General features: G+C 41.0%; 2 protein-coding genes across 2 annotated transcripts in view; one reads left to right on the top strand and one right to left on the bottom strand.

Annotated features, from left to right (window-relative positions):
* mmut (methylmalonyl CoA mutase) overlaps window positions 1-8,704 on the top strand; it is a 51,350-nt gene extending 42,646 nt beyond the window's left edge. Inside the window, exon 13 of the mRNA XM_084082700.1 lies at window positions 7,007-8,704. Coding sequence (XP_083938826.1) covers window positions 7,007-7,135 — 129 coding nt within the window. The 3' untranslated portion in view covers window positions 7,136-8,704. The remainder of the gene's footprint in view (window positions 1-7,006) is intronic.
* A 5,273-nt stretch (window positions 8,705-13,977) lies between these two features.
* Window positions 13,978-34,250, bottom strand: opn8b (opsin 8, group member b; the record flags this gene model as incomplete). Its single annotated transcript, XM_084082068.1, has 4 exons — window positions 13,978-14,337; window positions 14,856-15,181; window positions 18,234-18,527; window positions 34,181-34,250. 4 exons carry the CDS (start codon window positions 34,248-34,250, stop codon window positions 13,978-13,980), a joined length of 1,050 nt encoding a protein of 349 aa, XP_083938194.1.
* Window positions 34,251-72,089: the final 37,839 nt, after the last annotated feature.

Below are 72,089 nucleotides of genomic sequence, written 5' to 3' on the forward strand. Positions count from 1 at the left end.
GCTGTGTTTTCTTTTTCTGTTTTTTTTCGTTCTTCAAATCATACAATCTCTTAAATCAGCGTGAGTTTCCTTTTTGTTAATAGCGCGGTAGTTCCTGGCCAAACAGGAAACCGGTGCAGTAGTTCCTGGCCAAACAGGAAACCGGTGCATTTCCGCTTCCATTTTCCGGCCAGATGACGTCATTTTGGCGGGAAAGTCAACCCCGACAACGTTCAATAGAAAATATATAAATAAAAGGCTTTCGGGGGTGAAATTCATGGAGTGGGTGTTGTGAAACATTTGCCACTCACAAAAGATATACAATTTAACTTTAGTTTTATTGAAAAAGTTACCTAGCATTACTTTAACATTTCCCTCCAACGAAATTTCCCTCACACTCTCAGAGTCAGGGCCAGAGATCTGGCTTGAGGCTGGGGGCGGTGTGCGCGAAGCGATTTTGTTTGTTTCTTTTCGGTTTTTGGTTACTTTAGTTAGGGTTAGGTTAGGGTTATGTTATTTAATTATTATTTTTGCCTGATTTTACTGATTTATTATCAAAAAATATATAATTATTTTAACTTTTTTTTTTATTATTCTAAATTACTTGGCGGGGGGGGGGGGGGGGGTCCAATCTGAGCCTAGTCGTGAAGTCCTTATACCAGTTCTGACAGTGTGATAAACCACTTCCGGAAACGGTTTCAAATGTGATGTGAATGTGGTTGATTCCGGCCACTTAGTATGTCAAAAGAACAAAGAATTAGCATTGACTCTTATCAGAATATAACTCCAATTCTTGTAGTCATATGTTAGTCTTATGTTAGTTTGCACCTCACATACTATCCAAGGAATGGCGGAGATTGTCCTGTCGTTTTAATGAATTTATTGGCAAACATCCAAGTCTTGATATTCATCCCAAAAAATATACAATTCACCCTGAGCTTCTCTCATATCAGAATCCTCTTACTGATGAGGCTTTGCAAAATCAACACAGACACTTATGGACAAAAACCTTTTTGTTCTACTCTTGCTGATGAATACAATTAATTAACGTCCTCTCTCCGTTCTGTCTAACCTTAAGCCTGATGTCCCTGGTGAACTGACAAATTAGCGATGCCAAGTTGAAAGTGGTTAAATGATTGAGTGTCTCCACTGTCAAATTTGTGTATGTGTAGTCATTAGTCCCCGTTCTTGGCGACCATTTTGACAGGTATTTATTTTATTTATTTATTTATTTCCCAGGGACAGTGCACATTAATCAACATGTCAGTTTTCACATCCATGTAAATGATCCAGAGTTAGCCAAAAGCTAATTTTCCTCTGTAGCCCCTGAGCAGGCTGTTAAAAAGTGGTGATATAACCATCCATACAAAAACAGACATATCAGTACATTACAAGACAAGTAAACATAGTACAGGAGACAGAACAATTACAGTAAAATATGAGAAATGACAGCAGTGACAAATAGAGCTGATAATCACCCATGTAAGTACAGTATTGTACTGTAGCCTTACACACACGCATCAAACGATCAAAAGTAATCCATTCTAATCAATTCTTGGTTTTGTTTGGCGACGGCCGCGGGTTCACGAAACGTGGTAAATGAAGTAAGACCTCGGCGACAGACCCTCAGGATAGATCAATAAAGAATCCATAGTCCAGGAAACCATCTGACTGGAGCTAATACACAACGGCAGCGAAAATAAAAACTGGTCTAATGACTCATTGATAGATATTCCTGTGTGCAATCTCCAGTGATTGTGACATGCAGTTATTTATATTCCACAAATAGGCCTAGGCCTAGCAAAAGAGATAAGCAGTAAAATATGGTCGGACATAGTCCGACTTCACAAATAATTAGTAAAAAAATGATAATGGTCACAATATTTTAGAACGTTTTTTATTTAATTCTTCAAAATGTTTTTTTTTTACAGTGAAAATAGCCAATCTACAAGCTCACAAACTGTCATTATGAGGATGTGCAGCCTGCGGTATATATTTTCGTTATTTGATGTATAATGAAGTATATAGGGTTTAAGTAGTCCTTTAATGGCAATGTGTACCTATATGATGTTTTAATGCAGGCTAATAAAGATAAGGTAACATAAACACATAAGAATCAAATAAGTGTGGTTTGTGATCAGATTGACTGGTTAATGAACAGTAAAGGCAATAGGAGTTGAACCTGGTTGTTAGCCCGTCTGGAACAGGCTAACTTCACACGTTCACAGAATACATTTCTATGGTAACTAATGTGGCATTGCTTTCATGAAACCGAGTCATAGATAAACATATCCAGGTTAACTGGCTAAATTAATCTGGTGAGATAACTCAGCTTTAATGAAACCGATTCATGGCTAATATAGTTAGGGAGATTTTTTTGACCAATCTGGAAAATAAATGCTTACCAATAGCTTTCTTCACAAATGTGTTCATAAAGGTGTCTACTATCACCTCTGAATTTGTTCCAACCCAAATCCCTTGGGAAACTTTGTGGGAGCCAATCAAAGTTGGTGTACCGGAGGGCCTGGGCAAACAACAAACATTAGTTTTAGTGAGAAATTACTCCTGGCCATAAAATCGGCCACGCCTACTTTTCAGCGGGCCATCAATCCATCCACCATTACAGTGGCTTTACAGTACTTTGTGGAGTAGTATATTTTGATTGTTGGGGTTCTTAGAAAGTCAAATAAAGATATCTCCATTTTCTTCTGTTGCGTTTAGTTTGCATAATTTGCATAATTAGCTAAATATTGGCCAACAACTGGAAATCGCTATCATTTAACTTCTAATTAACTTAGAAATGTAATTCAACAGTCTAAGTCCATGTGTGTGTTGTCCAGAAATAAATCTATTACTATGGTGCAGTCATGCAACCTTTAGTTTCCTCATTAGCATAATATGCAATTTAGAGAGATGATCTCATACTCTCATAGAATAGGGTTAGGGTTAGAGTTTATTGTTTCCATATCCAGAAATTATTATCTTGACATAATTAAATCATGCATCCATTTGTAATTGTAATTAGCATAAACTATGTAACAATTTGTCTGAAACCAGGAAATAGATATATAGGATGTTCATAAATGAATCTCTTCCAATAACTAAGTTATGTAACTTTTCCTCATTAGTATCATTTGCATAATTGTCATCTAAAATAAAGAATGTAGAAAATGATCACAGACTTCCCAGATTAAGTATGTCGCAGGGACTTGACTCCAATCCCTAACAATAAACCAAGATAATTTCATCCAGGATAGTTGATAAATCCCGAGTTAATCTTCTATCTAGGTTTCGTGAAACAGGCCCCTGGTTGTGAAGCAGTATCTTATGTGTGAGAAGATCATAGCATGCATGAAGAGTTTAGCTGCGTCTGTTGTTAGATATGGTCCTATGTGCCTAAAATTAGACAGATTGAATTTGATTGTGTTGGCTACATTTTTAACATGTAAACACTGCTGAATGTAATAACGTTAATTGTGAGTTTCAGAAAACATAACGATAAAAACAGTCTACACTGACAAACACAGAGTTTTTGAGGATTTATTGTCAGCAGTGAAAGACTAATGTGTTTCAGGCTGGAGCCTTTCTCTGAGTGTCAGAGGCTCTGAGATACTGACAAAGACTTAAGGCTTTAGGCTGAAACGTGTTCGACTTTTACTACTGTTTGTGAGTCAATACTAGGCACTGCCCATGTGTGAGTGAGTTTACTCCCTTCCTCCCACTAAACAAATTCCCCAAGGCAAGAATATGCTCTTGCCTAGATGACTAATGTCCATGCTCAAACATTTACCACCCAACACGCAAGCTCTAATTGTTTGATGTTTTCCCCTAAAATGACAATAGATATATATTGCACAATGCATCTGTATTGTGTGATACTTTTAATCAATGCCTGCAAATGATATGTTCTTTATGAAGGTTTCCCTGAGGCTCGGCCACTCCCTAGGCTAGATTTGTCAAAACACATTGGCATATAAAGTGCTGAAAATCTCAGCTTTTTTTTTCACTCTTGTTAAAGAAATGAATCGTTATCTCTGGTCATTCGTCAAGGCTTAATCCTCAAAGTGAAATTGCATTGTTGCAATCAGTAGCAAAAGAAACATCAAACAACGACACACAAAAAAAGAGTGTTCATTTAAATGATGAATAGCCTGCCAAAGAGTTCAAGCAGATATACTGGAGAGAGTTATGTGCATCCTCAATGGATTATGTCACTTGCAGATTACCAGTCTGGCATTTATTTAAGCTCTTTCCATTGTTCTACTTCTTGCTTCCACTGCTGTTTTCATTGGTAGAAAGTAACTACAGTAAGTAAATTTACTAAGTACTGCACTTACTGTACTGTAGCTACAATTTTGAGGAAGTTTTACTTTGCGTGAGTATTTACATTTTTTGATACTTCATACTTCTACACTACATCTCAGAGGAGAAAATTATTTGACATCTTTAGTTACTCGTTACTTTTCAGAGTTACATTATTATTACTAAACATACATTAACCACTCAAGCACTATTTTATACGTAGGCTATTCGAAAATAGCTGATCAAAATCTCACAGCTTGTGAACTTGTAGATCAGCTGTTTTCGAAACATTTTGACAATTTGAGAACTTTTACTTTGGTTCTTTAAGTAAATGTTGAAGCCAATTGCAACACTTGTACTTTTACTCAAGTAAAGTTTTGAGTATTTTTATATTTTGGTATTGCTACTTTAACTACTAAAATCTTGACTACTTCTTCCATCACTTACTGCTGTTGGAATGTGTTTCTCTGCTCCACCATCCCCCCTGCCCCATCTGTAGAGTTCTTTGCGATTTATCTCCCTCACTCTGAAACGGTGGTCTTGTAATTTTGCTGAGAAATCAGATATAAATTCTCACCTGTGTTTACATTCGAAATAATTTTCTAATCTATATGCAAGCTATCCCGTGTAGAAACGGACTGTCCACAGCACATTAGTTTGTTGATCATATTTTAAACGTAATATGCTCACAGTCAGCATGTTTGATATACGGTATTCTCAGAAGACCCTGTTAGATGCGTCCTTTTATTGCTGGACGAGTGAGAAAGACAGGAAACTGCAAAGAATGAATTAGACACAATAGTGTATCATCGCTGTCGGGTTGAAACCTTGTATGTCCAAAACAGTTACTTTTCACAAGCTCTTGTTAATAAATAATATATAAAACCCACAGACAGGCTTAACCATGTCAACCTGGCGACCCTATTTTGAGCACAAATTGTAAAAATAAAAAAACGTACATACTGTACAAGCTTAGTAGAATGGCTATTTTTACTACTTGTGTGTGACACAGCGAAGTATAAAATCTAGCATTCATTCATGAAAAAAACAAAAAACATAATATGGAGATGCAAGGTTTCTGCCCAACAGCGACGATATGTACTGAATCTGGTGTGTTCCCATCATGCAGCAGAATATCCCCACACAGATCATGTTGGCGTTGGTACGTGGCGTTGTTGTCGAGCAAGCTTATTAAAAGCAAGCTCATTAAAATGTGACATCTCTGCTGATGATGAGCTCGCTTTCGTCGGTCATTAATTTGATGGAATTGATGGAATTCCTGGTAAAGCAAACCTTTTCAGATGTGAGTAATTCCGAGGGAGCAGCCAGCCTCTCGAAGCTTTGAAAAAGGCTCATTTGTAAGCGGAAATTAAGAATATGATCTATGATGTCTTTCACGTCCCAGGTGGCTCATGACATGAGACTGACAGCTCATCGGCTGGTCTCTTGAGTACTTGCCTGACAGATCTGTGGATCTCTTGTAGGCCAGTGATCCTTTTGTTACCCTGGATGTGGAAGTGAGTGATTTACTGTGCCATGTGATGTATTCCTAATCGTATCCAGTGCATATGAAAACCTTTAATTAGGACAGGGGTTTCAAACTTCTACCTTTTCATACTTGTCCATGCCAAGGACATTTCGACAATAATGAGCAATAATGGTGTTGAGTGAGCGAGTTGTGTATCATTTATGAAGAGCTTGTCGTTTACAGTTGCACCCAGTGATGTAGACAGGAGAGACGTCAGATATGGTGCAAAAGCCCATAGCACAGTACCAAATTGACACCAAATCTAAAGCCTTACTTCTAAATATTTGTCTGGATCTCCCACACACTTTAGCATGTAAAGCTTCTGGTATATAACTGAAAAACAAGAGTATGGGCTATTATTGCCACAGTCCGCTCCTCTGCTTTTGAACTTTTGACTGTTGGTCAGCTTTTGGACACTTATTCTATTCTGTTCCTGTTCTGTGTGGTTTAGGTGTTTAATCATGCTTCCCTGATTGTTTACTTTAGTCTCCGTAGTTCAGTATGTTCTGTATTGGACTTGTAGTTCTGGTGTTTCTTATGTATCTTATTTGGTTGGGTTCTTGGGATTCCTGTCTGCCTCTGCTACTGTTAACTTTCTCCCTAATGTGATTACTGTTAAGCCAAGTCACCTGTGTCATGTTTGCCCCAACTTATGCTGTTTTGATTGTACATTTAGTTCACCTGTGTCTAGTTAGTTCCCTCCATGTTTGAGTCTGACATCATTGTGCGTATGTTAAGCTTAGAGCCATCTGATACATTCTTGCTGTGTTTTGATGACCTGATTAGGGAGCCCTTTTGTTTGGTTTAATAAAGAATGAGTTTAACTGCTCTCTACTTCAATCGTCCTGCTTTTGGGTCCTCCTCGTCACTCATTCCTGACTATTTTATTTACGTCGCAGACACAATCCGCAGCTAAGGGCCATGTTCATTTTCTCCACTCTTATGCACCGTACAAGTGTGCTGTTTTAACATGGCAATGGATAAACACAGGATGACCACAGGAATGTGTTGATTCCTGCATACAACTTTGTTCCACTTCCATTTGAATGCAAAACCCATCCCTAGTTCTGTCTTTTCTGGACACGGCACGCCGTGTTTGTTCAGCAACACAAACCTCACACAACTTTAACTCCCTGTGTATAACGTTTCACTACCGATTTGGTCTGATTTTTCCCTGTTCCCTGCTCTCCATTATAGGACTATGAGTTCCTGTACCAGGTTGGTGTGTCTTCCATCTTCGGGCCAGGCACCAGGATCCCTCAAGCTGCCGTTCAGGTCATCGACAACATTGAGGGAAGCCTGGAGAAGATCCGCCAGGCTATGTAAATATTTTCCCAAAATCGCAACAATAACGGTCTGATCCTGCTCAGTGTCAACCAACCACGGGTTCGATTTGATGGGAGGGGGGGGGGGGGGCGGGGTGGTGTTGCTGCTGCTTTTGATATGCCTCTTCTGGTCATTCATTTTTATCACTGCATTAGGACGCACCGTGAGCTTGTAGATAAGCTATTTTGGCTATTTGTCATATAACAAAGTACAGGGTTCCTTTACGATTTTAACCTCATTGTCTGAGACTGATTATGTTTCTTTTTTTTCTTTTTTTTTCAAATCGAACCCTGGGCCCCTGAGCATAAGAGACTGTGATTGTGCCTGTCTTTCTCTCTGAACTCACAGAATGTGTTGTATAGTCAATGATGTGATTAACTGATGCGTGGCACAGATGAAGAGCTCTAATGACGTCTCTTCAGGTTGAGATGGAATACTGTATTCTCTGTATATCGGGACTGGAGATGAACACGCTTTATTCAAAGCCTCCTTGTAACCGTATGCAGAAAAGGGCAACAGGTTTATTCATTAACTGTGAATTTGATTTAAATATCAAAAGAGACTGCAGCCCCATGTTAAACAGGATGTCACCACGTCCTTGACCTTAACATTAGCTGTTAATTACATTTAGCAGCGTAATTTCATTATTTCCTTGTCACTTCAGTATCGTTAACATTTCCCAAATGGTACTGATATTGCAAATGTAATTAACAACTCCGTTGTAGAGAAGGAACTCCCATAAGTTCCAGACATATCCTTCTCTTTTTTTGGGGGCCAGAGTTGTGTAGAAGAGTCACAAGGATTTTTTTGTAACTTCATAAGCATAACTACACTTAACACAGACGGCAGATTGTCTGTTCAGTCATGGCTTCATCTGCTTAAACATCTAAAGAGGGAACATACCGTAGCGTGTGACTTGAAGTTGGCTAATTTTGCATATGGTGGACGTCAATTATGCTTTGTTGAGATTCTTTGGTTATTGTTTTCTTTAAGATTTTAACCCCATGGTCTGAGACTGAATCCACTCGTTCTCGATCCCAACCATTCGGTTGTGGTGTCTGTTTGAAAATGACGAAACACTATCGATTGATTGATAATTTAAACAAACTGGCTCCCGAGATTTTGAAGTGGGCCCTGATCCAAAAAATGTTGGGAACCATTGCTATAGTCCATCCATATTCACACGGCGGCCATTTTGGAATTTAACATTGCGTTGCTGTGGCAACTGGGGTGGCAACTGGGGTGGCATTTCATTGACTTAATGGCAATATGGCCGCCGTGTGAATATGGTCTATAGCCTGTAGTCCTTCCAGTAGCTGACCCTGGTTTGAATCCGAACCGAGGCGCTAGACTGCATGTCATTCCCTCTCTATTCCACCTTTCCTATCTCTCTGTTCATTGTGTGCATAAAGCATAAAATGCCCCCCAAAATATAGATGCCTCACATACATGTTTTCCTTCAGTCATTCTAAATGGGTAAGCTTTTGAAAATAGTATTTTTTCTATGTGTGATTTTGAATGATGTTATGAGCTCTTTGGATTGAACAATAAAGTTGAGTTTAAACTTGTGTCACTTTATGTGCACCAGCGTTCCCTGCTGGGTGACCAGGGTGCATGTTCAGCAGGGAGGGGATTTGGGGAAGGGACGGCGGTATTCTACTCCAGTGGTTGCTGTTCATTTCAAGGATCCCCAGATTGCTCTGCATTCGGCCACGGACCCGAATAACTTGGTTTCAGTTACAGACCTGTAAGGGTCCATGTGGTTACTAGCTATCAATAATTTAGCACACTTGGGACAACTGATAAGGGGAGAAAATAGGGGAAGGAGAAAACAGGAGTGGTAACTTTTAAGCTAGTGAACATTTATCATTTCAAGGACTCCCAGTTTTATATTAGACCACTGACCCCTATTTGAAATGATATCTATATTCTCTGTAAAATACTAAGATTTGACTCAGAGAGTGTACTAATGGAAGCAAATGATTCTGTAAAGGGTCAATTTGCTTCCATTTGTACACTCTGAAGAGTTACAGACCCATAAGGGTCCATTTGGTTCCATTTGTACACTCTGAAGAGTTACAGACCCATAAGGCTCCATTTGGTTCCTAATTCAACCATTTAGCTGGGGACCTCCTGAAGGGCGCCTGGGGGTCCTCGTACCGCATGTTGAGAATCAGTGCTTTATAGCTTTTTCCATCAAGTATTTGGATCCAACCCTAAGTTGGAATCGAAGGTTTTAAGTTGTTTAAAATCAATAAAGAACCAGCTAGAGCATGGCTCTTGAGAAGCTTTCACTGCAGAGAAGTCAATATTTCCGACACCGAGGGATGATGCCGAGTTACACACTGCCCATTGATCCATCTCCACTTCGTTTAATCGTTTCTGTCGAGTGGAAACCTCATATGTCCAAGACTCTTGCTTTTCAGGATTCAAATTCAAAAATAGCAGATCTGTTATTTTTTTATACCTTTGTGTGACACTATAGTATGACGAAGTAGGGCATTAATCTACGGGAAAACAATTTACAAAATATGGAGATAAGAGGTTTCTGCCCGACAGCGACGGCATGCTAAATCTGTTGCTTCCAGATGACTGAAAAAGCCATAAGACTTGTGATGGGCAGCAACAAGGGGTTGAGGTGGAACTTGATTTCATAGTATTTAGTATTGCTCAGAAGCTGGGCAGCGCCGACAATCAGAAGATAACTAGCACCTGCCTGCAATCAGTGATTCGAGGCGAGTGCAAATGGTATCCGGAGTGGCAATAGGGACACCATTGTACTACTAGCTGTAGTAGGAACGCTGAGGATAATTGACCATTATGCTGCGTTCACACGGGCAGATACAAAGATACAGTCTACCATTCATTTTCAATGGAAGCCAGCGACATGAAGATACAAAGCAAAATCCGACGTTTGTAGCTGCTACAAAAGATACAAAGAGATACAAAGCTACAAATTTAAGTTGAGCTTCCAGATACAAAGATACAAAACCACAACTGTAGCTCCGATGACACAGCGAAGTGATGGCGTCAACGACCACGTTGAGCAACACAGATACAAAGCGACAGAGCGACAAATATGCTGTGTATCTTTGTATCTGTCCGTGTGAACGCAGCATTAGGCGCTGAAGCTGTCTAAATATTAAGCAATAGGTCTACCCTATAACTAAAGGTAGGCTATAATATAAAGAACATATTTATATATATATAATATCTTTACATTATAGCCTATTTTTGGTTATAGGCTTCCTCTGCTAGCTCAGCTGATTGCATACCATGTCAAAGCTAACTCCTTGCCACCGCTGGCTGGCTCTGGTTTTTGCGAAATATCTACATATATTTTGAGAGCCCAAATGAACCTATCAAATATTTGTGGAAAATATATATTAGATTTCAAAACAAAACATGCTATGTTGTGAAATGTTTTTTCATCGTTGTATCTGTACTGTGTATGTGAGCATACACGCCATACTCCATCAGTCTGACTCAAATGTGGTGTTTATTTCCACCAAGGCTCTCTAGAACCATTATAGATTTTACACCACGTTCACACTACTAAGTGTTTGCTGAAGACTTGGGGCTTTTAGGGGGATGAATTTATATGGCAGGGAAACAGACTTCCTTCTGTGAATTCTAACCCCATCTAATCCCCCCTGGCATTTCTTGGGTTTGTCGCGTTATTATGGCATAATTTTACAGTATTGACTGACCTTAGTGGTGTTAGGAGAATAGATGTTTTTAAGGCGAGGTTGTAAATTTATGCAAATTCTATGTTTGATAGTAAATATTTTGGCCTTAAAAGTCCTGACACTATAAAAGCTATTTATTATTTTTATTACATTCTTTATTTTCATTTTTAGTTTTTTAAATAACATACTCCAACTTACACTGTCAATAATCGATCATTTGGGTCAAACAAAATGTCACACACCCAGACAACTTAAACACCCTAAAATACAAAAACAAAACTTCATGTGGCTTTGCATTGAATCCAAACAATCCTCGAACACAACAACATGTTGCTCACTCATTAAAACAGCATCTGGGAAAGTAATTGGCACCAAGCACAGATGAATCAAACTATATTACAGAATACTGACAACATTGTTAATATTCTGCACACATTAATAAACAATTACTCCTAGAATTATGTTCATGAAGAAATCAGGCCCTCTCACTACGTCAACAACTAATGACTGGGTAACCCCTAGAAGAACAAAACAATTTCACATAATACTATTTCACATTGAACTTTTTTACACACAAAAAAACCCATCATAGACCTTTGTCAGGCATACTGTACATCGTGAGGAAACTTCAACATTTTAGAAATATTTTTCTCGAAAATATGTTTTTTTTTATATTACATATTCTTTTTGTCATATGACAGCAATAAAGAAGGACTTACAGTACATGCACAGTAGGCGTGACAAGTGAAAACTACCCTGAAAACTCCCTGAAAACTACTGATAACGTTTCGGTCACACAGACACGCACCTTCCTCAGGCATGCCTCATAAATGATCCTATGTGTACCTTGCAAAGTGGCAGTGGGCTGGATATCTTTTATTGTTGATGTTGAAGAGTTTTTCCTTTGAACCTGTGCACTTCCAGATGTCCTGACTCTCCGAACTATAGTTTGGGAAGCCTTTCTGAACCGGGAGATTTTCCGACGTCGGAAGGAATTCCTGGTGTGCCATCTGTTTCAAATTACTGTATTGACATTGTCAACCAGCTGGTGTCCTACCCGACACCAGAGTTGAAAATACTCAATGAAAGAATACGGAGACCATCTCCAACCACTGCAGATGAACTAGTTGGCCCCGCCAGGCAGGAACGGCTAAAGGGATGGCCGATGGAATATGTTTCATTATGAGAATGTCCGTCCGTCCGACTGTCTGTCCGTCCATCCGTCTGTCCGTGAACAGACGGATGATTTTCTGCATCCGTCTGTGTGTGAACAGCTAATCACGGACACCGCTGGACTGATCAGCGTGAAACTTTGCACACACAGAGATTTTTCCAAATTGACCAGTTATAGCACCACCATGAGGACACATTTTTTGCTACCACTCCCAACAGATGTAGTCCAAACCTCACACAAATCAGTATACATCATGTCTGTAGACACGTGATCATCTGTCAGATTTACCCTATTCCATTCCGAATGGCTCTGATTGGCTTCCAAAGATTGCGGGAATGACCGTTTTGCCCAAAATGAACAAATCATGAACGCAGCATCCAATTGCTGTGAAACTTTGCACTCACAGAACTGCCCCCAATTTTTTTTTATCTGCCATATGGTGGCGCTATAACTGGCCTATTCACGTTTCGGCGTAATCCATAGGTCGTACAATTAAAATTGTTTTTTTTTCCTGGATCATGACACAACTCCTGATATAGGCCACGCCCATTTCTGCCTGGCAATATTTTTCATCATTTTGCCAATTGGTACACCAAATTGCCAATAATGAACGCAGTGTCCAATTGGAGTGAAAATGTGCACACACACTCCCAGCAGGCCAAGGAAGAATTGCCACCCCAAATGTTTCAAATCGGCCTCATCGTGGCTCCATAACAGGTTGCAACGCGTGATCCCAAAGCCTATACCACTTGTGCAAGGACGCGTTGTGATTGGCCAGTAGCCACTTTGAGTGGCAGTTGGGGCAAACGCTCGCCCCAAAACATGATTTACTATTCTGTCCCTATCGCTACGTAACTCGGCGCTGAGTAGGCTCAAGCGAACTTCGCAAGGTTTGGCACGGCAACTCGCTCGCTTTAGCTCGGTCAGTGGTGCCTCTCGTGGCTCAAGTTCGCTTGAGACTGCACGCCTCCGTCGCGGTCCAAAACTATACTTTATCGGGAAAAAAAATGTGTCTGTGGTTGTCGTAAAAAGAGTGTTGGCAGCGGGATTCGATCATGGGAGGGTAGGGTCGGCAGCTCAATGCTCAGCGAGGCACACCACCAGTCCAGTCAAAACAATAGGGTTTTGAGCTGTATTAGAATGTGACAATGCCACCACTGTTGGTAGACGAGAGGCAGTTCCACGTTCGTCACAGAAGCGCGGCGCGGCTATAGCACAAGCGGTATAGGCTTTGGAATGACGCGGTTGCAACATAGTCCTGGGTAGGCAACCTGGCCAGGTGGGGGTTGCAACATAGTCCTGGGTAGGCAACCTGGCCAGGTGGGGATCTGCGCTCCAAGGAGCGCACTTTTCTAGTTTACAATTATCATACTCTGCCGGATTGTAACTTTAATTTCATTCTGTGGTGGAAATGGGCTTCCACGTTTCCCTCATACTGATTGGTTATAATTAAAATATTGTCACTTCACATAATGTACTACTGTGTGGTTTATAAATGATGTGTGTGTGTGTTTGTGTGTGTGTGTGTGTGTGTTTGTGTGTGTGTGTGTGTGTGTGTGTGTGTGTGTGTGGAATTCAATTGAATTGAAATTGTGTGTGTGTGTGTGTGTGTGTGTAGGTGGTTAGGTGGGTGTGGTGGCTGTAATTATACAGTATATTGTATAACATTTGCATATTTTTTTGTTTTTAGTTTCGTTTTTTTAAAGTGAGGTTTTAATGTTGTGTCTCCTCACTCTCCTGGTATCAAATGTGCTATACAAATAACATTTACTTAACTTATGTTTTCAGGCATTTGCTTCCAGAACCACACCGTATGGCCGTATGTAATCCCACCAAAGTCTGCTTTCTGTTTCTCTCTCTGTCTTAGATTTCCTGCATGAATGGAAATTACTGCAGCACCCTACCCTTGTTCAATGTTTTCATTCAGAAAGAGGTGTTGATTCATTTTTAGATGGGTACGCGCTGCAATCCTTAAGCCTTTACTGACCCACAGTCTCTTTGCTCACTTCAAAGGTTGAAAGAACTTCATTAGGCCTGGCTACCTTGGCCTTCTTCTCATTGGTCACCATGTAAATACCCTCATCTGTGATGTTGTTAGATACATGGCATGCGTTTGATCCTCCACATATCCAGCCTAGCTTCTTCACCTCGCCTTTGAATGTCTTGCTGAAGGCGTAGTAGATGAACGGATTGTACATAGTGGATGTCTTGGCAAACATGCAGGGCAGTAGGCTGACCTCAGGGGGGATGGAGGCACTGTCTCTGAAGATGGACCACAGACTCACAATACCATAAGGCGCCCAGCAGCCGATGAAGCCCACACTGATCAGAAAGGCGATCTGCAACAAACCAAACAAATTTGGTCAGTGAAAACATATTGAATCTCAAGATTATGAAAACCGTTGCCTGGGCCCGGCTTGCTTTAAACACAGCAGAATCATGTTGCGAGCTCCTGCTATGTTACTGATAGCCTGTGAAGAAGAGTGTTTAACTATCAATGCAACCTTCAGTAACAGAGCTATTTATTATTTTTCTGACTGGTGTGATTTTAAATGTGATTCAAGACGAGGTAATCTGCATGTTACATTCACTGTCAAATGTGTATAACACATTTTTGTTGCTACAGTGTTTCTTTTATGAATAAGAAAAGATATACGAATGTGTGCGGATTTATAGTGACTGATCAGACATTAGAACCGGGCAATAACTGAAAAAAAATAAAGCATTAACAATAAAGTTGTTTTTCGTGAATCTTTTAAGGCCCTGAAACCATGTCCAAACAATCGCGACGTTGTCAAAAAAGAAGCAAATACCCTAAACTGGAGAGTGGAAGAGATAGTAAAGCCACTTCACTTACTATCAGCAACCGGCGATGCATCCTGACAACATTAGGTATCTGGTTACTGTTGAGTGTTTTCTTGTATACGTAGAAGAGCTTCAGGACAATGCCAAGGTAGCAGAAGATGATGATTGTCGAGGGCACGACCAGGTTGAAGGAGAACATGGAGATGACAAAGGAGAAGCCTTCGTTCTTCATTTGTCCCCAGGCCAGCGAGCAGGACAGGCCAAAGGGCTCAGGCCCGTATCGGCCCCAGCCCAGTATAGGGCACAGGGCCCAGAGAAGAGCGTATAGCCACGTCCACGCGCACAGGAGCTTCACCTTTCTGCGGCTGATCTTCTCATCTACCACAGAGGTGAGAGAGAGGTTCAGATTCATGTCATGTCACATTTAAACCTGGTAATAGATCATTCAACATGCAAATCCCCGGGCAATCCAATTTTTTTCCCCCTGTTCTTTATTTGTATAATCCCTTTGCGTTGCTACCTGTTTTCTCATTATAATTAGTATTATTCTTATTTTATTCTTAGTTGTCTCTTTTTCTGTATCTGTCCTGTGTTTCGTACTTTCATACTGACAACTGAATTTCCCTTGTGGGATCAATAACGGTCTAAATGTTGAAATAATACTGATGTCATTGAAAGTATTGTATTCCATTTCAACATGTAGTACAGATGGTTGTTAACTTGTGGATGTTTAGCTAATGCTCTTATCCAGAGCACCTTATAGTACAGTCATGACAACAACATAACAACCTTAAAGGACGACTTCACCGATTTTCAACCTATCTTCATATAATTGGTCCTCACTAATACTCATGATAAAATGGTACCATTTTTTTCTACTTGGTCTGTGTCTCAGAGGAGGGCTGTGGACAGTTCAGAGTCCCGTCTACCAGTGACATCATCAACGGGGAATCCAAGCTAATAGAAACTGCAGGCTTTCTATTCCTGGAAAGTTGCAATGCAATAAAAGAAGCCATTGTTCTCGTGTTAATAAAAATCTAAATAAAAAATGTGAAATCTTGTTGTGAAAAAAAATCATGCCTAACGATGATGTCACTGGTAGACGGGACTCTGAACTGTCCACAGCCCTCCTCTGAGACACAGACCGATTAGGAAAAAAATGGTACCATTTTATCATGAGTATTAGTGAGGACCAATTATATGAAGATAGGTTGAAAATCGGTGAAGTCGTCCTTTAACTCCAAAATTAAGGAGGGAATTATCAGAAAACAACATACAGGTATAAGATATTTATGCATGTGCTTATTTCTTTTTCATTAAACAACTACTTGCCAATCTTGATTAATCTAAACTTGCAATTCAAAATCATACCAACTAATAGCCATAGGCTATTTCCTTGATTGTGTGTTTATAGAGTGCACAGCTTTAATCCTAGCCAATATAGTATTTTTCAAAGCAATACAGCAAGTATCCTTGAGGCACAGAGATGCTTGATATATTCTTAGTCGTCCACCAGTGTGGTATCTAATATGGCTGAGCTACAAGCTTTACATTACATTACATTTACATTACACCGTGAGACGTTGTCAGCTTGTTGATAGGCTATGTTAGCTGTGTGACATGATGCACGACCAAGTTTATATCAGAGAGACACAGCAGGCAGGGGTAGAACGGAGGTAGAATGATAGAATGAATGAAATCATTTTTCTACACATTTTCCAGTGTTTAGAAGTATAGTTTATCCATTTACTGAGGTGAACGAGCCATGAAATTCTGACCCTGATATGAACCTGAACAGCATTTGAAAGATAGATGAATGAATAAATAAACTAGAAAAAGTGCTCCTCGGAGCACAGGTCTCCGCCAGGTCAGGTAGGCTATTGTGGCCTCCTGGTGGCGCTATAATAGGCCAACGTGAAAAGGGTGCCATTTCTTCTTAGGCCTTGCACGACAATCGGACACTGACTGCATTCATGATTTGAGAAATTTTGTTAAAAACATGTGTTTCGCTAAATTAGACCTGTTGGTGGCGCTATAACAGGCCAATGTTAAAAGGTTGGCATTTGTTCCTCAACATAGTGTGAATTTGCGTGCAAAGTTTGAGCGCAGTTGGGCGGTGCGTTCAGGATTTGCAGAATTTTGTTCAAAACAAGCCAATAATGCAAACTTTAGATGTCAATCTTAGCCAATCAGTATGGAATATGAAAAATCAAACACATCCGTCGTGATCACATGACTATAGAGATCATGTGTACCGATTTGCGTGAAATTTGGATAAAATTGGAAGGAGTAGTATAAAAAAATGTGTTTTACACAAGTCGGCCTCCTGGTGGCGCTATAAAAGGCAGATGTGAAAAATGCAGGTCAAAGGTTTTTCCTTGACCTATAGGGAGTGTGCATACAAAGTTTTACACAGATCGGTGCAATTATAGGTAAAAACACAAATCGGCCTGTTATAGCGCCACCATGAGGCTGATTTGAAAATTTTCAAATGTTAGTTCTTCCTCGGCCTAATGGGAATGTGCGTGCACAATTTCAAGGAAATTGCATGCTGTGTTCATGATTTGAGGCATTTTGTTCAAAACGGTGCACTCCTGCAAACTTTGGAAGGCATTTTTAGCCATTCAGGATGGAATATGAGAAATCTGAAAGACCCGTTTCGGTTAATGACTATAGAGATACTGTGTACCGATTTGTGGGATTTTTGGACAAAATCTGTAGGAGTACTGTCAAAAAATGTGTTTTGCACAAATCGGCCTCCTGGTGGCGCTATAACAGGCCCCTGTGAGAAATTTGGGGCAGAGGTTCTGCTCTGGTATCCAGGGACTGTGTGTGCACAGTTTGGCTGCGAGCAAGCCAACAGTGCCGGAGATTAGCTGTACACAGACAGATCGAATGACGGACACACGGACGGACGGACGGACGGACGGACGGACAGGGGGTAAAACATACTCTCTCGCCATGCCTTTCGGCCTGGCGGAGACAATAAATATGTTTCTTCAATAAATCTACCTGTCCTACGAATCAGCGCTCCAGATGAAGTCTCTGAAGAGTCTGAACATAAAATACACATCAATATGTAACAAGAGTCTAAAAGCTCCGCTAGTGGCCCCTAGAGGCCATGCACCCAACTGGACCAAAGTGGTTTGAACCCACTGAGATTGCAATCCCAAGATCGGTAGAGCCCTAACTATGGGGATAAAAATGAAAGCAAAATGTGGAAATGTTTATGGAAATAATGTATTTTCAATATCTTGTTTGGGATCAAAGTGTTGGAAAGACAAACCAAGCAACCAGCCAGCCGACCAACATTTCCATCCTTAGAGCACCACTAGCAGCCAACCTCCACCTCGCATTTTCACAAAGTCAAGCATCCGACTTATATGAGCGTGAGAGAAACCCAAGCCTCTTCCCACAGAAAAAGACTTACTGGGAGACTGCAGGCTGAGGGACACGATGAAGCGCACTATGGCTATGATTGTAAGGTTCATTATGCTGGCCACGCCGAAGAAAAATCCCACAAGGCCGTAGTAGAGGCAGGTGGCGTCTCCCCCGAGCCAGCGGTGGCTCCAAGCAGATGCTACAGCCATAGGGTACATAAAGACAGCTGCTCCCAGGTCCGTCAATGCCAGATTGACGCTCAGCAGCTCCGGGGGCTTCATGCTCGATGACCTCTTGAAAGCCATGATGAGGACTAGCACGTTCCCCACAATGGAGAACACCGCTGAGGTAAAGGGCAGAGAGGAGAGAGGAGTTATGACACATCATTGCTCTAGTAGAAACAGCTCCATTGTCTGTCAAATATAAATGAATGAAACCAGTAAAGAGATGACACTTCTTATTGAAAAAGAATATGAAAGGGTTTATTCCGAGAAAAAGAGCGTCGGAAATAAGATATTTTCTCGGCTTAAACCCTTTCATAATTCTTTTAATAAGAAGTTTCATCTCTTTAGGTTTAATTACTTTATATTTGACAGACAGACAATGGAGCTGTTTCTACTAGAGAATTTAAAGCTATCAATTATTATCACCACTGTACAGAAACAATGCATTTTCTTTGTTGTATAAGGCGGGCGACAATAATAGTGCTATACTGTACATTTACTCAAGTGCTGTACTTAAGTACAATTTTGAGGTACATTTACTTTACTTGAGCATTTACAATACTCAATAATTTATGCTTCCACTAAACTACATCTCAGAGGCAAATATTCTTACTCCACTGGAATTATTTGACAAGCTTTAGTTACTAGTTACTTGACTGATTTAGATTACTTGAAAATAGCCGATCTACAAGCTCCCAGCGCTTCACATCCTTTTTTGAAAAGGTTTGACAAATGACAATTTTTTTACTACTTTTACTTGGGTACTTTAAGTATATTTTGATGCCAATACTTTTGCACTTTTACTCAAGTAAAACATTTGAATACAGGACTTTTACTTAATCATTTCTACATTGTGGTATTGCTACATTTGCTTAAGTAAAGTAGTATCAGAGTACTTCTTTCATCACCGGTGCTTATGTCTCTCTTTTTCTCATTTCACTCCCCACGGCCACATCAAGGATGCACGTCGTCTCGTAACCACTGGCAACCAGAACACCGTACATTCTTTTTCCCATCCCGTGCACGTAAGAGCACGTGTGTGGATGCTGTCAGGTGTGACAAAGACAGGGCCATGGGTTCCTTTGTTTGCTCATCACACAAACAGCTCCAGCAACCCCCCCGACCCTCCCTCTTGTCAACACAGTACGGATTTACTGCACATACAACAGATTAGGGGAACAATAAACCCGGCAAATTGCGATGGGACTTCCCTCCTCACAGAGGTGAAATGATGCCACGAGATAATTCCCCCCACATGTCCCCCCAACAGTTTGACCAACAAGGCTTTTGATTATAAGTTAAATAAAAAATGTGTATCTGAGAAACGGAGCAGAAGTTCATATGGCTTGAAATGTTTAACGTTGAACTCAGAACATACAGTAGGCCTATGTGCGAACTCAAAATGCGTGTGCTTTGTTCTATACTGAGCAGAGTGGTACACAGTAAAAACCTCAGTGTTCATTTATCCATTTGTAAATGTGAAATTGTGCAAACGGGTCCATTTGGTTACATTAAGTACACTGATGTTAAGCCTGTATAATGTGACAAATAATTAAAATACAAAATATATATATATCTGCGTATAAGCACAACATAATACAATGTGATGCATTTTGTTCACTTGTAGGTCTAACGTTTTCACTATTCTATGGAAAAAAGAAAACAAAATTGCCAGGTTGAAGGTGGTTAAATGGATACTGAGGATTTTACCGTGTATGACAGGGGTCTTCAGTGTTTTACAGGCAAAGGACCCCTTAGCTGAGAGAGAGATTAAGAAAATTGTAAGGGTGCAACAGAACGAATCGATTTAATCGATTATGAAAATATTGTACTGTTGAAGACCCATGGTGTATGAGAAGATGTTGGACACGGCAGCTAGCATCGTCCTTGACGTGTTCGTTCAACAGGAAGCAGCTGACAAAAGGCTTGTGTGAAGCCTACAGTAGATTCCGGAGAGCTGAGGAGTCATACAGGGGTCGAGGTGACAGAGATGAATAGATGGGCAGAAAGAACCTCTTTCAATTCAATTCGACACTCGGGTGGTCAGTGCTAAAGTAGCTGCCCACCATCACGGGAGTACCTGGAGTACATCCGGCTTTGTCGAGTGTCTACGAACACAATTGGCCCATGTACGGGGGAGGGAAGCCAGGCGGGGGGGGAGTGCGTGCGCGTGTATACGGTATATATACAGTATATATAACCTTTAAATAACCTGACAAAGTCTCTTTTGCAAGTATGCACTGGCCAAGAGGCAGGAAGGACAAAACTCCATAAAACAAACATGCTGACTACCAAACACCACTGTAGGAGTGGGAGTCCCTAAAGCTTAAAATCCTAATAAGAAACATGACGGTGTACGACCAAATAAATACGATATAACCAAATAAAAAAAACACAACAACAAATAAAATTACCGCTATAAACTTAACATCAGAGCAGGTACTGCTATTCGCAAGCATCTCCATTACCAACCTTGTAAAGACCCTGAGTGAAATCAAAGAAGGACTTTTTTAGTTTGGAATGGAGGTCATTCCAAGCCCAGGGTCCAAAAGAAAATAGGCTTCTCTTGCCAGCCTCGGTACGCAGAGGGGTCACAAAGTAACGCAGCCATGCATTTGATCTGAGGTTAAATTAATTATAAATCAAAACAAACTTGATGCCTGTGTAGGTCTATTTATACGTACTGTATATACAGTATACACACACAACGTGTGTGTGTGTGTGTGTGTGTGTGTGTGTGTGTGTGTGTGTGTGTGTGTGTGTGTGTGTGTGTGTGTGTGTGTGTGTGTGTGTGTGTGTGTGTGTGTGTGTGTGTGTGTGTGTGTGTGTGTGTGTGTGTGTGTGTGTGTGTGTGTGTGGGGGGGGATTAGATTGTCTGCATTTACAGGCTGCCTACTCATAACTGAGCTATGGCCATTTGAAGTGTTAAACATTAATGTAACACTGCTGTAGTGCCCAACTGCACCATACAATATGTGTGCAATTTTTTTGGTATGACTGTTCTCATGCCAGACCCCTGAACATTGTTTGTGCCAAGTTTGGTGCGGATTGGAGCAACGATGCGCCTCGCAAGTCCTGGAAGTCCACCCTCTAGGCAATTTTAAACGGTCCAATGTTTTGCGAGTTATAATATGTAAGTCCCTTCTGTATTAAGTGGGAGGTCAGTTTATTAGACTTTAATGCGTGCATGCAGCATTCCTAAGTAGTATGCATGCCTCAGATCGTTAAATTATTATGATCAAGGGGTTTGATATAATGAGCATGAGACGGAGCACTCATTTCATCTCATCACGTTACATCAACTCAAGTCAGTCACACAATTATAACAAAGACTGTATGTAATGAATGACTCCAGGTATTCTACAGTACATGAACCATGAAACAGGCTCTTGAGCTCATTAGATGAAACAAACTGTGCCATCATAATATTTCTCCATGCACTAATCCGGTTAATTTGGATGACATGTGTGATACAGAGAATCTGTAAGTCTTTTTTGATCTTTATTAACAGCAACCTCTAGGGTACTATTAGCTGGGTACCTAAGTACATCCATCGGCACCAAACTGGACCCGAGTAATTGGATATCCTGATAGCTCCTATAGGCTACACATTGACTGAACTCATGCCAAGCAAAATGTACTGTGTTAAAGTTATTATTTATGACATATAGCTAAGCCATTCCACACATAGCTTCTCCTCTCAGCATGACATATTTAAACATGATCAAGTATTAAATGTAGTGCAGTGATCCTGGGTTAGGTGCCTTCGGAGGCAATCAAAGACTAATGGATATCACCCAGGGCTGGGTCCCGAGTGTATGGCCCCCCGGGCTTGAGACCACCTCAGGGCCCCAACACACATTATTTGTATGATTGAGGTCTTAAAGGATTTACAAAACACAAAAAATGTTCAATGGGATTAGCCTCATACTAAAAATACCACTTGGCAAAGACTGCAAGGTCGACAAGTTGTTCATTTCTTACATGCTGCTGTATAAAGACTTGGAGCCTTTTGAAGTGAGTTGCGAGCCACCTTGTTTTGCGGTTTGCACTTTGGCTCAGCACCAAATACAGAGCAAATACGGAGGCGTTATTTTTGTCTTTGAATTAGCCTAATACAATGCATACATACATACATACTGTACATACAGTACATACTGCACATGCATGCATATACATACTGTATATATACAGTATATATCGTTGCTGTCTGGCAGAAACCAGCTAACTCCATTTCTCTACTTTTTCATTTTTTTCCCATAAATCAGTGCTATTGAACACCCTTTACATCTGTGTGTTGGTTTAAAAAATATTGAACCAATAAAAAGTATTAAAAAGCACTTCTGACAAAACCAGCCAACTCCACCAAAGGGGGGTGGAGTTAGCTGGTTTTGCTGACTCCAGGCTCCACACCCTTATCATATATATATATACACACACACACACACACACACACACACACACACACACACACACACACACACACACTCTCCCTGGACAACAAATCCCATGGAGCCCTTCTGACTGACTTGAATGAGCCGAGGCTTCGTTGCTCTAGGTCCTAGGTACAGTACTTGCCTACTTTGCCTGTTCATAAAATGTGCCTCTGTGGGGCGTTTTTGGTTTAGCCTCTGAAATTCAGGGTCAGGCTCTGGAACAGCAGGTACAGTATAAGTCAGCCCAATTATAGAGTGAGTGCCCCACTGACCCTTTCCCTTGGGCCTAGGCCTGTCTCTGTCAGAAACTCTGTGAGCTGATCAGTCATGGCTGGACATGATTGCATCGACACGGTTCACTACCAAAGAGAGAGCCCAGTAAGTGGCTAGGGCTCTAGAGAGTGTGTGGAGCCCAGTGAAAGTTATAGGATGACAGCCCAGGCAGCCAGGCGGCTACTTGTCTGGTGCACTCATTGCTGGGCGGTGGGCGCTGTTCGGCGTCAAAGATAGGTAGGGCTTAGGGGCAAGGTTATAGCGTTAGCTAGGGTGGAAAGGCGAGGGTAATCTAGGAGAGTCTTTATCCACTTTCCGGCTTGGTGTGATTGGTCTTCTTTTGCTGATGGAGACAACTCACTGCGCTGGGCAGACATGTTGCTGATACATCAGCAACTGACTGAAGCCGGACCAGCGCCAAAGCTCAGACCCCGGGGGAGAGTGTCTAACCCCGCAAGAGTTGTATTTTTAAAGACATTCGTAAGAAACTGTTGCCTTTGTCTGGTAACTGTCCTATATGTATTAAGGCCAATAAATGCTCCTTCAGACAAAGGGGAAAAAAACGTCCGGTTCGGACAGACTTTCCGAACTAGTTTCGAGAGCCGGAGAGCACAAGTTCTGAGGAAACTCAGAACCAGGGCCGTGTGCCCAATACATGCGGTGTAGTGCGGTGTAGTGTTTATCCTTGCAGTGCATGTGTTGTGCCTTGAAGGGGATGTAAATCTGGTATTGGTCATGGACGTCATTAGGGGTAGGTTTCTGGTGCTACAGACCCGGATGTTCTATTGTGGGTGTCAGTCAGTAGCTCAGGTGTGGAGGAAGGTTCCTGGTTCAATCCCCAGCTCCCCCTGGATTTGTGTCAAAATGTACTTGAGCAAGACACTGAACCCCTAACTGCTCACACTGAGCAGGTTGGTTCCATGCATGGTTTCCTCTGCCATTGTTGTGTGAAAGTGTGTGTGTATAGGTGAATGTAATGCACATTTTAAAGCGCTTTGGTTAAAGGCTCTATATAAATGGACCATCTACCATCTATCTAATTTACTATGAATAGCCCATAATCTCATGATCTCGTCTGTCATTCCAATCATGCATGCATTAAGCTCTCAGAAATATTTAAAGGAGTAGATCTAAGACATTACTTGTGAGTCCTAAGAGTCAACAGAGAGAGAGAGAAATCGGTTTAGGTATTTTTTTCTTCTTCTAAGAAAACGGATAATGGCAATTGGCAAGTTAGGCCTGAAAGGCTAGAGGAGGTGAATTCATCTGGTTGTTTCATTGATTATCTTCCTATAGCTGCATCCAGAAGTGCTGCTTTGTTGTGTGACTGTCAGCCCTTATGCAAGAATGAGTATTGCTGACAATTTAGCCTGTATGGAATAATGCATTTATCGTTTGTTTTTATGTAATTTGATATTGTTGTTTAAGACCTATTCATCACATAAGAAATCACACCCAGTGTGAAGTGGGTGGTGTGTGGTCATCACAATATGACTCACTTAAAAAAAAGGATAAATGTATTTTTTTTTTGTCCATACTGCTATTCATAGGGCTGCACATGTGTCATGTGTTTCGCTAGCCAATCACAGTCCTGAATTTGCAAAGTCAGCCAATCACATTACAGCTAGTGGTGATGACACTAGCTGTAATGTGATTGGCTGACTTTGCAAAAGTATAGATTTGCATTGACTGTGGAAGGGTTAGGGTTGTAGACTGCGTTGTAGACTATTGGCCAATCACGGTGCAGGATTGGTCAGTGTCCAAAACTCACTTATAGGGGGCGGTTACACCGCCCCAAAAATGTAGAGAGATTTGGTTAGATTTTGGTTGGCCTAAGCACCTGACTGGGACCTTTTGGTATAGTGCATTGTCTGACATATTATACTGTATTTATTTTACTCTGAAATAACTTGAAAATTGTGCAATTGTCAGGTGAACATCTAAAGATTTCTGGACTGGGCTAAGCCCCCAATGTCTCAAGATGCTAAAAGTGTATATAGTGCTACAGTGACTTGCATTGCCAAAAAACTGGGGGTCGGGACCCCCAGGGGAGTCCCGAAATGATTTTGGAGGGTCCCCAGATGACTAGTTTAATGTGCAACATTGTTTTCTCACTCAACAGTAAACAAACCAACATACAGTATAAGCGTATACAGGGTATCTGCACATTTCTGAAGATACAATGTAAGGACTTAAGACCTTTTTGATACCAAATTGGCCAAATTGGCCAAATTGTCAAATATTAAGAGAGAGGAAAACATTGAAAATAGCTGATCTACAAGCGGCAATACAATTCCAAGTGCTTGTCAGGGTGGGGGGTCCCCAGTTCAAATATGATTATTTTGGGGGTAGCGGCCTGAAAGGTTTAGGAACCCTTGCCCTAAGGGATTGTAACGTGTGGGATGGTTTTAGAGGGGTTTGCCCATATACAGGTTCTTGGCCCATATGAGTGACATTATACAAGGGATAATTGACGGGTAGCCGGTCATTATTGATAAATAAATCCCGACAGGGTGATTGCCTAATCACCCTGAAGGGATTTATTTATCAATAATGACCAGCTAATCGTCAATTATCCCGCTTATTACACGGCTACTTAATCAATTTATTAATGAAATGACCCAAAAGTAACAACAAAATGAAGTATTTCCTTGCTTACGGCAATGAAAGTATTCCATAAGTGTTGCGCTGGGAGGACACAGTGTTGATCAAATAGAATACATTTTTGGTTACTGCATTGTCTATTTCTCGCTTCAAATGTTTTCAAAAACATTCTTGAGAGCAATGTTTAGTTGTAAATGACATGGTATGTTTGTTTACATGGCTGTCATGTTGGATACAGCATAAAATCAAGCAGCACAGGTTGATATGAGCAGGTGCCTTTGATTAGACAGTGGTCTGAGCTCATCGGTCATTATCCAGAAATAACACACCGCTGAATTCAGCAATTGACCAATCAGAATCAAGCATTTAACCAAGCCATGTACTAATAGGTTATAATCAGTCAGGGTGCAACATCACATGGTAACGCTGTCTGCCTTATGTTTTACTGTCTGTTAAAGATGATCATTTTCGGTTACCTTTGAGTTTCTGCCTCCATTATTAGTGTTCACAGCAGTAGCAATATTCAGTGGGCAGGCACTCTACATTCTCATACATGAAAAGAAGTTTATTGCAGTAGCTTATTAACACCCCCCGAGCCACAAGTAGCCCATATGCATCAGATTAAGATAGACCTTTATTGATCCCTGTAGGGAAAATACAGTAAATCATTGTGCTATAATACCCTATCGTTGGTCAAATGGTTGGTCACATGGCTGGTCTTACTATGTCTTCATAGGACCACAAGTCTCCAGGACTTTTTTGTGTTATCCTCTTACCTCAAATGTCTGACTGTACCTCGTGCTGTTTACATTTCTGTCTAATAAAGTATTCAATCAATAAATCAGTCAATCAATATACATCTTCCCTCTCACTCTTGCCGGTACCCTCCTGTCACAAATCACTCCTAACACTTTCCTCCATCCCTGCCTGCGCTCTCTTCTTCACCTCTCTTCCATACTCCCCACTACTTTGAATAGTTGACCCCAGATATTGTATTCACCTTCGCCACCTCTACTCCTTGCATCCTCGCTGTTCCACTGTCCTCCCTCTCGCTCACGCTTACATATAATATTCTGTCTTCCTCCTGCTGACTTTCATTGCTCTTCTCTCTAGTAGTACATGCCTCCACCTTTCCAGACTCTCTTTAAACCTGTTCCCTCCTCTCTCAAAAACATCATAATGATGTCCACGAACATCATAGCCCATGGTGCCTCCTGCCTGACTTCATCAGTCAACCTGACCATTACCAATGCAAACAAACAACAGATTCAAGTACACAATACTAAGATAACTTTTTGCATGTTTTCAAATGTGATGCTTTGTGTAGTCCTGTTGAAAACGACTGTGAAAATTACATGAGAACACCCGTACACTGTGGGCTCCAGTTGTAGAATTTTAAGGCTTGTTTCAGGCTCTCGCCCTTCCTCAGACTGAAGTGAACACAAAGAGACGCCCATAATATACAAACAACATGAGACATCAGACACAAGGACACATGACCAATGGCCAACCTGGTATGATTAAATACATCAATGCATAAAATTAGGGGATGGAGGCCCTATAAGTGTCAACATGTACCATTGTATGTATGAAAACCCAATATTCACATAGGTCTAAACAATATACACCATTATGTACACAATGTAGGGCAAATAAGCCCAGTACCACTTGAATACTCAGTGTAGTTAAAATGGAAATTAAAAACAAACTCATTAAACCTTACACACCATCAGGCTGGTTGGCCATCATAAAGTGTGAAGTAATATAGCGGCGCCTCTCTATAAGGTGCAATTCTTTCAGGCAAGAACAACAGGAGACCCAAACTGACCAGAGACTATTTATATTTAAGCCCATGAGTGACATGGCATTAAGAGCATATATCCAATATAATTCCCATTTTAGGAGAAGAGCATTAATATCACTGCCTCGTCGTGGAAGCTGAACATGTTGATGCCAACATAACTGAGAGCTGAAACATTATGTTTGAAGGTTCTAAAGTGTAAGGCAACAGGACTCTTCTGATCATGATTTCTGATATTGCTTCTGTGTTCTGAAATTCTCGTTTTGAGAGCTCATGAGGTTCTGCCAATGTATGCGAGCCCACAGGGGCATCTAAGCATGTTGACATTAAGTGCTCTTCCTGTGTGTGGATGATAGAATTTCTTGTTTTTGCGGGTAAAATTACACTGTTGACAGTTATATATTTATTTCTCTTAGCACCTCACAACTTTGGGTGTGGATTTGCATGTCTTTCCTTCCTGTTAATGTGAACCTATCAGTGGAAGATGCATCATTATCAGTCTTCATGAGGGGATTATTAAGGCTAGGCAATTTTTACAAGGTATCTTTGATTAAAACGAATACTGACTGCACATTTCAATATTTAATCAAGTAGATGAGGACATGAGGATTGATGATGAAGCATCTTTTTATTTTCCATCACTGCTGGAGGTGAAATCATCCAGTCATTTTATGTTGGAAATGATTGTTTACGCGAGCGTATGATTCCTGAGTGAACAACTAGAAAGTCAGAATCAAAAGCCTCATCATAAAAGGAGTTTCAGTTCTCATGATTTGATGCATTATTATTTGATGAATCAAAGTCCCTGTGAAGAGTTCTGACACAGCCTCTGTTTGATGTCACCCACTAGGGAGAAGTAACAAGTACTGTGCTTAAGTACCATTTTGAGGTCCTTTTTCTTTACTTGAGTATTTCCATTCTTCAATACCTTATACATTTACTCCACTACAACTCAGAGGCAAATATGGTACTCTTTTTAACTACAATTATTTGACATCTTTAGTTTCAAGATATTTTGTAGATTTACATTAGTATTACAAAACATAAATTAACCACTTAAGTCCTATTACATACTTTGGCTCTTCGAAAATAGCTCACAAGGCGTGAGAGCTTGTAGATATGCTATTTTCGTGCACAACACTGGCGTGCAACTAAGTATAAACTAGCACCCTAAGGGCATTTGGCCCCTTCCTACGTGAAAGCCCCCCCATTCCACCAGACACTGCCAGGCCTCCTCCCAACTGTCCTAATCACCTTTGAGTGTAATCTACCTGTATAACGATCTTGTATATTGTATTATAGATGTAGTCAGCAGAAGTCATTAGAGAATGTGTTCATTATTATTATTATTCATTTATATACGTTTGTTTGAATGAATGGCTTATACATAACTACATAGTCCAACCAAAGAGCGACTGAAAATTGTGTGATCGGTCTGACTATCAATGATCTTGTGATATTATTATTATATATGTATATATATATATGTATATATATATATATATATATATATATATATATATATATATATATATATATATATATATATATACATACATATATACTATTTGAATTATTTTTGGGGCGGTGTAACCGCCCCCTATAAGTGAGGTTTGGACACTGACCAATCCTGCACCGTGATTGGCCAATAGTCTACAACGCAGTCTACAACGCTAACCCTTCCACAGTCAATGCAAATCTATACTTTTGCAAAGTCAGCCAATCACATTACAGCTAGTGTCATCACCACTAGCTGTAATGTGATTGGCTGACTTTGCAAATTCAGGACTGTGATTGGCTAGCGAAACACATGACACATGTGCAGCCCTATGAATAGCAGTATGGATGGAAAAAAAACACTTTTTTAAATGTTTTTTTTAAGTGAGTCATGTTGTGATGACCACACACCGCCCACTTCACACTGGGTGTGATTATTCATTTATTAGTGAGGCTCAACCCGGAACAAAATAAATCACATAAAGATTGTTTTGGGGTATCCACAGGTGGTATGTAATGTAATGACTGTCATGTGAGCTGATGAAGAGATCATTCATTTGTGAAGAAGTAGGTAGGGGGAGACTGGGGCAATCTCAGATTGCACCTATAAGAAATTAGATAGAACCATGAAACTCATTATGCTCATGGTCTGTAATGACCATTTTCTGCTTGCCAAAGGACAAACTAATATATCATGCATGTCATAGTTTTTCTGCAAAGACACATTTTGAGGCATTAAAGGGACATTTCACCCCTGGAAGAAAATGACCCAATGGTAATGAAGTTTAGGACTCAATTATTATTATTTTTGTGTATGATCTGTGTTTTGAGATATCTAGTAATCTTCTAACATCTCGTGACGTTATTTACGTCACGAGATGTTATGTCATTCCTTTTCCGCACTACATGTTGTCTCGACGCGTCTCACACAGACCAGCTCCAAAGACCGCCCCAATGGGGTGTCCCCACACAGTCACTCCCATTAGCTGCGCCCCCCGTTGCAGAGTGAGACTTTACTTTACCTGAGTTATCTTCTGATAGTTGTACTTGAATGTTGACATGAAATAATAATCCTGTGTAGTGTTTCATAAGCGCAAGCGTGAAAAAAAAAAGACAGCGTGGAGATGCAGCGCTGGTAAACAAACCGTCGCGAAAGGCTAGGATAAAAATACCAAGGATTCGACAGTGATGTCACTACTATGCGACACGGAAGTAGAACTGCATGAAGATAGCAAGGATTTGACAGTGATATGACATCACTAACGAATCCTTGGACATATATGTAACTAGATGAACATGTGCTAGGTTCACGTTCTTCAGTCAGTGTTGCCAGATATTGTGAGAGAAATAAGCAACCAGGTCTAAGACAAACAAACCCAAAAGAGGATAACTAGGCCAACTTTACCTAGACATGTACATGGGATATTATATATTTGAAAATTGCCGATCTACAAGCTCACAACGCTTCGCTACCCATTGTGAGCTTGTAGATCTGCTATTTACAAAAAAATCTTGAGGGGGAAAAAGTGCAAAATGTGGAATATTTTTGACAAATATCTGTTAGGGGCTCCCTGGCACAAATTATAATTTCAGATGGGGGACTGTGGAAAAATACATGAACATGTTTGAGAACCACTGGTTTAAACAACAATCAAAACATTTGGAAACAAGCCCAAATATCAACTACATTTTAGAAAGAAGCCGCTTATAATAAGCAGACATGGCAACACTGCCATGCTGTTTGAATGTTGTCGTTGGAGATCACACCCACATAGAATCTCCCCTGCCACAAGGAGGGGCAGTAAACCAAAGCATTATGGTCATTGTAGTAATGCAGCAGTCCAGTCAAACCGTAGTCAAACACACAGATTTCATTATTTTTCTGGCCATAGGGTGCACATTTTAAATTGTGCTACTGTTATCTACTACAAATACTATTACCATTGAGTGATTGCAGTTTCTTCCAGGGGTGAAATGCTCCTTTAAAGCAAATGTTTTCATCTAGGCTACAGAAGTTTCCTCATACTGTTTTAACCTTTAATGAAATCCGATTTGGCTAGTTTTTGTTGTTGTTTGTAACATTTGATATTTTTGTCAAATGCAGGGTTTGCTTGTGTCATGGGTGGTACGGTTGGGGGTGTTACAACTGACCCTGACACCATCGAAATGTCTCCGGCTTAGTAACAACAACATCAATAGATAATTATTTCGTCCTAATTATTTAAGAAAGGTTTTCTTCAGTTTAAATATTTATGAATGCTTTATTTTGTGGCACAGTCCAGTGGTTAATTCTCTGATATCTTTCTTTGTCAAATGTTAGCTACGTTGTTTATAGCTAACAGGGTTGCTTGTGTCATGGGTGGTACAGTTGGGGGCAAATGTATAATTGTATAATAGATCGTTTTCAGCCATATTGACAAGCTTGCAGTGATGCGGGTGGACTGTGGTAGGGTGGCGTGGATCACGGACTATCATACAGGTAGACCGCAGTATCGCAAGGGGATTCCACTGGTCCCCAACGTCATTCACAGGGAGGTGGAGGGAGATCGTGAACATCTACAAGTTCCTGGGAGTGCACCTGAACAAGAAACTGGACTGGACTGACAACTCTGATGCCCTCTATAGCAAGGGTCGGGGTAGATTGTTCTTTCTGAGGAGGCTGAGGTCCTTCTGGATGCGTAACAGGATGCTGCAGATGTTCTATCTAATCTGTCTGTAATGGCTAGTGCCGTATTCTTTGCGATTGCTTGCTGGGGGGGTCACATTAATGTTTATTCAAAGTCTATCCACAAGGGAGGGTTCAAACCCCACAGGGCATTGACCTTTTAGAAGGATCCGAGAGATTTTGGTGGGAAAATAATCTAGCCGTGGGGCCCATAACTTAGTTCAGAAAGGAAGCTTCGTTGCCTCTGTACACTGCACACAATCTCTCGTGGGGGAGCACACCAAACATCTCTCTATACCAGAGGCTCTTTCAGTGGTTTCTGGAGAACCACTGATCCGATTTCTCACTCGGCATTGCACTTCTTTGGGTCCTCAGCAATACACCTGCCAAATGTGAGGCCGATGAGCGGTTTGCGATATATACGCGTGCTCGCTTGGAGCAGGTTGGGCCAGTTCTGGAGAACCACTTGCGCTGATCCGATCGACTTCACACTCGACACTGCTTCCTTGGGTTAATTACTCGAAGAAGTGTGAGGTCGGTTGGATGAGCGGTTCTGGAGATATGGAAAGGACAGACAGACAGACAGATTTGTGGAATTTATAGATACAGTAGGTGGCCAGTGACTTTGACCAGTTTCCCTTTCAAAACCTTTGCATCATGCATGTCACACAAACAGAATGCGATGCGTTTTGTTGATATAAGAAGTTTTTTCATATAGAGTCAAATCCACAAATCCACCATTTAACTTGCACAATCCACATTATCAAAACCATTGGTGTTGTGTGCCACATTCTGTTTGTGTGACATGCATGATGCAAGGTTTTGAAAGTGAAACTGGTCAAAGTCACTGGCCACCTACTGTACATACAATGATATCATTAATTATGTTTTTTTTTATTAAACTGGAATTAATTGTTCAATGATATAACAACTACTGTATTGTTCAACTATTGTTCAAGCTCAAGAGGTTTTTGAGTAATTAAATCCCTAGCCTGCTGCACTCATGAATGAAAGAGAGTGATTATCTCAGGGGCAGAAAACAGATTTGGTGACCTGGAAGACAGCCAACCATATTATGCTGTAGTAGCCTACTTTATCTGCAATGTTAGATAATTTATGGTTTGGCACGTTTTAAGTCAACATTGACATGGTTGGTGTCTAGTGTGGAAAGTCTTTCATTTGACTTGACACCCAATTAATATATTCATTTAAGTCAAATTCATTCATTCAGTCATCACAGTAGCCTAGACTTCTACTGTGATGGACAGGATGTTATATGCCTCATTTATAAGCTTGCAGACAAGAGCTGATTTTGAAAGTGTCGCATACCCTCACATGATGTTATGAGCCCCTCCGAAAACAAAACAAAGTTTAAAACAAAATGAAGCTTAAAAACAACATCAAAAGTCAGTTGGGCGTCCTGAAGGATACAAACTCAAACTGTCTCTCCCTGGGAGTGAGCCAACACACACATATTACTCAGACAAGCAATGTCAGATACAGAAGACTTCTTTCAAGTGTATGTACAGTATATAGTATAGCCTACATGCACTTGCACGAAAGAAGACTTCTCTATCTGTGTCATAGAGAAGATAGAGAAGACTATCTGTGTCAAACACACACCTATAGGTGTGTGTTTGACAGACAGAGAGGCAGGGTGATGTAACCAAACTAAAAGAAAAAAAAACAGTAGTAATGCCTATTTGCTGACTGAACTGACTATACTTTCGTATCTTTGTCTTTATTATTTCAATATTTTATTTGTAGTTATGTGTTTTTCCTTCCAGGCAAATAGGGCCAAATTAACAGCAAAGTCTGATTTCACTGTGGAGCACAGTAGGAAGGTCACTTCATGCTGGTGTTGCTTAACACTGAGCAGGCAGAACAGCATGATCCAGCAAGCCAGTCAATGTGCCCTGTAGGCTACTACAACTACAATAATACCAGTGGTGGAAAAAGTACTTAAATTTTTCACTGAAGTAAAAGTATCAATACTGCAATGTAGAAATACTATACTAATAGTAAAAGTCCGGAATAAAAAATGTACTTGAGTAAAAGTACAAAAGTATTGGTATCAAAATGTATACTTAAAGTACCAAAAGTAGAAAGTACTCATTATGCAGAATATCCCGTTTCACAAGTTTTCAAATGAAAACATTTAAAAAATATTTAGATTTATTTTTTCAACTGGCCGAAATGTATAAACAGCTGAAGTGGTTAATGTATGTTTTGTAATACTAATCCAAATCTACGAAGTAACTAGTAACTAAAGTTTTCAAATAATTGTGGTGGAGTAAAAAGTACAATATTTGCCTCTCAGATGTAGTGGAGTATACAGTAGAAGTAAAAGTACTGAAAACTGGAAATACTCCAGTAAAGTAAAGAAAAAACCTCAAAATGTACAGTAATTAAAAGTACAGTACTTGCGTAAATTTACTTAGTTACTCTACACCACTGAATAATCCATATACACAAATAACAGCCAGCCAGACTTACCTATAACTAGCAGGAAAACCCCGGTTCCAATATCAAGCGCAGGTGACAATTTGGACGCATAGATATCCATCGGAAAGGTGAAGATCACTGCTAAATTAGTCTACGGAATTATTGGAGAGATCATGCACTTTCATCAGGACCAAATCGGTATCCGCACCACCATGTGTAACCGTCCTAAGGTATCAAATCCATCTGATCCTATATGAAGAGAAACCAAACCACTGGTGGAGACGCGTAATGGACAGCTCCGATCAGAGCGCAGCAGCACTAAAGCATCCGTTATGTAGCCCATGGACGGACGCATCGGTTATGGAAGGCAACAGAAGGTCCTGTTATGGAACACCAAGTGTTGCCTTATTGATCCTCCTGGAGAAAAAGACCCGATCTGTGCTGCATGCATGGAGCGGAGACATCGGGTAGAGCAGGGGTCTTCAACGGGGGGTACGGGACCCCTAGGGGGTCCTCAGAGTTCTACAGGGGGTCCTCCAAATCTTTGTGTGATTGCTGATTGGACCTTTTTTTATTTTATGTTTTTGCATTAACCACATGAACCCTATAATCTCTATTCCGAGGGGAACATTGGCCAGAATAGCAGATCTACAAGCCCACAGTAGGCTACAGCTATACAAGCTTGTAGATCGGCTAATTTTGGCAAAGAAGTTTGGTGTAGGGGGAAAAAAGAGCAGACCAATTACGTACAGAGCCACAGGTCAAGTTTACTAAGTATTGAGGGTTTAAGTGGTTAAATGTCTGAAAAACATGAATTTACTCAACACAGATGATAGTGCTGTCAAACAAGTCAATGAAGCTATCTATGGAATCTATGAACAAATGTAATCTGCCACATGATTTTATTCCATCTGTAGTGGGGGTCCCTGCTTCATCTCTCTCTCTCAGCTAGGGGTCTTTGACCTTAAAAATGTTGAAGACACACAAAACAATAAAGGTGCCAACTGGAACCAAATCTGGTTCTTCAGAGTGATGCCATATAAGAAACATTTCTTGTTCCAGAAAGTACGTTCAGACCATTTATTAGAATGGTTCTATAAATAACCCAAACCCCGCCCTAGGTGATTGTTTCATGCAATCAATTCTCAACCTGTTGTTTCTCTTGTGTGTTGGCTAGTGAGGCGCGTCCTAGCAAGACCTGACAGAATGGGTTTCATTTGGAGCCAGTAGGCCTACGTTTCGAGCCAGTGTGACGTCGTCTGTTAAGAGGTCTGTAGGCTTTTAAAGAACCATTTAAGAACCATTATTTTTCTGTGTGTAGAGATAGCCTAGCCATGGTTCACATTACGCTCGTCTGTCACAAGCGTCATGGCGCTACTTGTTCCTGTTCCTTTTTAAAGGTTACATTTACAACCAGTACATCTATATAAAAGTTCAGATTTCAATGAAAAGTTCTGATTACCCGGCTACGGATGTTACAAGTTAAAGCGCATGGGTCTAAGTACCCGTATCTTCCGTATTGTTCAATAAAAAGCTTTTTAATCCGATCGCCAGCCATTTTATTTTTCATAATGTGTCAGGGTGCAATACACCTTTCAACCAATAAGGGGCGTAGTTGAAAGCATAGGGAGAAAATTCGGAAAAAATGGCCGGCGATCTGATTAAAAAGCTTTTTATTGAACAATACGGAAGATACAGGTACTTAGACCCATGCACTTTAACTTGTAACATCCTAGGCCTGGGGGTGAACTTTTTATATTTGAAATGTGAACGCGTTTATGTAGATGTGCTGACTGTTGTAAATGTAAAAAATTACTGTCATGTTTCAGGTGGCGCCTGCCAGAGCTGTGAGTCATCAGGATTGCATCCACCCCCATGCACTCAGGACCCCCACTCACTGGACAAGTTTTTAGGCAAGCATGACGTTGCTGCACTTAACTCTTAATGAATTTAGCAAAACAGGTCAAATCCAGCTTTCATTTCAGATAACATCTTTATTTCAAAAACAATATCGTCATGAAATCTTTGCATCTATTATACATTCCGCCATATCCTCATACATAGGAGTCTAATATTAAAATGTGTCCATCCCTTCTTTCATAAACAGAATTTCCTTTTCTTTTTACCATAATGTAATATTTCACGTTTTACATGGAAAGTGTGTCAGGGCCAGCTGGAATCAATGGGCTATGTGGGCCCTCCACATGCTGGTGGAACATAAAGCAGCAACAGCATCAAATAGTTACAAGAAAAACACATGATTCATGTTTGACTATTCATGATGCAATACGAAGGGATATTGATTTACACACAGTATGAAATCTCTTCAAAAGAAAAAAAAATACATGTCAACAATTATTTATTCATCATCCACCCACTAACTTCTATCAGGCCAGAGCATTTCATCCACATCACAGCATATGGTTTCTCTGGCCATGCACCTAGGGAATAAATACTGAATGTCGGCATGTAGTAAACATGTAGTTTGTTTACCAAAAACATTGGAAACGTGCTATTAATTAAAATAACAAAATAGCCAAGTGTTTATAGCTGTTAACTGTTTTGATACAGTATAGCTTGGATTTTATTTCTGAGACATTTGCCAAATCAATTGAGAAAAGCCATTAAAATAACATGTTAATTAGGCTACTCTTTACATCCCTCGATGAGAGGTTTATTTCTGCGTAATATCTTACTCTTGTGTCAAGTCAAAATGCATTTAGTAGGAATCAGTGATAAAGTAATGGTCTAAAAGCCGACCCATAACGTGTGCACGTTGATCCACCTTTCTGATTGTCTCCCACAGTATAATCTTCCTTGGCTGGTTTGACATTTTCCTCAAGGGGGACCATTTGCATTTCTGACCCCCTGTGGAGTCAAAATGCTAATGCTAACTAATTAATTAGCCTTCAATGTTAACAACGTGAACCCTAGCGTCCCTATGGGACGAACATTCAATGAAAATAGCAGATCTAAGCTCACAACGCGTGACTACCATGAGATCTCAACGTGTCAACGGAGTCAATGAGAATCGGCTGGACAGCTTGTGAAGAAACACTCTTTCTGAATTATTGCGACCGCTGTCATATAATCGGTTCAGGAATATAAAAGAAGACATATCACAGGTTGTTTTGTGACCACTAGTTTTTCGACGTGCTGTTGTTCGACGTGCACAGTAGGTAGTTTTATTGAGGCCTCTAAACAGCGGCAGGTATCGTTTCAGGCTTGGTAGTATCGCGATATTTGGTTGTCAGACTGCCAATGATGGACGGCCTCACGATACTTTGGCACGTTCATAAACTTACTGTGCTATTTAAATACCTCTATAATGTGTGATATGTCTTCTTTTTTCCTGGACCGAGTATTTTACAAAGGTCTCATAGTAATTCAGAAATAGTGATTATTTATAAGCTGGTCCACCTGGCCCCATTGACTCCGATGAATTCCATCGAAGTCCCGGCTGCATTTTGCTACCCAGTGCGACGAATCTGACGGCTGGAATTGCCTGATTGAGAAAATGATGTCGGCGACCTTTCCTTAAATTTTGTTTCCTTGTGCGCGACCCAGAAATATACCTCTAATCAGTGTTTCTATATTGGAAAACATGTGTACAAAAACATGAACTATGTTAAAAGTTGTCAAAATGTCCCATATACTGTACCATGTATATGCAAACTGGTGCTGCCATTATCAAAAGTCTATGTTCACTATAAATCAGCCAATATTGGACTTAACTGAACAAATAAGCCCCAACCCGTAGGAGTACATGCAATGACCAATATTACCTTCCCCACCCGGCTTCCCTCCCACGAACACGGGAGGCATGAGCTCGGCCCTGGCCTCCCTAGGTTGGCATAGGGAAGGTAGTGCCCAGGATTAATTGGCACTGGGTGTAAAAAATGGGGTTACAAAATCGTGGGATAAAAATGTAAGTTAAAAAAAAATAGAGTAGACGCTCGACAAAGCCGGATGCACCACGATGGATTCGAACCCACAACCTCCATGGTGGTGGGCGGTGACTTTACCACTGCACCACCCGAGCGCCAGATTAGAGTCATTAGTGTTTGTTTTATTTTCATAATTATACTTTGTAATCATTTCTTGTTTTTTTAATATTTTATGTGCACTATGCAGTTTATTACAATTAAAATTAACTTAATCTGGGAAGTCTGTCACCATTTTTTTATTCTTAATTTAACGTGATAATTTGTATTCAAAGTTATTTTTGCATAGTGTATGCGGATTATGCTAATGAGGAAAGCTTGCATAACTGCACCATGTCATGCATTTCTGGACATCACAAACATGGACATAGACTCGATCGCCTTTGACTTTCTAGGAACCCCAATAATCAAAATATATTAAAGTGAAAATTATGGCCACCACAATTTGATGAATAGGGCCCCTGAAAAGTAAGCATGGCCAAATTATATGACATCCCACAATTTATATTTTTCTAGTTTTTCATACCAGGCCTTCTCAACTTTGATTGGCTCCGTCGAAGTTCCCTGTCGGCTCCAGAGAAGGCATGGAACCCTGGTAAGCCTGCAGCCATCTCCTAAAAAAATAAATCCTAACCAAGTGCATGCACTACTTATTATCCGTTTCTTGTTCCCCACACCAATGATGAAGTAGGTACTGTAGGTGTCCTTCAATGACGATACCATCGGATTGTACAAGCTTATATTGGCCAATTTATATTTTTCCAGTTTTTCACACCAAGTCTTCTCAACTTTGATTGGCTCCCGCAAAGTTTCCCAGTGTAGTTTGGGTTGTAAGTAATTGAGAGGTGTTGACACCTTTATGAACACATTGGTGAAGAAAGCTATTGGTAAGCAATTGTTTTGCAGATGGCTAAAAAGTTGGCATAATAATAATTGGTAATTAAAAAAAAGAAGAAAATGTTTTAATGGCAGCACTCATTTGCACACCAGCATGCTACAGGCACATGTGATCACTTTAAGAATAGTATCATTGTGATCATTGACCCTTAAAACATAGGTCTGGACACCTTATTTGTTCAGTCAAGTGCAATATCGGCTGATTTAGATTATAGTGAAAATAGATAATCGATAATGGCGGCACCAATTTGCATATAAATGGTATTTGGGACATTTTGACACATTTTTAACATAGCTCATCATTTTGTAAAAAAAAAAATCCCCATTTAGAAACACTGATTAGAAGTATATTTCCGGGGGGTGCATGATATCCCCTTCTTCCCACTCTACTGAATATACAAAAAAAAAACACTTCAAAAACACTAGCAAACACTTGTTCAGTGTGAAGGTAATAAAGTGTAGCGGTCTAGTGCTGTGTCTCTGAAGATAGAGGTTCTTTGTTTGAGTCCCTGATCTTCTGTAGTTCCTTTTTGAGGCTAAGATACAAAAGAACACTTCAAAAAAACTATAGGGGACATGTGAAGGAAGTGTGAAGGTCTTTTGATGCAATGCTCTAGTCCTCTGTCCTTGAGCACCGAGTCCTTGTATCAATACCAGGCAGCCCATAGTAACATATTCAGGCTAACATACAAAAGAAAAAAAAAAGCTACAGTTTGTTGTTAAGTGTGATGGTGTAGTGGTCTAATGCTCAGACTTTCTGCACAAACGTTCGATCCATATTGAAGGTCCGGGCAGACTGTAATTAAATGCGGGAGTACTTTGAAGGCTAACTTACAAAAGAACACTTCAAAAGTACGAAGATCTAAGAGATACCTGAGGTAGCCTCGCGTGGGCAATTATTTTTTGCAATGGCAGATTCGTGTGGAACCAGGCTAGCCCAGAGGTGCCTTGGAGCATTGGTGAGGTGTGCCTGATTGACTGGCCCATGCCATCAGGGTACTGGCGGAGGACCATCGGGAGAGACCGTGTCTCTCTCCCTGTTTCCTGAGAGGTAAGGGTGGGGGGATTGTGCATGAAAAAACCTTGTCCAGCTGAAATGTTACACATGCAAAATGATCCAGTTTGTTAGAATAAAGGTTGTCACACAATCACACAGTATTAATCAGGTCCATCTGCTCACGTGATAACCTTTATTCATTGATAATTACAGAAGGAACAGAAGATCCCATTGGAAAAAGAAGATAGACAAATGATGTAAGTCTCAAATATATTTTGAAAATATTTTGATTGTGGCAAAATAGTGACATAATAATGTTAGTGGCATAAAGGACATAGCCTGTTAATAGCAATTTCATCTAAGCCCCCTGCCCTCAACGCTGATGAAATTGATGGGATTTTCAGCTCGATAGTGTTCAATAATCGTTTTAGTGGAAATAGTTGACATTTCAGAACCACCATACTGTATAAGCATAGTGACCCGCACTCACAGAGAGACTATTAGCTGGAAATTACCTGTGTGACATAATTGGACAGATCTGATGCTGACGTTATATATATAGAGGAGGAGGTAGTGTGCTGCAGCTTCTCTTAAAAGCCTGTGTGTGTGAGTGTGTAATTCAATTACATTTTACCAAAGGTAATTAATTGACTTTGGTGTCATTGTGTAGGCCCTAAGGCAACAGGCTCCTAACTGGAAGTTGAGCCTGCAGGATAAAACAGCAGTGGCAACACAGAAATGTGTGAGAGGATTCTTTGGCATTATCAATACATTGGTAGAAAAGGGGATAAAAATAATAGCTTACTCTAAATAAATAAATATAAAGAAATGGGAAAAGGATACTGCTCTGCAGTCTGCACGGAACAGATTGTCTGGCAGAATGACAGGTGCGCCCTTGACTGCATGCACACTTGCTAGTCCATTAGGTACTGCAGAAGATACTGGCTTCTGGTTGTCATTTGATGTGTACTGATTTATGTGAGTTTTGGACAAAATATGTAGGTGTAGAAGACAAAAAGTGAGGCCAATTTAAAAAAAAAGTGTCTTCTTATTCCTAGGTCTACTGTGAGTGTGGATGCCAAGTTTAACGCTGATCGGTCCAACTGTGTCTGAGATGAGTTGTGTGCACACACACACACACACATACACACGGCCGGACGGACGGACGAGGGAGCGAGGGAGCCCCCTGACCTGTCGGACTGGTGAAGATAAGGAATTCACAACAGTGATCACTACAAAAAATTCCCAGTATTTCTGTTAGAATCCTCTAGCCTTTGTTCTTAATGCTGCAAATCCATAGGAATACACTGGCGTTTACATTCCTGGAATTACATGTGTGCATGTGTAGGCATATTCATGTTTGTGTGTGTGAGTAATTATGGGTGCATTTGTGTGTCTTGTCTCACATTTGTGTAAATGTGGACCACCAGCGGTCCTTGAGGGGTTCCAGGGGGTTCTACCACTTAAACCCTGTTTTATACTTTGCATGCACGCACGCACGCACGCATGCACACACACACACACACACACACACACACACACACACACACACACACACACACACACACACACACACACACACACACACACACACACAAAGGATTCGCTTATTTCTCCTTGGAGGTAAAATCATGCACTTGTCTTCCAGATGCAGTGAGTAGCATCAGGCGCCTCTGTTGTCATGAGAGGGATCTCATGCCATCCTCGCAGGAGTCTTGTAATGTTCTTGACTTCCATCTGATCTAAGGCACTGGAACCGTGGTGTTGATGAACGTGCCTGAGAAACCAGCAGTCCAGCACGCAGGGGATTAATTGTAAGCTTGAAGATCCTCACCCAGTGATTGGATAGTACAAGATACTATTTTTGTTGTCACGCACGCACACATGTCGCTCACTCACTCACAAACAAACAATTGTATACGTTTTTAAACTTTATTTTAAACTGTAATTGTAGTCAGGTGAAGTTAAATAAAATGTAAAAAGTTAATTTGACCTTATTGACACTCATGCTTGATTTTTAGTATCACTTTATTCCACAAAGAGTAGAATTTGACTGTAGAAGCAACAGTAAAGTGGTGTAACTGGGTTGTGTCAATTGGTGTAACCAGTATTTTGTTTTAATAAGAATATGATAATATACAGGAAAACTGTGGAATAATGAAACGTGGAATCCTAAATATAGTTTAAGGAAGTCAGTCAGTCAATCACACACACACTCTCTGTCTTTCTTGGTTCTCCTCGGTGGCTTAAGCAATTGCTCAGAACTTGCACACGGCCATTGACCACCATCCTCACCTCACCATGCACACCGTGAGGAAGCCCGTTTTTCACAATTCAAGCTGTTTATTAGCGTTTTTTGGAAACTGTGTAACTGTACGACCACAGTTTTCGGCGTTACTGCGCATGCTCGGCCATGTACGGCGTGCGCTTGCATGCGTGGCCACAGGGTCTGTTGTCACAGCTACGGTCCCCCAGGCTGTGGATGTACTCTGTTAGCTCTTGGTGCCAACCATAGAGTTAAGAAATAATAGAGAGGGCACCGGATATCGCCTCCCACCCACTTGCATTGATTTGCTCCCCTTCATCCGGGTTGTGAAGTGTGATGGGCAAGGCCTATTTGGGGCCACTGTGACACGTTTTGCGTCACATCAGTGATGTGTTTTGCGTCACCTCGGTGCGCAGCCCTGTGCGCAGCCCTGTGCGCAAGCTTGTGAGTCGAGCCCATTGGTCGAAACCGTTTTCGCTCGTTCATGTACAGTGGCCCCAGCCGTTTTAAGCTGCAAAACCTACTGTATGAATGGCCAGCATGTCCAATGCGCTTCAATGCAAACACTGGGTTCTGGGGGCTTGGTGCCAACCTTAACCCTATGGTGCCAACAGCGTTAGCGGCCACAGGGTCTGTTGTCCCGGTTACGCTCCCCCAGGCTATGGGATGTACTCTGTTATCACGGTCCCAACCAGTGGCAAGTCCCCGGATAGACTTAGATACGGGCTGCAGCTCTTGATAGCGAGAGCGATGAGAGTGTAGACTTGTTTACTCGGGCAATTGATACAATGGACACAGCGCTTATCATGTGCGATTTCACCACGTGTCAGAAAGTACATTATTTCAAGTATTTTCACGTTGAGAGACGACACGAGCTGGCCGGGACAAAAACTGTTCTCTCTCTATGACAACGAGGGAGGTTCCACTGTGTATGTGTGTGTGTGTGTGTGTGTGTGTGTGTGCGTGTGCGTGTGCGCGTGTGCATGTGCGTGTGCGTGTGTGCGTGTGTGTGTGTGTGTGTGTATCAGTGGCAGCGCTGCACTAGGCAGAGAGTAGGCTACAGATCGAGTCAGAGGAATAACTGTGTATAACCCAAAGTCTGCCAATACTTTTGACTGCGCACATCCCCGGGTATGGACTAGTAAATCATAATTCTATATTGCAGTGTATTTTTTATATTTGATATTTCCCTTTTTTATGTGCTTACACCATTTGACATTTCCAGGCGCATATTATGCACTATGTAAGGGTTAGTACATTGGGAGCAAGTCCATTAGGTGAAAATAACATGCACGGGGTTGCAGTTATTATTATTTTCATAGTAGCCTACTATATTATTATGTATCTTGCTTGCAACATCTCTAACTTGTGAAGTCTCCATAATTGCCAAAGATATTATGAAAAGTCTTCCATAATTCTCATACATCCATTTTAAGTCACCACAGTGACTGTATAGTGGCTGTGAGCAATCTCTACATATCTGTTCTGGTTGACAGTTGGCAGAATTGATATAAACCCACGTGACAAGTCACAGCCAATTAGAAGGGTGTATTCGCCATATTTGGTAAAAAAAAAAGTGCCATGGTATGAATAGTATATCTTCATTTGAAGGACTTAAGGGTGATTGCACATGCTGCAACATACGTATCCTTAGGCTGTAATGCACATTGTGACATGTGTATCCTTGTAATAGCATGTTAGAAACTCCAGGAGGGAACACTCTGAACAAATGATCTACAATATGCAGAGCTCACATGAGACCCCAAAGTCTCAGCCATGATGTCAGGGGAAAACAGAAGGATTCAGCACATACGGATATACAACAAGATGAAACCCCACAGGGTGAAATATAAATACCACATAGAATAGAATAGCATTAGAATAGATTAGACCTTCCATGTTTGGAATTGTAACAGCTGAAATCAATAATATATCAGTATTTTGATATTAACCTGCGGGCCGCATTAAGTGAAGGTGGGGGCCGCATGTGGCCCCTGGGCCGCCAGTTGCACATGTATGTCAGTTAGAGCCTAGAAAGTCAGGTTAGCTCTCCGCAGTGTTCTTAAAAAGTAGAGCCGATGTTGTTGTTCCCGTTCCTTTTTCCAAGGTACTAAGTGCTAGGTTGTTAATGGAGCACCATTCTGACAGGTTGTGAATTTCATCTCTGTAGGCAGACTCTTCGGCATCCTAAATCAGTTTAGTGGCGTCATCCACAAACTTAATGAGTGTATTCGTGAGTAACGGAGACAACACGGAGCCCTGTGAAGCTCCGGTACTGAGCGTCAAGGTCAAGGAGTGATGTGTTCCCTCCCAGCCTGACAGTCTGTGCACGATTTGTCAGAAAATCCATTATCTATCTGCATGTGTGCTCACTAACACCGAGCAGTTAGGTCAACATTCTCCTGAGAGCAGAGCTGAAGTCCACATTCAGCACCCTCACATACAGTACAGTATCTCCCAGGATATTCCAGGTGAGTCATTGCAGCGTGTAGAGCAGTGTTAATGGCATCGTCCGTTGGCTGCTATAGGCAAATGTGTTTTGCAGAGGTGTTTGTCCGGGATGAGTGGAAGAGGTGATTTAATATGTCTCAGGACCAGCCTCTCAAAACACTTAATTACAGTGGAGGTAAAAGCCGCAGGTCTGTAGTCATTTTGGCTGCTGATATGTGATTTTGGGGGGGGGACAGGCACAATTATGGCAGATTTAAAACACGATGAATGGTGACAAGGAGAGGTTAAAGACGTTACTAAAAACCTCTGTGAGTGCCCTCCCTGGAATACTGTCTCAGCCCGCGGCCTTCCTGGGGTTGACACCTCGGAGCACTCTCCTGACATCATCTGTGCTCACAGTAAGTGCCAGCCCAGGCTGTTAGTAGTTGGTAGCAATCCAGTCAACAACTCTGCAAGTTCCACCGCAAAGCCATTCAACAGTACTTTTTTCCTGGCCTCTAACTGTATCTTAACTGCTGTGCTGCCTTTGGCGATGGCTTGACCAAAAACAGTCTTGTCTTATCTTATCTTAAAGCTGTCAAAGAAGAGGTTGAGTTCCTCTGCTAGTGATTCATCGCTGCTGCTGATGGTTGGGTCTTTCCTGCTTTTGTATTTTGTGAGGTGCTGGATACCATGCCAAACGCGCCGAGTGTCTCCCTCGCTAAAATGTGGTTCAATCCGTTGTCCATAGGCTGCTTCAGCCCCTTGATGGATCTCTTTAAGCTGGATCTGACCACACTGTAGCTCATCATTCCCAGACTGTAAAGGCTCTGCTGTGGTCCCTCAGGTGGAGCTTAACCTCCCATGTCAACCAAGGTTTATTGTTTGGAAAGCATCTGATACGTTTGTCACAGTGACATTATCAGTGCAGTTCTGTATATAAAACAGCACAGTGGTTGTGTAGTCCTCTAAATCTTGTTGTGCAAATAGATCCCAGTGGGTACGATCAAAACAGTCTTGTAACTGTGTGTAAGCCCCCTCAGGCCAACTCTCTATGTTCCTCACACTGGGCTTTGTTTTGTTGAGAGGTCCGTATGTGAGAAAGAGGGATAGATGATTGGACTGTCGGACTGACAGTGGGGGTGGGGTGCAGTCTTTATAACCTTCCTTGTTACTGTATGCATGATCTAATGTACAGTATTACAGGCAGGTATTTGTCGCTAATCAACAGACAAGCAGACAAACCAAATATAAAACACCCGCTGCAGTCATGTGTGCGGCCATCTTACATACAGTTTTTACAGTATACTGTAGCCTACAGGTATTCTAGGTCAGTGGTTCTCAAAGTGGGGTCCGGGGACACCCAGGGGTCCTTGAGGTTGTTCCAGGGAGTCCCCAGTAAAATTAGTTAATGCAGTTTCAAAATCAGTTTAACCGCTTTAACCCTACAGTATCCACAAGTTTCCAGCGGAGAATGGGCGTCGGTTCCCGGTTGTAGGCTGTGGAATTCTATATGGATACATACTTGTACAAAAACAATGTCACTCATCACCGTCGGCATCACCTGTGTAGTGACTATATACTGTACATCCATATCCATGGTAACAATAAGCCCTCTGTGACTTTCTCACATCGCAACTTTTCATAAGACATATCCAGCACTTGACTCGTCAGGTTTTTTTTTTTGTTATTCAATTTTTATTGATTTTTACATACATAAACAAATATGCGTTTCAAGTACAGAACCATCATAATTGAACTCAGTATCCCCCACCCTTCTCCCTTTCCCCATCCCTTCCCACCCCGCCCTCTTTCCACACATTCACACAACACATCCACAGCATCATCAAGTCAGCAGATCTTTCAGATCTGATATCATGTTTGCTAACACAGTGAGGCAGAGTGACAAGAGATTTGCCACTGAATGTGTGGCGAATACGCAGTGGACCCAAAATGGTCCAATTGATCCCATCTGAACTGTCTTTTAAACATTAAGAACAATTCAGTCAAGCTCTGTTGTATGGAGTTACCACAGCCAGAAATTCAGTAGTGCACTGTATGTTTACAGCAAGCTTTAACATCAAGACTCTTGATGTTAAAGCTTGCTGTAAACATAGCCTACAGTGCATTAATGATCCACTATCTGTCCTCTCTGGATCATTAATGGATGATACAGCATGAGACAAAACACACAAAGCAAAGACACACCTGGAACTGAGGGCCATGTGTGAGTCATAAGACATCAAAGCCATGTGAAACATCAGACGGTGAAGATGTAATTACTGATGCCCACCTTTTGTGTTCAATTACTATTATTCCACGCATCTGTGCATGCTGTGCATCCACCACACAGAGCATGTTGGTGGTGTCAAAGGGTAATTCCAGGAAATTCAGCCGCTTCATCCAGGCCATACTGTACTTGGATTGCAGGTCCCACGTGCTTCTCCTTACACAATGGGTCTTCAACGGGGGGTCCGGGACCCCTAGGGGGTCCTCAGAGTTACTACAGGGGGGCCGCCAAATCTTTGTGTGATTTTTTACATTAACCACTTGAGCCCTAGTATTCCCATTCGGGAGCTTGTAGAGCGGCTATTTTCGGCAAAGAGGTTTAGAGGGGGAAGAAGAGCAGACCAAGCGCAGAGCAAAAGGTCAAGTTTACTAAGTATTGACAGTGTAAATGTCAGAAAAAATGCATTAACATGAATCTAACATATAAACTAATAGAAAAGATAAACAAAAAACATGAAACAAGTCTACTGTATAAAGCTATCTATGAAATCTATGAAAAAGGGTCCCTGCTTCATCTCTCTCTCAACTAAGGGGTCCTTGGCTTGAAAAACGTTGAAGACCCCTGCACTACACTAAAGTGATGTTTAGTAGGACCTTGGGTCATAGGTAAACAGTAAGTCCAGATAATGTTGATGATCTTAACAACCATTCAAAATAAATACAGTCTCCCAGGCATTGAGATTCTAGCTGACACAAACACCTTGAAACTTGGCCCACTGTGCTCTCAGTTTAATCTGAAACAAACAGTGTCCAAACCAACCAGAGTCCTCAATCAACTTGACTCTATCATAAACACCCTACCAACTGTCAAATCGACATCGATATGTCAAATCGATTGGGTTCATCACATCGGGAATGGTGTGCTTGCATTTAGCCAGTTTTATACTTTAATTTATATTAATTCATTAGTTAATTAAATGTTCCCATTGACATGAATGTGACCCCATTCATGTATTTTTCTCTCGGAAACTGTAAGGGCTACAGTTACGAGAGGTTCACAGTCCAGTGGCAGTGACGTATGCAGGGGAAAAACATTATTTCAGTCGGCCTCATGGTGGCGCTTTAACAGCCCACTTTACGTTTTGGCCTATAACTCTTGAATCATAGGTTGTAGAATCAAAATGTCCCCCTGGATTCCTTGGATTATGACGCAACTCCCCATACAGGCCATGCCCACTATAGCCTGGTAAAACCTCCCTCCGGAAATCTCATTTCCATAATCAAATGGAAATGAGATTTCCGGAGGGAGGGTTTACCAGGCTATGCCCACTAGTGACTAACTAAATTTCCCTTTTTTTCCCTTTTCTTCTCAGAGTGCCATCAATCAGCCCATTACCACTGCCTTCTATCAGCTTCATTACCATTGGTTACCTCTAATATGCCTACTTAGCCTATAGCCAACATGGGCAACCTGCATTCAATATTGATGATGGTCTCTCAACAGAAACATCCACTTTCACTGTCACTTTTTACACTTTTGTAATTAAATTAAAATATCCTATATTTTTGCATCCAAAGAGCCTCAACTCTTTTCTGTCAGTGTGCAAGCCTTTTTAATAACAATGTATTACTGTATTCAAAATTTGATATTTTCCAAAACAATTCAAAGATTTTCTATCATTTTGATAGCCAATCTGAAAAATCATGTGCGTCAATCTTGATGCATAGACCAATTATTTGTTTACTAACATTGAGACTGGACGCACAGGTGATTAATTCACGCAATCAATTCCCAACCTGTTGTTTTGGGGTGCACACCCCAACCCCCTCTTGTGTGTTGGCTAGTGAGGCGCGTCCTAGCGAGACCTGACATGTGCGTTCGAAAATACAGCACTGAGCGCACTGGCCAATACAAACTAATAGGCGAGTGTGCTCCGGTGCGTAATTTCCGAACGCACCAGAGCTCGAGCTGCGCGCATACTGGTTCTTATCAGTGTGACGTCGTTTGTTAAGGGGTCTAATTGTATGCTTGTATAATCTGAGGCGTCATGTGCAGTTTGTCCAATCAGATTATAGCTGGCTGTTTGTGGTGGCGGGCATTTTCAAATGATGCGACTGAGAGTAAACCTGCCTTCAGTCATGTTGTTACCTAAGTCATGGGCTTCAGACCGACGTCATGGTGAAACAGCTGGACTTTGATGAAGTATTGGACATGTTAGAAGAAGACGACAAAGGTAAGCTATGGAACTTTTACTTTTCTATGCTGGTTTTACCTATAGACTATTTTATTGGACTATAGACCCTTTTCAAGGCAGCAAATAGTGTCAAAATAACAAGGTGAACACAGGTGTTACCATTGATACTAATTAACAAAAGCAGCACCCTGCAACTCTGTTTTGACTTGAATGGAACGCAAATCATTATCATTAACACACCTGGATACTGTTTACACTAGCTCAGTGGTTCTCAAACCTTTACATTTCAACTACTCTGACAAACTCTGACACAAATGGAACCAATGCCGCTTTGGTTCCATTTGTACACTACCAGAGTTACAGACCTGTAACTGGTCCATTTGGAACCCCCTCATGGAACACTGAGGGTCCATGGACCCCACTTGAGAACCAGTGTTCTCTAGGCTACTTGTTAAAACTGTTGCCATATAAAAGTTGTATTTACCTGATGTCTGACACACCTGTTTGAGTGCATTATTAATATGCTGTAGTCTGACAAAGTGCTGCAATGGTTTGTTTTGGCACAGGCTGGCTGTGCATTTTGGTTATTTGAAGCATTGTCTATATGGTGAGGCATTGTCTATATTAATTCATATAACCTACTGTAGACATTACTGTATGGTGACGCATTGTCTATATTTAATATCATATAGACATGAGGTGGCACATATAGACAACATGCTTTGTTTTAGTTGAACACTGTGGTGCTGAAGGCCACCTGTTGTATTGTGTCTAAGCAGCGTTTTGTGTTGTTGCCCCTGCACCCTGACACTGACCAATCTAAAGAGCCACCTTTTCTCCTGCCTTTACAACAGTTTGAGGTCATTGCTTGTTGTTGTTGTTTTCTGTGTTATTCTGTTTTTGTTATATGCTTTATTATTGCTTTTGTTAATGGACTACAGTCTATCTCTGTGTTGCTATTGGTCTTTTGGAAAGCACTTTGGGTCAACGTGCTACAGTATATAAACATGAGTCATGACTTGCGTGTGTGCGTGCGAATGCACAGATATCGCCCCTCAACTCACTTTTTACTTAAAAATGTATTTCTGCAACTGTATGTTTAAGAAAGAGATTTGTTTGGGGGACTACTCCCCTCCAAATGAGTTACACCTGATCTCAGGTGTCAATGTTGACAATATTGCATAACCATAAGTGGCCTTTGCTTGGGTTATTGTATTTGCATTTTGCACTATTACTTGATTGTAGGTGGCCTGTTCTGTCCACTCTTGTTGACGCGACGTTAAGCAGTCTGAGACTTTGAGCTGGAGAAGCAGTCTTTAGCTGATGTTAACAGTGTAGGATATCATGTCAGTGTGCCTCTGGTGGATTGTAATCGCCCCTCTGTGTTTTCTTCTGGTACTGGGCCTTATTTGTTTACGGACAATTTGTAGTTAGTTATATATAGTTCTCCTTGTAGGCTACTGTAAAATGTGTGTGCATGGATTGTGTTATCTGTGAGAACCTAGCATTCAATTTGTGTAGTCAGCATGTAGCCTCTTAATATTATTATTAAGAAAATACATTTGAAACGTTTGAGTTAGAATAAAAAATTGTATTGGTTTTTCCCCATCTCATCATCACAGATTTCTTGTAACCTACCTACGGCATACTAACCATAAAGTAACCTTCTTCATGATAAAAATAATTTGTAAAGTGAGACAGATACACTGTAGTTATAGCAGAGACTGAAGTTGAAGAAAAAAAGAAAAAGGCAGTGACAGAGCTGGTGTGCTGAATGCACACTAATATTGTGGTATTAATGCAGAGTAGGGGGCTTTTTCATTTGGTGTAGACCCATTGCACTGAAAGGCCTTGATCTGGCTCTGGACCATGGATTTAATGCATGGTGGGTTAGGGTTAGGTTAAGGTTAGGGTTTGGGTTAGGCATAGTTTTAGTTTTGTCAACATTTGATGTTGGAGGGGCTGTTCAGGTTATGACCGATATAATGAATCACTCTTAACAACGTTCTTTAACTGCAGAGGTTGTGGTATTTATTTAGATCCTTAGCTTCAGCTCACATAGATAGACTCATGCTCAGTAGCATACATGGAATGATACTGCTTCCGCCGCATACGCGCCGCTCAAATACAGTCTGGTCTTAAAGACACACAAACACAATTGTACCTGCAGTACATTCATTCACATGACAGGGGCGATCCGTCATGTCAAATGTTGACGTTTTAAGGGCTACTGACAGCTGCAAAATGTGAGGATTTGAGAGTGAGAACGGGTTGCAGCATCACAGCTTATCAACTGACCTTCAACATGGGAGTCCCTCCGGGTGTGGTGAGCCCTCTCCTCTACTCCTTGTACACACAAGATTGTGTGGCTACACACAGTTCCAACGCTATCATCAAGTATGCTCATGACACAAAGTGTTCGGAACGTTAGGAAGCTCCCTAGCTCCTTCTGGCTGTGTGTGAAGTGTCCTTGAGCAAGATACCGAACCCCTAACTGCTCCAGATGAGCAGGTTGGTTCCTCTGCCTTCTGTGTGTGAATGTGTGTGTACTTTATGGGTGAGTGAAATGCACATTGTAAAGCGCTTTGGAGAAAGCTGCTAAATGCACCATTTACACGCCATTCCCCCACTTTTCATACATATTTGATATCTGCTGCTACATGGTGTATTTTACTTGCACAAGAGACCGTGGTATACATTTTTTTGTAGACACTTTGTTTATATTTGATATTTTTCCTCTATTCTTAATGAGTGTCGCACACGAAATGCGCAGAGCAAGTTCAGTCTGTTCACTCAGTGTACTGTGGTTGCTGGCCTGGCACTGAGTTTGCCTCAATTAAGCACAGCTCCACGCTTCTATTCTCAATGTTCTGATTTGCTTGTTTGCTGCATTGTCTGCTGCTACTGCTGCTGCTGACCTTCTAGGAACTGTCTGCTTCCAAGTACTATGGTGGGATCTGGAAGGTGTAGTGTATTGCCCAGCCAAATAAATGTATTGCTCATTTATATTGATAAAAAATTCCAGGACAGGGCCCTTTGGGCACAAATGTTACGCAAAGCCGACGGTTTGGGTTGGCCAATCAGCGAAGCCTATGCATACAATCTCCAGAGCACACTGAGAATTTCTGCGGTCAGACAGATACAGATATTCGTAGTTTTTCTCGGAAACCGTTGGTCCGTCCGAATTTCCATTTGGCACGCACTGCACACCTCTGGGTCATATGAGACACACATGGCAAGTTTGAGACTGTTTGGTTGGATGCTTTCTGGGTTATGCTGTTCACAGTGTGACTGACACACACACACACACACACACACACACACACACACACACACACACACACACACACACACACACACACATACACATACACATACACATACACATACACATACACACACACACACAGATTCAGGGAATTATATATAGTATACTGTATATAGATGTAGATACAGTATAATAGTCTCACCACAAGCAGTGTGGCTACTACTGAGCTCCGTCACTCATTGAGGTACGGTATATAAAGTGTCACACTCTCAGTCGCTGGTTGCTAAAATGGAGCAGGAGTCCTCGTTGAAAGTCCTCGTTGAAAGCAAGAGTTTGGACGCTAAGTGGAACAACAATGAAAGTCACTGTCTGTCCGTGACTACAGTTCCGATCAGCCCATCGAGGGATTGGCTGCGTATGTCTTGCGAGAGAGTCCTGCAGGCGAAAACGTGACGGCCACAGGGAAGGGATGGGCCCATAGGGGGCAGCAGCCAATCAGCAATCAGCGGTGGAGCTGCTGACGAAAGGAACGCCGGAAGATGTAGGAGATGAAGGGATTATAGGCCATGGAGCTCTTGGAAAAGAGGCAGGGTAGCTGCATGGAGCTCTTGGAAAAGAGGCAGGGTAGCTGCTCCTGGGGAGTGTACCATGCTCCAGAAGCCGATGGCCACGTAGGGGAGTCCATGCTACGATAAAACCTGAGCTGATCATCACTGAGATTAGAGGAGAGGAGAAGAGAGGAGGTCAAAGGTGTGGTCAGAAGAAAAGAGCAGAGTTGGATGAGAGATGGGATCAAAAGACATGAGGATGGAGAGAGAAAGGATATAAGGGAAAAGAGAGTGGAGAGTGGTGGAAATGTTAATTATAACGTGAAATGGACATACCGTAAATACTTTTGTTTTTCACATGGTCAATTATTTTGAACTGATGTATTTTTTACATGAGGATGAACCAAGCCTAAATAATTAAGTATTGTAAGCATGTCACCTGTAGGTGTATTTGACATATTTGTCTGTCTTTGCACTCAACAAGGCAGAACGTATTAAGTGTTAATAACTTAAAGGCATAAAGAGAGACAAGTAATATCAATGATGATGAGTTAGTGTCTCTCTCTCTCTCACACACACACACACACACACACACACACACACACACACACACACACACACACACACACACACACACACACACACACACACACACGTACACGCACGCACACACACATGCACACAAGCTGTACATCCAATGTCACACAACAACAGCACCCAGCGTGTGACATTTTCCGCCACACATCAGATCTTTTAAGTTCACTGATACCCAGATGTGAAAATCCCCTGAGTTCTGACTATAGTCAGTGACCTCTGACGCTGTCAAACACAAACCCCAGATCAAAGTGACATTCTCCCCTGCTGCCCCTCTCCAAATCCCTGCACATTTGCACAAGATGTCATCATCTGTTAGCTGAACACATACGGCTTTCTCTGCTGCAGTACATTTCATATCGTGATGAACACAACCTTTCATGGCAGCCGCGCACAGATGAACATGAACGTGTACTGCCTCTCCTGTGCCAAGTAGCTTACTGTAGTTTAGTTTACTCAGGTGCATCATAACAACTTGACCAGTGTTAGGAAACTTTATGGCTGAAATCAGGGACGTGCAGAGAATGTTAGAGAGCCCCGAAAATAGCTGATCTACAAGCTCTCAACGCGTCGCAGTGCGGCGCGTTGAGAGCTTGTAGATCAGCTATTTGTGTATTACCCCACACTCTTTAGCTACCGAAGATACGCCCGTACGACATGGATTTCTACACAAAGGACAATTCTTTCAACGCAAAATGCTGCGTTCAAGTTCAGGAAAGGCAATTCACCTTAATGCTGCCTTCGGGTATGGCATGGAAAGGGGGGCATTTGCATTTCTTTCACCGTAGTAAATGCTGCATTCATGGTCTGGAGAGGTTTTTTACAGACGGGTAAAAGGGCAGGGGCTGAAGCCCCCTTTGATGTCTATGTGTGCACGTAATTTCACGGCTGAAATTACTGAACAAATAGGGCTCACCGCATGTTAGCTACTCTCTTGTTATCTGCCGTAGTTTTGGTTACAGATGTAAATTCTTCCATCCCATGTCCCTATTATTATGCTGCAATGTATGTTAAGAAACCGTCAAGAAATATCAGCTCTAATGATCAACCAACAAATTGGAAATGGTGCATAACATAACTGTAACTGTGCAGCATAGCATAACAATTAACAACTTCTCTGATGTCATATAGTTACTGTGGGAGCTGGAACTGCATTGATAACATGCACACGTTGTTGTGAGCTTCTAGATTGTCTATTTTCGTTGTTTGTTTGTTTCCCAAAATAGGGACGCCAGATTGAAAGTCGTTTAAAAGAGTGTCACTGTGAACGACGTGGAAATAATGATGGAATACATTTCTGTGATGTCCTCTGCACATTACAGAGACCTCTGACCAGGCCTGTCACAGTTATTACATGATCGTCTGATTATAAATATTTGATTTGATATAATCCAAATAATTAAAAGATAATTATTTTGCATAATTGTTAGCATTGTTTCCATCCAACTGTATAAAAACGGCTGGATGAAATTAACATAAATGTAATATTCACATAGTGTATCGGCTTTCTATACCTCTCCCAGTCTTTTCTTTTTCTTTGTCCTTTCGAGTACAAAAACACACACACACACACACGCACAAAACACACACACATATACATACACATCAACATGTAAATGGTCGTGCAATACGGCACACCACAAGATTACGTGTACATGATTATAGGGGACATCAAGCTTTCTAATAAATAGTACAGTTCAGTAGAAGTTTACTGTTGATCAGTAATAACATGAAAATGGTTGAATGAGGACGTGTTGCTCACATGACCACTCCAGGTTATGTTATTTCTTCTGAACCATTTATAAGATACGGTTTCTACAATTTTGAGAGGATTAGATCAATCAATTACACAGCTTTATTGAATTATATATACTAGACCATACCCGGTGAAGGGCGCAGGCGAAAGTAGTTGCAAACTTGGGGTTATTGCACGTCCTGTCGCGCGGTTTCTCCCCCCCGCGCGTCCCGTCGTGCCGTATATACAAGGGAGCCCTGGCCAAGAGAGCAGCAAGCTGATTTGACCATATAAAATACAACAGGAATCATAACACAGACTTACTGTTATCTATTTTTTATTTTTGACGTACAAAAAAAAGTAAAATAACTTAAATGTTTGCGTTAGACCTTTAAACTCACCTACAGTAAAGGGATGAGGTGTTCCTTTTTAGTATCTTTGTGGAGCTGGTTGAAAAAGGCAGATTCTGAGAACACAGGTTGTAAGAACTTGCAATCCTTTAAACATGCACAAATACGTAGAAGTCCACAGCACAGTGGTGTGGCCTTCATGGCCTTCATGTGCCGAACAGCAACAAATTGCACAGTTTGTTCATGACTTTCTTGGATTTGGCATTGTATGCCCACGGCTTGCTGGGAAAAATGCAATTTAAATAGTGAAGGACTTGCTCTATGATGGCTTTCCAAATAGAAGGGTGCCGATGAAGGTATAACGTAAAGAGGTCAGGTCAGCATTTTCATACAAATGGCAGTGATATGTGAGGGATTTAGCATTTGAATGTAAAGCTCTTGGCCTTAAGAGTGGTAGGGGAGGCCTGCTGCTTATAAAGGTAATCATAATCAATATGAGAAATGTAACAACAACCATTCATTATATTTCTCAAAATCATATTTCCTAATAGCACCCCACTGTTCAGCCTCCGAATGGAATATTCCAATTTAAGCAAAAGAACATGAGAGGCATGTTTTGGTAAATAACATCATGGCTGTGATGACAGGCACAAACAGAAGACTGTCATTACCGCTTTGTAGATCATCAAAGCTGTGTTTTACTAATACACAACCTCAAGTATTGGGTTTTTGATTTATATAGAACATAAGGTGTGTGTGGATAACACAAGCCTAAAGGGCCATTCACACTGAGCACTATAACTACAGTATATCTATACAAATATAGTTTAAAAAATCATCAAGTGGATGGCAGAGTTCACACCAACTATAAAAAAAATACAATGGTGAACGATAGTTATAGTTATCTTTATAGTTATAGGTCTCAGTGTGAACGGCCCTTAAGACTATTTAACATACAATGAATTCCACCCGTGAGAATTATCAACTGTGAATTCTGGAGCTGTTATGTGCCTTTCCTTCCATCTAATTTATAAATTACAAAGTGTGTTGATGAGCAAAACGACCATAAACCCTTGTTTATAATTATATAATACAAGTCATCAGTTGTACATGAGGAAGAGAATGATGCCAGCGCTCACGTTATGTCCTTCAGGGACTTCTTTATTTGAGTTAGGACAGCAACAGGACAGATGGACGTGTTTCGGCTCTAAGCTTTCTTCAGTGTAATGTTGCAGTAGTACATATACTGTAGCAGTCTGCTCTTATGAATCTATGTTCAGAAATAGGAGTATCTTTAAAACTATGACCTCCGTTTGGATCAGAAGATAAAATGTGCCAATGTTTTTGCACAGACCTCTTAAAATCCCTGCTAATCGGGGAAAAAGTGGAGGCCAACACATTCACAACATCAGTACATCAGTAAATACATAAATACAGTGCTTGATTAACATAGAATTACAGGAGTGATTACTTTCTTTCTTTCTTTTTCCTTTATTTATTCAGGGAAACCCATTGAGAGCAAGCTCTCTTTTTCAAGGACGCCCTGATAACAAACATTTGAATCACATTACAATGTCACAACTTTGACAATAAAGCAAAAAAGAAAAGCAGAAGCATAAAACAACATTAAAATAATTGCAAAAGGCGGTGAATCAGACAATACAGTGAGGACATGGATAACAACACAGAGATTTAAAAATCAGATTACAACACCCTGTCACGCATCACTGTGGGTCGGGTAAAAATAAGTCAGCCCTGAGATTCACACAGTATTCCCATAACCCCATTGGATTATGTAGTCGTCGGATCAGAATGCACTCCCTGTCCTGGGTCAGTTTACTGTCACAAGGTACCTGACCATCCCCATGCCAGCCAAGGTCATGGGTCATGATGCTAGCCAGTCACGCTGAAAACCATGCCCTTCAGGCTGTATTGGAGGCGGGACGCTTCCCCTCCAGTCCAGGCATGGTTGAATGCAGAGGAAATAGACAAGTTGTACATGCTTGAGAGCCATGCCGATGTCAGCGATCGGCAGGTTCACTGTCAGCAACTCAGCGGCTTTGATCTCAGTGAGACGACAGGCCAAGCTGATCAGAACCGTGGCATTATATTAAGACAGATATGATGGCTGAGAGAGAATGAGAGAGAGAGGGAGAGAGGGAGAGAGGGAGAGAGGGAGAGAGGGAGAGGGAGGCGGGGAGAGATTTAAAGACCCCACTCGTCTGTAATGCACAACATGACACTTGTACAAGGCCAGAGGCTCATTTGATGGCAAAAAGGTGACCACTTCAGCCCGATTACAAAAATTGCAAAACATTGCCAATCTACAAGCTCACACCATAACGTGCTGCAATGTGTTGTGAGCTTGTAGATCTGTTATTTAAAAAAAAAAGGCCTGTAATGACATGCCCCAAAATAGGGAGGTCAGTTTTAAAGTGATTAATGAATGTGTGGTTGCAGAAACTAAGAAAACAAGTGTCTATACGTGATTTTAAATCAGATTCATCTGCAAAAAAACATTCAGAGGTGGGGGAAATATATTAATAAAAGACCTGAATTCTATAGGAACCCAAATGACGCCCCTGGCTCAAGCCAATCAAAACAGGAACTTTGACTTGATGTTTGCTTACATGGAACAACGATAGAGTGAAGGTACAAGGTTAGAAAAACTAAAGCTGAAAAGGAGAAGAATCTAATTAGATCCTCTGAGTCATAGACATAGACAATATATGGAGGTTGACTCGTCTCCATGGCACGGTCACAATGGAGGTCGACTCGTCTCCGTGGACACATGAAGGTCAACTCGTCTCCGTGGCCTCCGTGAGGAGGACTCATGTGCATCTTTCTCAGCACTGAGCATTCAATAAGCTATTGACACAATGATAACTGAATAATCATGTTTTCTCTTCACTAAGCAGTGGTGGACAAAGTACTCAACCCCAGTCATAGTATAGATATAGAAGTATAGTTAAATATTACTCAGCTACAAGTGAAAGTTGCTCTGTCAAATTTGTACTCGACTTAAAGTACTGGAGTACTTTCTTTCAAAAGTACATTTTATTTTTTCCAGAAAGTTTTAAAAATATATATAAATAATAGTGAAAATAGAAGATCGTGACATGTTGTGAGCTTGTAGATCTGCTATTTTCCCTATGTTTGAAATATTTGAAATAGGGCTTAAGTGGTTAATTCATAATATAATTTTCCCTTCCTAGAAATGTAGTGGAATCAAAAATACAATATTTGCCTTGGAAGTAACACCTGGAACCAGAATTATTTGTAGAAAAAGCAAGTGAGTGTTAGGTAAAAGGTGCCTGTCATGTTATCCCATGTGATGTTTGAGTATGTAAATGAGACAAATCTCTATCACATATCAACCAGAAAATAGGGTTTAGCCAACATTGACTCAATTATACAGATAAGTTTGGCAATGTTTGAAAGACGAGAAAAATGTTAACAAACGCCGGATCTAAAAATAAATCCATGAAAGAAAAAATGGTCTACAGTACGTTTATGTAAAATGTTTGGCCGAAGCTGTGAATAGTAGATTCCTTTAAAAGATGACTGCAGAATTAATTACTGAGAAACAGAATATTTAAAAGAGATCTTAGAGAGGGAACTCGAGAGCACATAGCATGTACTCATTATGTTGCTATGCATGAACACCATCACTATCACTCAAACATGTTTTTCCCTCCTTCTCCTTCCTGGAAACAAAATAGACGGATTAGAGAGGTTACCTCTATCTAACCTCTCCTTTGTGAGAAATTGTTGCACATATCGCAAGTGGCTTTTTAATTACATGAATATGCATATTAGAGATCTGATAAACCTGAACAGAGGTTCATGATCTCCAATAATGACAGAACACAGACAGCAGTCTGCATGGCATTTATCCAGATCTGCAGGTTGAATAGTAGTCGTAGAGAGATGTGCGATGTACCGTAGAATTCTACACCTCACCTAACACCAGGTGCAAGACATCTGAAATATAGCCATAATTAATGCTGGATTTGTTAGTGTTGCTTTATGTATATTATGACTCCTTTCCTACATACAGTATACACATACACTCCATGTGATAGTGATACATTCTAATTGTATGCTACCATAAAGAGATATTCACTTTTAAATAATTAGTGGTTATTATTAAAGATGGCTCTTTAATTACTTCAGTCATCAAAACAATGTATGTACTCTTACATGTAGGTTCGTAATGGGTTAAATTACCAAGTGTACCCATACTTTTCCTGTGATAGTAAAGCCTGATAAAAGTATCAAACTCCCTGTTAAAATGCACCCGTCCAGAATACAGGAAATTACATCTACTGTGTTAAAAAGGTTCTGGGGGAGGATCCCCAACCACCCCGCCCAACCACCCCACCGAACAAATAAACAAACTGGGATAATATAAATTACAGACATACAATACAAAGAGAACAAACAAAAACACAGAAAACAAAACACAAAACAATAACAAACTAGAAAAAGTGCTGAATATAGAAAATCGGACAGATCCGTGTTGATCACATGACTATATAGATACTGTGTACCGATTTGCGTGAGGTTTGGACAAAATCTGTAGGAGTGATATCCAAAAATGTGTTTTGCACAAATCGGCCTCCTGGTGGCGCTATAAAAGGCCAATCTGAAAAGTTCGGGGCATAAGTTCGGCCTTGGCATCCAGGGAGTGTGTGTGCACAGTTTCGCAGCGGCCGGGCTAACGGTGCCGGAGATTAGCTGTTCACAAACAGACACACGGACACACGGACGGACAGACGGACAGACAGACAGACAAAAACATACAAAAACATACTCTCTCGCCATGCCTTGCCCTTTCGGCCTGGCGGAGACAATAAAGGGAGGGCAAGCAGCATACTACAATGACGTAAGACTACAGATGCACACGCAGTTAAACATTCATATAAAAAGAAACACACAAGAGCACATCAAAAGGCAAATTGTAAGAGTGCAACCGGGACTTTCCAATCCAAAGAATCACTTTCCTTATAAATCAAAGTAGATAGATCCTTGGGCAAGTAATCTATCATTGGCTGCCAGTCACTGATGGAGGTTTCTTGTGAATCCAGTTGAATAAAATGCATTTTCGGGCCACACAGAGGAGCTTATTAAGAAGCTTAGCTCTTAGGGTCTAGAACACCTCATTTAGATGGCAGCCCTAATAGAAATTGCCCCGGAGGACATCCATTTCTTGATGTCCGAGGGACATGCAAAAGGGCGGAGTATGTTTTCTGCAACACCAGGTTTACTGTCAAACAACAAAGTATAAAATGGGCTTAAGTGCTAAACAATAAACATGTACAGAGTGTTCTACTTCTGCCCCTGAAGGACAAATCTTGCTTCCCACACAAGTACCACCCCACCTTATAACTTTCATGTCTATGTATCAAAACGTTGTCTTTACTAATTTAAATCACCCTTTTACCTTGTTTCGCTTACCTTTTTACATGAGAGAATGTGATGTTTTCTCATGGCTGGTCCAGAATGTGACCATTAGCTGGGAGAGTGCATTGTGTCAAAGGAGGTATATAATATAGCGCAACAGCACAGCACAACAGCTGCAACAGCAAGAGCGCTATCGTCAAAACTATGACGCCTCACCATTACCTGTGTGCACACTGTTTGTCTGTGTTTTCGACTGTGCATGTTGGGAGAATGTGTGTGTGGGGCGTGTGCGTCCGTGTGAGAGAGAGAGAAGAGAGAGAGAGAGAGAGAGAGAGAGAGAGAGAGAGAGAGAGAGAGAGAGAGACACTGTATTTACTGTAGGCGGACAATTGAAACAACTGAGATTAATCACTTAACTCATGGTAATTTCAAGCACGTAATCAGTAGAATGTAAGGGATTGCATTTTCTGCTGCATTAATGTATTAATTACAAAAAATGCTGCCAGTATTCCCTCCATCAGTAAGATTTGATTTATGCATACTGGGTGCAACCTGCTTTGTGTAATATTTCAGGCCTCTGCCATGGGCTTATGCAAATTTGATTAATCCAACATGTTATGTTGTGCCAGTATTCATTTATTTATTTGCATAGCCCTCAAGTAAAAAATCAGAAATCCCCATAATCTGCATTTTAATGTGTGAAAAAGAGTGAAGGGAGGCATGCTTTTCACAAGTCTTAATGAGTTAACATCAAGTGTCTTTTTCAAAAGTAACCTTGGGCACATGGCCTTTCAAACAACGCTGCATAAGAAATAGGCACCTATACACTTGTATTCTTATGTAGCTATTAGATTTTCATCTCTTGGATCATACTTTATAGCTGTTCCACAGGAGAATAAAGAATATTTTCTTTTGTTAGGATTCCATAGTCTTGCATAGCCAAATAGGTCAGATGGTCTCGTCTGACTTCATCATTCTTGACTGTTCTTGCCTAGGGGAACACTTCACTATTGAAACCTTCCTTTCCCCCTGCCATACAGTACATTGCATAAACTACACTGAGAGCACCTTGAACTTTGTCGTATACGGATCCCTCCCTTAGCCCATCAGCCCATACCACAGCAACAGGCGAGTTCCGCTTAAGTGCTTAATGTTCAGTGTTTTATTGCATCGTGTGTGTCATTATACAGTAGATGATGAGGGGAGATCATGGGGTTTGATGAAGCATACAAACATTTTGTTCTTTAAGAGACGTTTGCCTGTCTGTAACTGCAGGCTCTGGGGGGCCTATACATGTAATATACATCCCATTGGCTTTGCAGTATTAAACAGCATGGAACAAACAAACACATTTGCACTTGTGTGGGAAGCAAGATTTGTCCTTCAGGGGCAGAAGTAGAACACTCTGTACATGTTTATTGTTTAGCACTTAAGCCCATTTTATACTTTGTTGTGTGACAGTAAACCTGGTGTTGCAGAAAACATACTCCGACCTTTTGCATGTCCCTCGGACATCAAGAAATGGATGTCCTCCGGGGCAATTTTTATTAGGGCTGCCATCTAAATGAGGTGTTCTGGACCCTAAGAGCTAAGCTTCTTAATAAGCTCCTCTGTGTGGCCCGAAAATGCCTATTCAACTGGATTCACGAGAAACCTCCATCAGTGACTGGCAGCCACTGATAGATTACTTGCCTAAGGATCTATCTACTTTGATTTATAAGGGAAGTGATTCCCTTATAAAGGAATCACTTGTGTGTTTCTTTTTATGTGAATGTTTAACTGCGTGTGCATCTATAGTCTTACGTAATTGTAGTATGCTGCTTGCCCTCCCTTTATTTGTTATTGTTTTGTGTTTTGTTTTCTGTGTTTTTGTTTGTCCTCTCTCTTGTATTGTATGTCTGTAATTTATATTATCCCAGTTTGTTTATTTGAATACAATTATGACACAACTTTCTGTTCAAAAGAAAAAGTCAATAAAACGTTATTAAAAAAAAGAAAAAGAAATGGATGTCCCAGAACTTCTTCTTACAACTCAACAAATCCAAGTCAGAAATGATTATATTCGGCCCCCCAAACTCCACCCACTCCTTCCATTCAGAAGGAACATCGCCAAAATAAAATCATTTCTATCCACTGCAGATCTTGAAACTGTCATCCATGCTTTCATTTCATCTCGCTTGGACTACTGTAACTCCCTCTACTCAGGCACTAACAAAAAAAGCCATATTCCCAGATGGTGCAAAACTCTGTGGCAAGATTATTAACCAACACAAAGAAACGCAACCATTTTACACCCATCCTGGCTGCTCTACACTTGCTGCCTGCGAGCTATACAGAATTGATTTTAAGCTTCTATTGATCACTTTTAAAGCCCTACATGGACTGGCTCCCAGTTACATTGTGGACTTGCTGAAACCCCATGAGCCAGAGCGCCGGCCTAGATCCTCGGATAGGGCCCTCCTGGATCCTCCCAAAACTTGCTGTGTCACCTGGGGGGACTGGGCTTTTTGACAGTGGTATAGGATATAGGCGTGATTAGTTATAAGAAACAATGTCTCAGCTTCTCATGGGCTTTCTGGTACAGTTCAAGCTAGAAGCAAACATGAAAAAATCCTGCACACTGCTCTTGCTCAGCAGCCTCTGATTTTATTCAAATTGACAGACGTTTCGGTCCCACTGGACCTTCATCAAGAGTGTCTTACAGCAATGATACCAACATCCTCTCATATATATACACCCCTTCATGTTCATAGGTGTGAGACAATCACACTCCTCTGTAGGAGTGTCTCTCAGTGATTGTCTGTGACCTGTGTGTGGCTAATCACCCTAACCAGACCAGGACATGATTCTGTGACATCATAAGCCCACCCCGATGATTTACAGAAAATGCATAACTAAGAAACATCGGCTTTGCAGCTTTCATAAATCATTCCAACATGTGCATAGTGTATCTTAGATGCAAAAACTAGACGCTTCATTTAAAATTTTCAATTTCATATCCCAAATTTCCTTACAGCATAACATGCCATGGAATCTCATCATTCAATCCTTTAGGGAATACAGTTTGTAGACTATACATCCAATATACTTCTGTTAAGAATGTCATCAATGTTCCCACCTCTCTCTGGTAGAGACACTTTTTCAATACCCTGGAACCTGAACGATGAGATATCATGCTTAAAGTCATTAAAATGTGCTGCTATTGGGTCATTTCTATCATTTCTCCTTATGGTGCTTTTATGCTCATTCTTTGTTTTAACTGGCGTGATGTTTTACCCACATAGACATGGGTTGTGGTACAGACGTACAGTACATGTGATGACATCATTGTTAGAGTATTTTCTCCCAGTATGGGGATGAGAAAACAGGTCACCTTTGACCATCTATCTATCTATTATTACATTGGAGAGAAGTCCGTCATGATTTTTCCTGTGTCATTGTTTCGCACTAAACACAACAACAACATATCACATGTCACTAACAACACAAGCCACAATGTGCACAATTAATTTACAGGTGGCGTAGGCTACTTTTCATTGCTCACCACACATTTGCCTCCTCGGAGCATAATTAATTGAGGCCAGCACAAACTCACAACATTACGGGTCGACCGTGCTATTCCCTAGCGTCACCACCGACCACCGCCGAGCGCAACCGAAACACCGCGAGCCGGACAACATTATGGGTATACCATTTTGTTCCCTTTAGCGGGAGCACCAACCACCGCTGAGCGAAACCAAAAGCAACACCACGCAGTCGCTATTGAAATCTCCCCACAACAGCAACACACGCGACGCGACCACTTCGCTTCAACCCCCGCCGTTGCTTTCACTTTGCTCATGTCTCTCTATCACACCACACTCACGCTAATATGTCATGCACATCCCACACAAAACATTAAAACACGCCAGTGTCTCAACGCAGCCGCTCGGCAGTCTGGGTTGCCACGTTGGGGGCAGACTAGCAGACAGGTCAGTGTTGCCAGATGTGCGCCAGAAACAAGCAACCACCTTCATGAAAAAAAAAACAGCCGAAGGGGTCCGCGATGTATTTTTTGTATTTTTAATTACTTTTTTTTTTTTTACTTTTTGGGGCGAAATTTCTATCCCACGATTTTGGTACCCCAAAATAAGCGAGCCCTCGCTACAGCCCCGTGCGCGCCTAGCGGGCCGGGCGCCCGGAACTCTAGTATTATTACATTGGGCACATCCTCTACACTTGTAGCAGCCATTTGGAAGAGGTTTTAGCAAAGCCTGTGTGCTCCTTTTGACCGATTTTATATCTGCATGTACAAGGCTATATCTAAGATAGACAGACCTTCTACCTCGCAATAACCCTACAAGGGTCTTGAGGTCTACTGACCAGTCATTTCTTCTGGTCCCACAAACAAGGTTGAAGACCAGGGGAGACAGATCATTTCCCGCTGTTTTATAATAATGACTGTGAACTTTTTCTATTAAAGCTATTTCACAGTTAAGTCTTAAAATGCAAGATATTCTAATAAGACACACTCGAACAGCAATTAATGCTACAGTACACTGCTGATGAAGGCAAGGTCCTCATCTGTCAAGCTTGGAAAGCTTTTTTCCCCATGAGTGCAAGCAAAGACTGATTCTCCACTGAACCATGCAGGTTTGCCTTTAACTAGAGATAAAGTACACATCCATTACACGCCACCACCACCACCACCCATGTTTACTAATTGCTTAGTAGGATACGATTTACATACCTGTCACTTACAGACTGCCATGCATGCTGAGAAAAAATATTCTCGGCAATTAGAATTTTTTATTATTAAATGATGCGTATCTATCCACTAGGGAAAAACTATTACTGACTGTGTTACTGTATGTGGTTTAGAGCAATTCTTCAAGCTCCACTTTCTTGGTATTAGTAAGGACTCGAGCAGCAGCATTCTGAATCAACTGCAGTTGTCTGATAGATTCTTTAGGGAGACCTGTAAAGACAGTTACCTCTGTCAAAGTCAAGTCTACTGAAGATGAAAGCATGCACAAGTTTTTCTAGATCCTGCTGAGACATACGTCCTTTAAAGGGCAAGACCACTTTGGTAGAGGTTTGGGTTGTGTATCTACCTTGCCATGATGTAACTCCAAAGGTAGGCAAGAAATAAAAAATAATTGCTCCATTGATTATAAATTGATAATTCAAAATATGCTCCTCATTGACTTACATTATACGGTAAAACAGCTGTCAAAGTCACTCTTTTCGCACATAAACGAACGCAAACAAAGTTGATTCAGACAATATAGAACATCACCAAACCCAGTACTGTTTTTTTTTTTTTAATAAAAATGTCAACTTCCTGTTGATTTTGCCATTTTTAATAAGTAGAAAACCTGGACTGGATCCGCGGATCCGGATCCAGATCTTCAAATAGTAAAATCAACAGGAAGTTGACATTTGTATAAAAAAAAAAAAACAGTACTGGGTTTGGTGATGCTCTATATTGCCTGAATCAGCTATGTTTGGGTTCATTTATGTGCTAAAAGAGTGACTTTGAGAGCTGTTTTACCGTACAATGTAAGTCAATGAGGAGCATATTTTTGAATTATCAATTTCTAATCAATGGAGCAATTATTTTTGATTTCTTGCCCACCTTTGGGGTTACATCATGGCAAGGTAACTACACAACCCAAACCTCTACCAAAGTGGTCTTACCCTTTAACCTGTGCTATATTTTTAACCACTTTATCCCTATATTCATGGTCTATTTAAAAATAGCAGATGTACAAGTTAATTTTGAGCTCCTGGATCTGCTATTCTCAAAACGTATTGAAGATTATTATTATTTTTTTTACAAAAAAAAAATAGCAACACAAATCTTGTAAGGGTGTCCCTGGCACAATTCATTTGGGGGTCCTTGACATGAAAAGGTTTGGGAACCACTGGTCTACATCACCAGTGCACAAACTGTGTTTACTGTAGTTTACATAAATTACATGATTGACGCTTGTTTATGTGATTATGTTATTTTTGTACGCTGATTATTCTGCCCTCCTCATGTCACATAAACAGCAATCCACTCTGGAGAGCTCCCTGAATGCAGAATTATTGATGGTTAACTCCTGGCTCATTGACAACAAGCTTTCTGCACTGTGGTAAAACTGAGGATATTATCTTTTTGTTCCAAAATAAAACTGAACCGGTCTCAGCCAGGCTGGGTTGCTAACCAGGGCTTACAAACTTTGGCAGGCAGTCAATGCCACTTGAATGGCATCTCAAAAATCTGACTCATACATTTTGATCACATGACCCCAGAGATAACTTGTACCAATTTGTGAGTTTTGGACAAAATCTGTAGGAGTAGTAGCAAAAAGTATGTTTTAAAAAAGACGCACTTATGGCATTAAATATAATCTGGCACAAACCTTTTGCGTCATGATTAAAGGAATCCAGGAAAAAAATAATTGTATTGTACAAGCTATATGGTTCAAAAGTTATTGGCCAAAATGTGAAGTGGGCTGTTGTAGCGCCACCATGAGGCAGATGTAAAAAATCTGGGGTGGAGGTTCTTCCTTGGCCAACTGACAGATACGTCTTGATCACATGACTACAGAGATAAGGTGTAGGCTACCGGAATGACGTGAGGTTTGGACAAAATATGTAGGAATAGTAGCAAAAAAGTGTCCAATGCAGATGCAGTTACATGAGCCAAGTAAAGCAACGATTCCCAACCTGTGGGCGGGGCACCACTGGTGAGCAGTGAGGATATTGCAAGTGGGCCCCCAAATAATGGGCAAAACTAGACTAAACTAAATGATTTTTCATTGTGTTACAGATAAAGAAGAACTTTAGTATAGTATGTTAGTTCCATTGATCCAAGACAGAATACAATCGATTGACTGATCAAGTGATCATTAAAACAAACATGCTCTGAAAATGCACATGGCCCACTTAAGTGGTCAGATTGGTGCGGGTCGTGAACACTGAGCTTGAAGATCGGCTATTTTTGGCAAATTATCCCTTCAGAATAAGGAGACTACGGTTCAAGTCAGACTGAATTAGCTGATAATCATAATGTGCATGTTGCTGTTTACTGGTGTGTTGAATGCATCAGTTTACAGTATGTACTTTTAGTGTGCCGCCTTGAACAACTTAAGAGATATGGCTGTTGTCAGCAGTCAAACAATGAATTGTCAATTATTTGTCTCTATAGATATCTATAAATACTACTTTGGGTTGGCAATATAATATATATTGCACTTAGCTGGGCCTTAATGCCTTAATATGGAAATGTGCTGTGGAAGCCAAAATCTCCAGCATTCTCTTCATTTTAAAAGGCTAACACCTTTCTGCAGAGCACAGGCTCCCAAGTGCAAACCTCAAGTCTCACTAAAGTCAAGTGAAAAGCGTGCACTCAACGCCCTTTCCAGTGAAAAGTGAGCACTCAACACCCTTCCTAGAGCATCCCTCCTTGACACTGCTGTTCCATAATGCTTGAGTTCACCTCGGAATTCAACCGTGAAATCAGCCGTTTATCTTCCAACAATCAATTTCACAAGTGAAAAGAAAAATAATCCACATAAAGTATGTATGAGCCATTCTTTGACAGAAGTCAATGGTAGGGTAGGGTAAAGTGTGGCAGCTTACATTTTGCAGGCCTTATGATATGAGTAGCGTCTGACAAAACAAAACAAAAAAAGGGCGGTGTGTGTCTGTTGGGGACAACTGGGTATTGTGCAGTAGCTGTGAGGTTAAAACGAGCTGGATTGTGATCAGAAGGGAGCCAATTCTAATTTCCTGAAATGAAGAGCAATCAACAACAAAAAAACAAACCCTCACTGCAACTGCAACCAAAGAGCTTGTGAGTGTTGACATTGCTCAGATTGGAAATCAGAGGACAATAACACAGATTTCTGGTTGTTTTGGTTGGCCCTTCCTACTATACTGTAGGTATCAGTCAAACTCAGTCTGTCTACCGCCTTCCAATAGTCATCACAGTAGATACGCTGTTGGACATGAAGCAACTGACTGCGTTCTTATTTCAATTGCGTTTGTGTCATATGGATCCATAGGAGGCAGAGGTTAAATGCTGTCTGGTTCTGCTGCTGTAGAGAAAAAAATATTTATCATTCAGCAGCGTTTTGCAGCAACAGCAATGGCAAGATTACAAGATTGCACTTTACTTAGGAAACTTACACACCCACACACACGCATGCGCGCACACAGACAAAATATCTTAAGGGTAATTTAGTTTCTTGAAATTCCTTGGAAACATACATTGTTACAGTAATTGTTGACCTTTTCAAATACAACTACTGAGCTGTCATACTGTAAAAATCTAAATCTTATATTTGATGACATAATACGCCATAAAAAATAAGTTTGCCTATACACTGTTAGGCTTTTTTTGATTAATTGAATACTTAATTAGTTAGACAATTAGTAAAGAGCACGTGGTACAATTAGACGTTAAGGCTAAAAGGATAACACAAAAAAGTCATGGGAACTTGTTTCCATTATGGTCCTATGTATTCAATTCATCAACATAGCATAAAGAATTTACACAAAAATGTCATCAACAAGCAAATACAAAACACTATATGTACAAAAGAGAAAAAGGAAAAACGGCTCAGTGAATGACACATCCTTTTGATGGGAATTTACATTTACCTGCCATGGTGGCCTGGTTTTCAGGCCAATTTGGAAAGAAACCCGTGATCACAACGTTTCATGGATGGTGTCACGGCATTCCACATTTTGGTGGTAGAGTAGTAGAATGAGGATGAGGTTTGCTCTAAATTTGGGTAGTGCACCAGATCATTGTCGCTCCCTCTAGTGTTGTGGCTGTGGGTGTCACTCACTTTGGAGAAGTAGTTAGACTGGTATGAGGGTATTGAGGGCACTGCCCCTTGGCATTGAATGAGGGCTTACGCTAGAGTCTTGAGAGCGTTTTTGTTGACAAAAGAGGAAATCCTGCCCAAAGATCTTGTTCTTTGATTGACTGATCACGTTTGATTCCATTTATTCACCTGCAAGTTTGTTGTCAAGAATACAGTCCAAATAGGTAACCTCTTTTTTGCTTGAGATTACTATATCGTCAACGCTATATACTCTACATACTAAATAAACAATATCCAAGTCTGTACAGAATAAACGATCAGTGTGTATAGAAAAAGGACATGGCATTCCCACTGAGACGGCGTTTACATACATACAACTGCCTTGTAGCTCTACACCATGAGGACATGAGGATGTCTGTATAAAGGATCATTTATGCTTTGCATGACCCTTCGCATGTTTAAAAAAAGTGTTTTCTTCTGGAAGTACGTTGTTCCTTTCTTTTCGTCGAGTTAAGCCTACAGTGTTAATTTAACTCAAAAGGACCCGTAATGGTCAATTTGGTTACATTGATTTGTACTCTTGGAGTTAAAATAACACTTTTGATTTTATTGCATGTGTACTCAAGTCTTATCTGATCTCTCTCTCTCTCTCTCTCTCTCTCTCTCTCTCTGTGTGCACTACAACCACAAATATATTGTACACACCATGCTGCCCAGATATGACCTCTGGTTGGTATCATTCGTTGTTTCAGAAAACAACTAGGGGGCAGAAGAAAGTAGGGTCGCCAGGTTAAAACTAGCTTGTTATAAAATGGTTGCAGACAAGAAAACGTGATTATATTATGTGTGTGCGGATTGAGATGCACTCAGTGCCCCTTCTAAAAGTGAATATATGCATAAAAGAACGGAATCTGAGGTTAAATGTGAATGCTAGGGGGTGGCCCCAGGGACGCCAAATGACGCCCCTTCATCATTCCAATGAATGTGATAAAAGCTGTCGCATGTTTGCCATACAGAAGGAGGATGTGAGGGTTTTGCTAATGCTTGATGCTTGCTTTCAACGTGTTGAGTCACAGGCTGTCAAAGGCTGAACCTATGTTTTTACACCAAGCACTGGGTTTTGTTGCAAAGTACTCAAGGCAAAAAAAGAGAGGTCAGAGAGTTCCTGGGTATAGTGTGCAATGTGCATGTATAAAACTTGGCAGTACAGCAAACTGTACAATTACGCAAACAATGCTAATAGAACACAATTCCATTGTGGTCGTATGTATTCAATTTATAATCAGGGCATACAAGAGATACAATACAATACAATACAATACAATACAAGTCATCATCAATACCAAAAGCAATAAAAGGTATATATTTACAGAAAGTAGTGCCGGTGGGGGGGGTGGGGGGGTGCTGATGGTACTCTCTGGTGGCAAGCTAGACTTATCTCCTGTTGTAATTTTCTTGGGAGTCGCAAAGTTTGTTGGTTGGTGGTAGGGAGTTCCACATTTCGGTGGAAGAATAGTAATGCATTCATCTCCATGTTAGTGCCGAAATTGGGGGGAACGAGATCAGTGGAGCTCCTTCTGGTGTTAGAAGCATTCCATTAACCAGATCTGTAGAGGGCGCAGTGGAGGAACCAAAATCCTTTATTCCTTCCGGTGAAATATTTTCTTTTCTGGCCAAAAAGTGTATTTTAGACGCGCTCAGAGTGTTCCCACTAAGTAGAGTAGGCTTTCAACTCCATAAAGCCGTTTTTTGTTTTGCTCTTTGAGTAGCAAAAGTGTATTTTTACTACAGACGAGAGGCTGCGCAGCCTGCGCTACCGCAGGTGTGACGGGAAAGGATCAAAAGTACCATAGCGTTAAGGAGAACTCCTTCTAACGCTAGCCAGGAGAACTCCTTCAAGGCTATTGACCACCAGAGCTAGACCAGAGCTAGCTGTTTTCATGCTGTGTACAGGAATGAGCTGATTTTGCCCCCAAATGCTGTCAAAACAAAATCCTTGCTGAAAAACAAAATTCTACCCCAAATTACTGAGATAATTCGCACTGGACTACTATTATCAGAGGACCTCTGTGTTTGCTGAAATATGGTACTGTAGGTAATTTGGTCTGGAATTCTTACTTTACCAATTACGGACATGGTCGATTCGCGCTGGATTAAAAACACTGACTTCCTCAGTAATTATTACAAATTACCTGAAGTCCCCACATACTAATCCAGCGCGAATCTAATCCAGGCCTTTTGACTACTGTAACTGATTACATTAACAGAGTAATGAAAACCACCACATGCATGGTGTT

Source organism: Gymnoscopelus microlampas, assembly GCF_963454915.1.
Source record: "Gymnoscopelus microlampas genome assembly, chromosome: 16".
NCBI classification, from domain to species: Eukaryota; Metazoa; Chordata; class Actinopteri; order Myctophiformes; family Myctophidae; genus Gymnoscopelus; species Gymnoscopelus microlampas.